Here is a 70,090-nt window from a genome sequence, read left to right as displayed (position 1 = left end):
TTAAATAATTATACTGCAGGGCTCAGCTGTCTGAACAAGGTGATTTTTGATTTTTTTTACAAAACTGCCTTTCTTCTCTTTTAACTTTATTAATGCATTTCCAATTAGTTCTTTGGTTATTACATCCACCTTTCCCAGTTTTTTAAGGCCACATGGTAAAATAATCTGGCTTTCTCTATGAGTCAAAGCAAAGATTTCTGTGCTGTACTCTCTACATCTGTCTTACCAATTTGTTTTAATTCCATTGAAGTTATTTCTTTAAAATTTTTGTCTGCCTCTGCCATCCCTCCTAAAAGAAAATGCTGAAATGATTTATCCCTAAGGTCTGTAAAGACATATAACAGTATATTTAAATGCTTTTAAAGTTTAATGCTTCTTGAAACAATTTGGTCCTGTGCATGTCACAGATAGAAATATTCAAGATGAATTATAAAGTCAGTATTTCTGCTGAGCCAACCACGTAGAGTTGGACAAAGTGTGTGTGGAGGGAGTTGGGGGTGGAGATGTTTTTTTAAATGCATGTCTCTTACTGGAAGGACATGAGACATCAGTGGTTCTGCCTTGACACTGGAATGCTTCAAGCTATTGCTGCAATGCCTGGCAATGTTGTCGTCCTGCCCCTGTGCAGCAGACCTGGCAAAAGAGAGCAAGTGCCTGGCCAGCCTGAGGGTATCTTATTTATAAAAAGCCTACAATATATATTATTTCTCCCTCTACAATATTATCTGTCCAGAAGGTACCATTTCTTGCTTTTCTGCTCGGCCTTGCGACATGTCCCTGATCCTGTCACACTGCCGTTATGCTCTGATGACAGCATCTTCATTCCCATTCAGAATGGGTGCTCTCTTGCTCAGAAGGGCTTGTCAAACAGCGCCCTGCATTCAGCAGCTACCATCTGGCACTTCCCACGTTTATTTTCGGTTCCCACTCTGAATGCAGCAATCACTGTGGTGACGGGAGGAGAAGGGATGCTTGGTCTGTGCCCATTTCAGCAGCTTCCGTCTCCCTGCATGCTCACGCATCTCTGCAGAGACTGCTCCAAAGGACAGAAGGACAAATGTGGCCTGGGCATTACATTTCCTGGTAATTTACTGACCCTGTAGGAAACAGTTATTTGGGTAGCGTGTAAGCTCACAGCATTCTGCTCTAGCCCAGGATTATTTTATTTGAATGTTGGCTTTCCTCCCATCTTTTTGTGATCACGGGGCAGCTGAGATGTGAACTATGTGCTCTGTGAGTATGAACACCGAGAGAAATCATCGATCTCTTGCAAGTGTGTTTGATACACACATCCTGTGAGGAGTCTGGGTCTTCTTTTTTTTTTTTTTTTAATAAGCCAGCAGAACTGTTGCACCTTTAAACCATGTGTGTCCCTGGACACAGACGTTTGCAGAGACAGGTGGCCACATTCCAGCTCCTGCTCTGATGGTCAGATAAACTTTGTGGGTGGCTGGGAGCAGCGTGACTGGCTTAGCTGCTCCACCCTGCTTTAGTCACTTGTGAGCAGCGTTAAAAATAGTCACGGACTGTGGTGACAAACAGGAACAATTCTTTCACTATTAAAGAAAAACCTAAAGGTTAAAAAATAAAAAATAAAAGAAAAATAAGGCAGGAATGCTACCAGGTGACTTGGCCACAGCCATCTTATTGATTTTTAAAGCTCTCCCCTGGCAGGCTCTGCCAAACAGCCCTGCTCCTGTTGAACAGCTGAGCCTCGGGGGAAGGACAAGCTCTGGCCAGAGCAGGCTTGGAACGTCTCACGCCTTTAATTCAGACAGCTACAGTGCTGCAAAAGTCAGGAAACTAGTGATTGTAGGTGTCCATTTTTTATTATTATTATTTTTAAGAAAAAAATATCTCCAAGCATCGAAGAAAACAAGCAGTTTTGGGAAGAGAACAGTGAATTTATGGCATCCTCCCTCTCCCAGCATGGAGAGAGAAAGCAAGGGTAGGAAAAAGCTTGTGATGTGAACAGAAAGGCTTTAATCTTCGTTTGTGAATGTGCCAGCTCCTTGTCCCGGGGTAGGTGAGCTCCTGTGCCTAGAAGCTACCAGGAAAATGGCGGCCAAGCCCAACCCTGTGCCTGACGCTCGTGCCTCCTCTCGTGCCATTTCCAAGTGATCCAGAGAGCTCTCCCCCGCGTTCTCCTGTATCTTGGAGGGTTTCAGCAGGGAAATGCTGCAGGCTGGTGGTTTTGGTGCCTCAGGGGCTGGGTGCTGGGACTTGTTCCTTGTTTTGGTATCACACGCCGTTTCGGAGGGCTGTGTGTCACCTCAGTGACAGTGCTGCTGTGCAAGCAGCTCGGCTGTGGTCACATCATCCAGATCGTGGTTTCTTTGCTGAAGAGGTGCAAAGGTGTGTTTGTGGGGGGGTGGCAGCAGTGTGGGGCCCTGCTGCTCCTGGGGATTTTGCATGGCTGCAGCTGGGGCAGACCTGGCTGGCTGGAGCTGGATAAGAGCCTGCTGAAATGTGGTGATCCCCAAAGCATGGCATGAAGAGAGCACCCCATCCCCACCGAGCCACTGCCATTCCTGCTGCATTGCTTGTCAGCAGCTACACTGCCTCCCAGTGTGCCAGCTTCCTGCAGCAGTGCTGTCCCCAGGCTGACCTGAGGTCTTTGAGCTGTCTCCGTGTATTCAGGTTCCATCACTCTATGGGTTTCTCAGGTCCTAGAGCACAGGGGAAGTGGTGCAGACCCGTCCTGGTTGTGCAGAAGAGCCCCAGCTCATGCTCACAGGAAAGTGCAAAGGGTTGCAGCATCCTGTGCTCTTGCATCCCCATCGCTTCAGCCTGGGCTTTTGCAGACTCTGGGTTTAAGCCTGAGCAGAGGGAGCTGTGTTTTCCCCATGTCTTTATCCACCTGGCAAGTGCTAGGTAATGGGCAGGGTAACATAAACAGGAACAAGCAATACTTTGTACGTTTCCTACAGACTACCTTTCTACCTGAGTGAGGGACAAAGTAACCTTCTCCCAGCCAGCAGGATTAAAGGTTTCTATGTTCAGCATTATAAACCACTTGCATTAGCTCACAATGCCATGTATTTACCAAAGAGAAATGTTATTCTAGGTAAATCCCTCTGCCAGCTGGAAAAACAAATTGAGCGGATCGAAGGAAACTGAATGTACTGAACACCCAAAGGGTGTCTCTTGTAATTGAGCACAGCCTAAAATAATCCTGGGCTGGCTGCCTGTTGCAAGTTGCCGCCTGTGAGCGCTGGCCCTGCTGGGGAGAGGCACCCGCTGTGCACTGGTGGTGGCTGCACCCAGGGCTCACCAGAGTCCTTGTCCTCAGAAGCCATTGCATCTATGTTAAGGAGCAGGTCACTGTCCAGCCCAGAGCCTCCACCACAGTGCGTTTCTACAAAGGAGTTTTCTATCAATGATTTAAACAACTTTTCTCCTTCTTTGTTTTTCTGTTACTTATTGTTCTGTCACTTTGCCTTGCCTGCCTGTCTTGCTTCCTTGCTGAAGCTGATTTGGTCCCCACTATTGCAGATACCACTGGAAGATGCAGTCAAGGGACAACACTTTGTTTTGGCCTTTCACACAATTAATTCTCTCTTGGTCTTTAAAGGTTAGTTCCTATGAAAGCTTTGCTTTCCTCCTGTTTGTCTTGGTTGTTTCTCCATATGTATCTAGCCATGTAGACAGACAGTGGAGTCCCTCTAAGGTCTCTTTACAGACAGTGCAGACAAAAAGTTTGTAGGCCTGAACATCCCACCATGAAGTATAAAACAGATCAGGTAAACCACATGCTGAAAGTCCCTTGTCCTCTGCAGTAATTACGAAGAGACCCTAAAAGAGGTTTTTCTCTTGGATAGACAGTTGAAGGAGAACAAAGTTTGGGGAAGCACAGCAAAAGCCAGCCTGACACAATCTTGGCAGAGCAACTCTCTATTCGTCCACAGGCTTCACAGACCCTATCCAGCTCCTGGTCCCACAGAGCAGCCTCAATGTCCAGCTGGTTTTGGCGGTGGCTTTGGAGACCAGGACCTGTGGATTTTTACAGTGTTGTGTAGGAGTATGGGGTAACCAGAAACATCAGGTTTGGATCTTCTCAGGAGGGCAGGAAGGACAAATACTGCTTCTTGTGAACTACCTAGATATCATCAATTCTCAAGTGAGTGCCGGATAAATGATATTTAACAGACGTCACCATGTGCAGCTCACCAGGGTGAAGAATGTTGTGTGCAATCTGGGTACTGTACTCAAATCGCTCCAGAGAAAAACACCAGGGCTAATTAAAAATGATGGGTAATTAGATTAGTACTCCAGCTGGACTTTTTGATGCATAAAGGAGGTTTTAAAACATAGAATAAGTAGATTTTAAGGAAAAAAATCCTGACTTTAGTCAAGCTACCACATAACTGAGGCATTTAAGCCATGTTATACTAACGGTTCCATCCACCATGCATTACTTGTTGATGCTAGCTTAGCTCCACATCTTAAGAAGAGTTCAGCATCAAAATACTCTTTTCCACTCCTAAGGTGTTGGCAATAGGTGCTGATTTTAAGTGTGCAAAGAGCAGCTAGGCATGATTTTGCTCATGAATCACAAAGGTCCTTGCTAGAGCCACAGCATCAAGGAGCACAGGGCATTGCAGGTAGCAGGACGGTGTGTGATTTACACCGAGTAAAAGGGCTGGGGCAGGAGGGGCAGGGGCTGTTTCCAGTTTGCTGCATGCAGACTCCAAGCACCCACTCATTGATCTCCCTGTTTGCTGACAGAGCATGAAACGATTGCCCAATGCCTGCCCTGGGTGATTTAGGCTGTCCTGCCCAAGCGTGGACGCAAGCAGAGGTACCCTGTTCATGGGTGAGCAGTCACCACATGCATCCCAGCAGGATGCTTTGCTAGCTTTGGGGTGTGTGAGGAGCATTCCTGAGATGCAGGTGTCTGATTCTGGGGCTCCCCTTTATGGGGGTGTGAATTCTGACATCTTTTACACGTGTCTTACATCCGGGCACAATCACTGGGTGCCTAGGTAAGTGCCTGGTGCCATCTCTGCTTTGCTGAAGCGGTCCCTGCGTAGAAACCCAGTGTCTGCCTGCAGGCTTGTAATGGTACCCTAGAAAATAGTTCTTTCTTCTTGTTCCTCACACAGGAAAGCAGCCTGGAAACACTGGTGAGAAATAACTGTCTGGGAACAAGCTCTGGAATAGCTCCGCGGGGCGCTCGCACTGCCGGCTCTGCAGCAGGCTGTCAGGCTAAGCTTTCTTAGGCATTTTTCCCACACTGACAGGCTGGAGGGCACAAAACAACTGTCTAACAGTGACTAATGAGAACTGCTGCCTGTCTCCATGCAGAAACACTTGGGAAGGGAGGGGTTTCAGGGAAATAAGAGCCTTCTCTGTTGCTCCTCCTCGCCTGGGAACAATGCTTTCTGTGGTTTGCAAACTGGGAAGCGCTTGAACCTAAAGTTGGGTTTATTCCCCTCTGCGCACCCATTCCCCCCCCCATCTTTCATGTACACAGCTGAAGCATGCACAGAAATTCGCTTTAATGCAGACTGAAAACCCAAGGATCTTCTGGCCTGGTTCCACCTCTTATGCTTATGAAGGCAGCCACAAACATCGGCGCATCCAGTGGTGCATCAGGAGCTTCGGCAGTGCCAGGACTGCCCTCGCCTCTGACTTTGTTTACGTCAATAAGAGCAGGATTGTTGCACATCTCTGTCGGCACAACCAAAGGAAAAATTAGTGCATCTCATCGGTCTGGCTCAACTTGAGAGGTTCTGGAATTGTGTTCTGAATCTTTTTTAGCAATCTTGAAAGCAGGGAGAGAAATCTGTAATTAAATCAATACATATGTGAACGAGCATCTGCCACAGAACCAGTTTAACCTCTTTGTGTTAAACGTATTTCTGTTGACGCATTATTTGTGACATATTCCTTGTATATAAGGCTGTTATTAAACTGGAATTTTGCTTGATTTAAGCAATTAAATGAGTCAAGCTGTACAGCTTCCCTTGTCTATGCATTTAAAGGATTTTTTAAGCTGTTGTGTTGGCTCTTGATGTGTTTTTGAGACTGCTCTCGGTTGACAGCTACTTTCATGATTATTTAGAAGTAGGTTTGGGTAAATTTTGCAGCTGATAATCTGTCAGTTCTAAGGTTTTCACAGTGGTTGTATGTAAATCTAAGAGCCCTTCTTGCAAGGCTGCGTTTAGGCTTGGTTTGTTGCTGTAGGTCTCTACAAGCCCTTCCTCCGAAACCTCAGCCAAAGTAACAGTTTCATTAACTCCACTCTGTCTGCGGGGGCTCTAAACACAAGTAGCTCTATTTCAGTCATCTGGCATACAGTAAAAGTCCTGAGAGCAGAAAGCCATTCTGGCATGAAAGAAGATGTTATTCCCCATGTAGGAAGTGAGTCTGGTTGTGCATTTCCTGCGTGCTCAACGTTGCCATTTATTTCATGGATAACTGTGATTCATTATTCTTTGTTTCTTTAAAGGGCCTGATTCAGGGCTTGGACCTGCAGTCAAAACAGCAAGGGTCACCTCTGGCTGCTTGTGTGTATTATATCGCTGTTTGATATTGCTAATGCTAACAGCAGAGCTTTGCAAGCCTGAGGACATGCAGTGTGCTGCCACACACGCTGTTAGGTTTGCCACTTGTTTGTGGGTGGATTCACCGTGTTGCCAGTGACTGCGACGGATATCTGGTGCCTGGGTGAAAAATGCAAAGTCCTGATGCTGGCGTGGTAATTCCAGGAGGCTCCTTCAGGACAAGGCTCGTCCACCATGTAAATGAACAGAATGAAAAGATGCTTGCTGATCCCAAAGACTTTAACATTTTTCATGGTCTGCTGCTGTTGCAGTCTCTGAACATTACATTTGCTGAACAGACAGCAAAAAAAACGCAAGAATAAGGAATGGACTGAGGTAAGGAATGCAAATCCTGTCCTCCTGCCTGATAATAAAACAAGAAGATATTTGGAAAAGCAAACTGCAAAGCCTGGCAGAAGAGGTGTTATGCAAAGCTCGTGCATGCTGCCGGTGCCTGCATGTGCCTTAGTCCACAAAAGGAGGCAACAGCAGACTGCACGCCACAGGCCAGGTCCTGGCTCCCACAGCGACTGCTGCTTCCCCGGGAGCCGCACTGCATCCCTGAGCTGCCAGCAAGCGGTGCAGCGTGGGAAGCCGACTTCCCACCAGGCTTAGCCTGATAAGTGCTACATTGGTGTGTTGCATCAGCAGGACTAGTGAATTCCTGCTGCTAAGGAAATGAAAACTGGAGAGTGGCTCAGCAAGGATCAGACAGCAGGGTGCGACAAGGGGAAGGAAGTGTTTCTGCTGCAGTGCATAAGCAAACTATGGTGCTCCCAGCCCTGGGATGCTGGAGAGGCAGAGGTACACACAAGGCTCTCCTAAAGGCAGTGCTCTTGATGCAATCCCCAGTTTAGGTAATTGCAAACAAACTTAGGTGGGACTTTAATTTCCTTGACCATCAGCTACTGCTGGAGGTGGGCATCAAACCTTTGGTCTCAGGGCTCGTCTTCATGGTGTCCCCTGAGCTCCAGCAGGGCTGGCCTGGCTCAGTTGTTCAGGCTGCATCATAACCCAGCTCTCAACCTGTTCAGTGATGCTGGGTGCAATCATTCATCCTCACTTCCCTGGTCTGTGGACTTCAGTGAGAGCTCCGCTGCCCCAGCTTACTACAGAGGTCTCGGCCTGCCTTTTGTGAAAGAATTACAGGTTTTCGGGATGTGCCCACACTCCTTTGGTACGTCTCCTCTGCCAGGTGTGCACAGCACACTCTACCACTCACATCTCTGAAGGAAGACATTTGCCCCTCCTGAGCCTGCACTGACTTCTCTGGAGCTTGACAAGGGGAGCTTGGCTTTTATTTCTCTTTGGATCGCATCCCCCAAGTGTCAGGGTGAAAAAGAGCCCTGTGGGACCATGCTGTTGATCTCCATGGTTAATGGGCTGCCCTGCACAGCATGTCCTGGCAGGAGCTGCCTTGTGCAAACAGCTGTTCAGCAGCCAACACTGCTTTTGTGTCTGGCTTGAGGTTAATTGGCCAAATGTGCTAATTCAACAAATGAGCTGATGTTCTGGTTGCTTTGATTTTACTGTGGGATTCTTGTTACCTAAGTGGAAGTGGAGGTTTCACGGCAGGGAAAGCTGTGCTTGTCTTGCTGCTGCTGAAAGGGTTTGTCCTGCCTCTGCCCTGAGGTCCTGGGTTGCGTCTTGTGGGCACGAGACTCCAGGAGACAGCGGGAGGTGCCCTGGCATGCTCTGGCACGCTGTGATGGCAGCTCATGTCCTGCCCACATACCCCACTGGATTTCTGCCCGGAAGGAAACCCCAGTGTCCACCCCCTGACAGCCAGCAGCTGAGGTTTTGCTGGCAGTGGGGATTCAGGAAGCCTTGACGGGCTGTGAAGAGGCCTGAGGGTGAGGAAGGTCAGCTGGGTGGAGATGCTTCACATCTCCTCTCTTTGAGCTGAGCTATGTGAGGGACAGTAATATATGCCTTCCTGGGACTGTACCAAAAGCAATCCGAGCACTTGCGGGATTATTTGAAGACCGGGGCTCATTCTTAGAGACCTGAATCATGTGCTTCTGCTCTCAAGGACAAGCTCAGTGTTTTTTCTAGCAAGAGCAGGCCAAGAGGTCATTTCCACCACTAAACTCTTCGGAGGCTGTTTCCAGCATCAGCCAGTGCTCGGAAAACGAGCCTGGTAAATATTAAAAGAAGATTGTGTAATTGCCTGGTTTTGTGGTTCGTTATAGCTTTGCATGGGTGGGCACTGTGGTGTGAACCTACTTTCAGTTCCATTGATGTTCTTGCCGTGCAAAATAAAAGAGAAAAACCTAAGCGGTCCCTTTCTGAAGGTCCTGATGGCCACCTCAGAGACCATGTGCTCACCTGTTATTTCACACACTGAAAGAGGGAGTGGGGGGAAATTTGCCTTCCTGCACCAAATGTAGGCTTCTGCACGTGGCACTGCCAGAGACCTCTCTGGTCCTGCGGGATGGCTGGTGGGGAGGAGACGTGTGTGTGTGCAGCAGCTCTGGGGCTCGGTATCGCACTGCAATACCAAGCTGCTACAATACTGCTGCTGACTGCAGAGGGTCTGCCTAGTTTTTTGAGAATTAGGGGGAATTCTGCGCTCAGGAAACCCAAAAGCTCACTCGTGCTCCTCAGGAGCTGCATTTCGTGGGATGCTGTGTGCAGCAGGGGAAGCGAATTCCCCTCTGAAATCCTATTGTTCTTCAGGCGAGAGCTGGCACAGTGACTCTTTTCTAAACCCACGGAGTAGGTTTGCCTTTTTCCACCCTTGGATCTTCCCCAGCAGCAGAGATGCCCCACCTCTAGTGAAATCCAGCCCAGTTGGCTTCTCCAGGGTATCGCGAGCATCCTGACACAGACTGCAGCAGGACAACCCAACAGGAGCCACATCCCAATGGCTCTGGCCCGTGGCAGGCATGAAGGAGTCTGAGGGAAGGAGCCGGGATGTTTGTGGGGTTTGCTTTCCTTTCTCTCAAACCGCTCAGCCCCGTTTCTAGCACAGCTGCCCCAGGTTACAGTCACAGGGCTGACCACACTCAGCACTTATGTGGGTAGGTTTTCTCATGGCTCAGCAAAATGGTGACAGTTTCTTGAGAGCAGCATGTTGCTCTTCCCCTCCCTGAACACAATCCTTTTCTCTCTCCTTATGGTTCATGCCATTGGGTGTTTTCCTTCAACATGTTCTGTGGGTTTTTCTTTCACGGTGTTTTGCAGCAAGAGAGGGATTTCTCAGGGTTTTTAGAAATCTGCTGGGGCAGTAGGAGCATTATACTGGGATGTTAGCAGGAAAGCTGAATCGCATAATTCTACAGTTTGCTGTAAGGATCAGCCCCAGCACATGCACCCAGAGCTCTGTGTCCAATTTAAGGGTAAGTGGGGTAAGTTTGCAGTAGCCCTTTCCAGGTGCAGCTTGCTCCTCCAGTGTGATGTGACCCTGGGCAGGCTGCATGTGGCTAGCTCTCATTTCCTTCCATGTGGGTTTTTAGCCCCATCCTGCTGTCCCAAGGAACTCCAGGTGCTGTCTCATTTCACCCTGCTCTTGCCAGGATGCGGCCATGACCGGGGCCGGGTGCGGGGCTCCCAGCGCAGCAGCACCCTGCAGCAGCCGCCTGGGTGCGAGCCTGGCCCCTGTGGTGAACACGAGGCAAGCTGACGTCTCCCAGCCCTCTGCAAGCAGCCTACAAGCTCCGAGAAGTGTTTCACATCTGCTGGTAAGGCTGACTTGTACCCAGAAACTGCAGTGAATTTGTTCCCAGTGTCAGAGGGCCATGGGGTGAGGCTGCAGCATTTTCTGCCGTTGCGTTCCTGGAAGGAAGGGAGATGCCCGGCTCCCCACCTGAGCGGTGATTCATGGGGTCTGCAGCCACTTCTTGGAAATGCCTCTTCTCTGACTTGGGGAGCTCTGGGGGAGCCCTGGCCTGCCTAAACCCTCTCTGCTCCCTCCCTTTGGCACCTTGGAGAAGGCTGATGCTGCAACGGTGACGTTCACAGCGGTCAGCAGCAGTACAAACACAAACCACTGGTCATGCCTGGGGACGGCTGCAGCAGATCTGCCAACCTGGACTCCCAGCCCATGGAGGGGATGCTCCAGGGCCATGGTGTGGGCTGAGCGGTGGAGGAAGAACAGGGTGTTAAAATGGTCTAAAGCCTGCCCGGGATAGGCCGCCATCAGCTGCAGGCTGTCTGCACTGAGCCCCTTCTGGTCACAAAACGCAGGTGATGGAGGAGATCTGGATGGCTCTGAAAATAGCTACTTCCCTTAGGAGTGAAGGTGCTGGGAACATCCTTGCAAAACCACCTCCAGACAGCATCCTGAGCCCCCAGCTCGCCCTGCTGCCCTCTCCCAAGCCCAGGGTCCTGTTGACCACCCTGGCTTAGGCTCCAACCCACTGCCTGCGGAGCCAGAGCCAGCTCCCAGCCATTGCACGGACAATTTTGGTGGGCAGAGCCAGCATCTCCAAGCTTTTCCTGGAGCCTTGTGCCTTCTAGCTAAAGGCAGACACCCAAGGAGAAGTGATGCTGCCTGAGAGGGGTGGGCTTGGCTGGAGGTGGGAGCAGGATCTCGGCACTGCAGCTGCCTGTGCCATCAGAAGTGTTGGGGCTGGCTGAAAAGGGCAGAAAGGAGCGGTGGAGGTGGGCTACACGATGCCGTGCCTTTGCATGGTGCTGTGTGAGGCCACATCTGTTGACCTCGTTACTCATTTTCAAGTGTGAAGCACCCTTTGCAGAAAGGATGCATAGCCCAGATAGCTCAGCAGGATGCTCAGAGTCTTGCTTCTCTCCAGCAGATGACAAAATTATTCGAAACAGGGCTTCCTGGTGACAAAAGTGCCTGGCTGTAATGGAGATGCTGTGCGAGTGAGCAGGAGAGTTAGAGCTGCAGCACAGCCTTTAGTCATTGATGCCTGTGTTGAAAACGAAGTATGCAAAATACTGTATTTGTGGAACAGCCTGTCTATGCAGCTACTGTGATCTTTGCTTTGTCACCCTGTCCCTTGCTCACCCAAGGCACTAAGAGAGGGCATAAGGGACCTCAGAGCCTGCAGCGGCGCAGAGCTCAGGACCCTGAGGCTCCAGTGCATCCAGCTGAGAGCCCATGGCCATGCCACAGCTCCTCTGTGCACTCCTCTTTAGAAAGAAACATTTTACACGCCCTCACATCGATGCTTTTGGTGGCATCATCCCGCTGCCGCACGGCCATGGAAATGTCCTCATCTGGTACCTCCCCAGCGGACTACGGGGAGAGGCTGTGTGTGGCCTCTGAGATGCAGGTTTGACATTTGTCACCACGCTGCTGACATTTTCCTCTGCAGAAGCACCCCGAGGTGACGTCCTCGTCCTCGTGGCTGGTGCCTCCCACTGATAGTTTCTGCAGCAGCGGCTCCTTTGCCTTGCGGTGCTGGAAGGAGGGAGCTGACCCCGTGGCCAGGGCTCAGCCCAAGAGGTGCCTTCCCATGCTGGCAGGGTGACGGGTGCACGGCGCCAGGCCTGAGGCCTTCAGGGCTGTTTTTCTTCTATTTCCACCTCTGCCTGTGTCATTTCCTTTTAATTTCACTAGAGAGGCGATGGTGCTCTGATCCGGCCAGACGCTTCGTTTTTAGCCTCAGCGTGGCCGCAGCAGGGATGGAGGGATGGGCAGGGGAGGGAGGGGAGCCGAGGAGTCAGTAGATGGCAGAGTTGTTTTAGCATCCGCTCTCTGCCTCATCTCTCGCAAGCTCACAGGGATTTTGTGTTGGATTTGTTAGCGAGATCGCGTCCCAAGGCTCGGGCCATTGCGGCGTGGCCTCGGAGCGAGCTGCGGCCAGGCCTGCTGCAAACCAGCCGAGGCCGTGGTGCTGCAGCACGGCAGGGATGGGGCACGGGTAGAGGGCTCCTGGCAGGCGCAGCAACACCCACGAGCCCGGCTCAAAGCTTCGCTGCTGCCAGCGCTGAGCCCGAAGCGCTGTGGGTTACCGTTGCAGTATCTGTTGCACACGACTGAAGGCGATGCTACCCTGCCTTCGCGTTGCTCTGTGAGAGATTCGGGATCGGTTTGGCTGGCTCAGGACGTGTGTGCATCGTGTCGCTTGGGCTCTCAGACTGAGCATTTATTAGGGAAGTGTGGCAGCGTGTGGATTTACATGCAGGTGCTGCCTTCTCCATGGTATGGTCAGTCCCAGGCAGGGGCTAAAGCTTTTCTCTTTGTCTGCCTCTCTCGAGCAGGCTCGCCCACTCGGCAGCTCACCCCTGCCATCCTGCCTCCTGTTATTTTCAGCAGCATGACTCCCTTTCTCACCTCGGGGCTGTGCAGGATCCCAAGGGATCCCAGTGACCCAAGGGGATGCACGCTGGGTGTCTCCCAAGCAGACACCACTTCTCCCACTGTCCAGCACTTCTGGGGGGACCCCTTCAAGTGGGTTTGGCCACCATCTTCTCCACAGTCTCTAAATTCTACTTTAATGCAAGAAGAAACATTAATAAGATTTAGCAACCAGCCTTTCCAGCCCCTGCTGTCACCACTCGGAGCGTGGCCGATCTCACATGGAGTGATGAGACAGGAGTACAACACAACGTGCCTTTGCTTTCCAGATTGCCTGGTGACACAAACCTTGTGGCATGCGTGGACAGAAGCCCAAACAGCTCCAGCAGCACCCTGCTACCTCTGCCACCTTCTCTGCACGGGTACTGCTTTGGAGGGTTGAGGTGGTGCTGGAGGAATGCTCAGAGTGGGAGAGCAAGGCGGAAGATTAAATTAGAGGCTGCCAAATCAGCTTTGGGTGATTCCCCATTGTCTGATAATTTCACATCCCGAAATTTGGCCGCGGGCTGTGATCCTGTCCTTAGGTAGAGACCCTGACCTAGGGGCATTTCCCACCCAGGCGGCGGGGACCCCTGTGGGGTGGTGGGAGCTGAAGGGTGGGTGGCCCTGCCCTGGTGGGCACTGCTGACCCCCACGGTATGGGGGGAGCAGCCGCATTCCTCCTCTCCCCCGGGAGACTTTTGTTTTGCTCGCCAGCCCCACGCAGATGCAGATGCCGTGGCTGTTTTGGTCCCGTCCTGGGCTGGGGAGCCGGGGGCGACGCACAGATAAAGCTGGGCCCCCCCCCACCCACCCAATGGCACCTTGCCGTGGGAGGCGGCCGCTGGGTGCAAAACCTCCCGTGTGCTTTGCTCATCCCCAGCGCGTTTCGCTTTGGCTTTGATGGCTCTGGGTCTCTGCACCCTGCGCTGGGCAGAGCTGCGCCCCGGGATGTGCGGGGTGCTCCTGCTTTCTTCCGTGGTGACTCACGCTTGTTTGGCAGGGCCGGGGCTGCAGCGTGCCCTGTGCCAAGCTCTATTTTTAGGAAGCTGGGAGAGGTAGGTGCAGCCGTCACAGCAAGAAGTTTCTAGTGCCATTTGTGGTTTCACGGCTGCAGGAAGGCTCTGCATCAGCAGTTTGGAGATGCGCACTCTCAGTGGCTCAGCACGGCAGGGCTGGCATCGCTGCCCAGATGTGGCATGTGCTGCCCAGATGTGACGAGAGCCACGTGCCCTTCGGTGCTCTCCATCCTCCAGTGGGGCTGGTTCCTCTGCCTTTCCTGGCTCTTCACCCCCCCGACCCCCTTGGGAAAGACCAGCTTGGAGTGCATCCAAGGGGCTGGGGGAGAGGACAGACAGTGGGAAGGGCACAGGAGATGACAGCCCTTGGAGCAGGGCAGCTCAGAGGGACAGCAGCACCTGGTGCTGTCCCCTGCAGCCTTTCCCCATTGCTCTTAGCTGCTCTGCAAGGTGGCAGAGAAGGGGCAGATGTCCCCTCACCTGTATGGGCATTGGCCCCGGCTCCTTAGCCCGGGTGCTCCCCAGCAGCCAGGCTGTGTCACAGCCCAGGACGGCTCGTGTTCATGCCTGCTGGAGCCTGGGAAGGTTGCTGACCTCCACATGGGACTCCATGGGTGAAGGACACCACGAACGACCAGGCTGCAGCCTGCCATTATCGCAGTGGTATTATTATGGTAGTATTATCTACAGCCAACATCTGCTGTTTTCTTCCACAGGGAGATGTAACCATCACAAGTATTGACCTCTCCTCCTATCCTTGAGCCTGCTTCTTGCTACTCTTGACTCGAGCATTCTCTAATTCATACAAAGTTAAAGAAATGAACGGAAACTGCAATGTAACCTTTCTTTCTCCGGATGCTGGTGATGTTTTCTGTGACGTTCTGGCTCTGTCTGTCCTGTCTCTCTGGTGACAGGCGTAATCCTGAAGACTTGGGAGATACAGCAGAAGGAAAATCTAAAGAAATGACAAAACAAATTATGGACAAGCTCAAATTTCCCTTCTAACCATAGCCCTGCGCTGAAGGACAAATTCAGGTTTCTCTTACAGGTTCCCTTTTGCATCCCTCCCACGGCATTGCAAGCAAACTCCTTTTGTGACTCAGAATAAAATCCTCTTTCTGAATGTATTGTTCTTAGTACTTCACAGCACCTGGCTTTTGTTAATTGTAAAGAGTATGTGAGGTGAGCAGCACAATTTATAGAGCTAGTTATACGAAACCACAGCGGGCACCCAAAAAATCACTCTCTTTTCATTAGCTTTCACCTTACTGCATTCAGAACTGCTCCCAGCCTTTGACAGATCACCGTGGCAGGCAACCGGATATTTTCTCGGTAAACAAAGCCCCGAGTGCCGAGTGCAGTGGAGACAATTTGCTGATCAGCGGAAATACCGCAACTAGGTCAATAGGAATGCAAGCGATGGATCACATTTTCCCATCGTCTCACCCAGGCGTTATCTGGCCGGAGGAACCGTGCCCGTTTGGGTGCGCAAGCGGATGGTTATGGTTGTGTTCAGAGAGTTTGGGGTGAAAGAAAGCCCTTTTGGTTGCTCAGCGACGGGCTTGTCACCAGGTGCAGGTGAACTTCACCTTCCCCGGGGAAATCCCATGTAGACAGGCTCTTTCCTCAGGCACTGGGTCCTCCTCTGTTGCCTATCAGCCCTCCAGACCATGACCCTCTTTCACCTCTCTGCAACACTCCCCCAAGCTCCTACAGCAGCCAAGCGGCCAAGGATGTGCAGCCATGACACAACCTGACCCTGGCAAGAGATGACATGAGCTTTGAGGAGTCGGAGCCTCTTGCCCCATCCCTACCATCTGTGTGAAACAGTGACAGAGCACCCACCAGGCTGCCTGGCGCTGCCCAGCAGAGGTGAGGGCATGGCCCGACGGGGCTCTGCCTTGCCCAGAGCTCAGCCAACACCTCCTCATAGGTTTGGGCTCCTGCCCCCAGCAGGAGCCACCACAGGACCTGGTGATGGGGGCTGGAGGAGACGGCCAGGGCTGGGTTGCCAACACAAAGCAATGTTTTCCTGAAGAGGAGCTGCCAGCCTGCCCTCCCAGCGAGGCGTGCTGACGAATCTTTGCCAGGATCCCCCCCCCTCCCCCCCCCGTCATAATTTCCACCCCATCTTTTTTGTCAGGGCACTGGTAACTACTGAGTACGGGTTTCCTGGTTTTCAGAGCAAGCTGGCCAGCCCTCTGTCGATGTTTCATGTTGGGGATGCTGAAGGGGAGCCATTCCTCATCCTCACCGAACTCCTGTCTCCCCAGCCAGGTGTGTGCAACGCGGCCAGAGCTGTGCCGGGTTTTTCCGTCATTACCTGCAGCTTCTTCTCATTTCAGTGAAATGGTGATGGGTGACTATCCAGAAACGTCTTTGAAAAAGTTTCATCTGATGGGGACGGCCAGGGCTCAGGAATAGCTGTGCAAAACCTCACTTGCTCTCTGCATCACTCACTGCTGTGGTTTCACACGTTATCGACTGCCTCTGAGTCCTGACACTCAGGATTCGGGGAAAGTATTAAGTAATGACTTCTCATGTCGTTTTGTTTCTCATATGAAGACTTCCTCCAAACATAACTCTTCAGTTCAGAGGAAACTCTGAAGAGCCTTGGAAAATGTTGGTGATTGCCATCTGGTCAATGCATGGGACAAGGACTTTGGAGAACGGGCGCTGGTGCTTGCCATGGCCCCAAGCCCCGTACAGCAGCACAGCTGTGGCCCTCAGTGCCATGGGGTGTCCTTGGAGATGTCCACCATGAAACAGCTTCTTGCTGGTGAAGGTGGAAAGCTCTCCACGGCAGTCAGTGCCTGGGAGCTTGGTGTCAGCTCAGACCCCTGCCAGGGGGCCAGGGCTGGCATTTCTAAAGGTAACACCAATTTTAAGATAGAGAGGAAGGAAAGCACTGGTTGGCAGAGCCCTCAGGCTGTGTGTGTGGGGGGGGTGTGCTACAGACCCATCCCAAAGCTCCCCTTGGTACAGGGAGGTGGCAGCCCTGGCAAGGGAATGCATGGCCCCAGAGCACCATCAGGACATCAGCCCCAGGCAGGACTCTGCCTGGTCACTGAATTGCTGCCGACAAAGACCCTGGCGCTGTCACACGTTTGTGATTTGGGTGCTATATTTAGGCACATGGTAACCTGCCAAGGTCAAAAGCTGACTGAGTTGCAGAGATGTTTGTGCTTTGTTACCAGAGCTTGCATTTGCAGCTAAGAGCACCCTAACCACACAGGACAGGATGCGAGAGATTGGGTAGATAGAAAAAGCGAATGCTGGACCCCATCCTGCCACGCTGAGCAACCCCACGGTGCTGAGTGCCATCCTCTGCTGTGGCTGCCAGGCAAGCAGCACCCTGCTCAGTGCCCTTCTGCTGCTGGCAGGATCCGGCCCGTTATTTGCTGCATGCACATCTGATAAGACCGTTGCCTTCAGGCTGTTACTTTCAAAACAACTTTGCATGATGGTTTGATCGCTGCCTTTAAACTAGCGCCCCAGCCCCCGTGCAGGCAGCCTGGCAGCCCAGCTTCATCCTCTTTGCTCTAGCATGGAGCAAAGGAGACCTGTCCCTTCTTGAAAGCAAGGCCCCTCTGCATTTACCATGAATTTTTGTATGGGTCCTGCATGGCTGTGTAGTGTCAGATGCCTGAAGAGCTGGAAACATGGGCAGGGGATGCTCAGGGGCAGGACCACACCTCTGCTGCTGGGCCAAGGGACGTGGGGAGGACACGGGTCGCCTGAAGTTGCATGGAGGTTGTGCTGGGACGTCAGTGGCTGTCAGGAGCGGCAACGTCCCCTGTAGCCATTTTTATGCCCAGATAATAAATATCATATGTATAAATGGGAGTACGATCTGAGGATCCTTGTGCCCATGGATGCAGGGTAAGAACCTCACTGTGGTATTGGGAAAGCGGCTCAAAACTTGTCTCTCCAAACTGGTGGCCAAGCACTGAGACCCAAAGTCCTTCTGGCTGTCCATCAAGGAGCATGACATCCACATTGGGGTCCCAGTGCCCAAAGAGACGTCCCTTTCCCCAGGAGCATCCATCTTACTTGGGCAGACTTCACCTACGGGGAGCACGAGGGAAGGCCAGGAGCCAGCACAACCCACCTGCCTCAGCCAAGCATCCTCACTGCACAATTGTCCTTCTCATGAAGAAAACAGAGAGCAGAAAGCCTTTCTTCTCCTTTTGAGAAACAGCCGACCTCCCAAGTGCTTCCTAACCCCTGGCAGCCCGCACCACCATTCAGCAGTGCTGCCCGTGGATTCACAGTCTTCATTGCTCTGATGATGACTAGTCGTGAGGCTTTCATCCACAACAGGAAAAAAACACCGGGGCAGAGTCAGGAGTGTTTCGAAGGCAAATATGAATATACGGAATAAGAATCGATATCTGCTTCTGGTAGGATGGTAGGAAAAAGCATGGAAGTGAACCAGAGAAGAAAGTCTAAGTAACCTTTTTTTTTTTTGTTGTGGGAGATGGTAGTGAACAAACGTACCCACTACGAAGGTTTTTTTCCAGGAAGTGTAGGTTGCTGCAACCTGTATCCCTTGAGCAGCGGGTGCTCACACAACAGTTCTCATGCTACTTGCAAGCAGATCATTTGAAGGCGCCCCAGCAACGTGCCCGGAGGATGAATGAAGCCTACAGCTCTGCTGCACCCCGGTCCATGAGCAGCACCTCTCCCAGCACCATGAAAATGTTCATGTGCTTCCTCGCTGTATTTATGGTAGTACAGACGATCGGGACTGTACTCTTCTGTTTGTATCTTCACATGAAGATGGATAAGGTAAGTGTAGAAATAAGGTTGTCTCTGCTGGATTGCTAACACAATTTGCCTTCGGTGTGGAGAGCCCTGATCGCCCTCAGGATGAATATGGTGCAAGATGATGATGGCCACTGGGCTGATGCAGGAGTGGTGTTTATACACCCATGTTCTTATTTCTGCTTTAATTTGCCACTAAGTGAAGATGTACGCAGAGGAGGAGACCTGTTCCCTTCATTAACAAAGAGAGAACGGGTCAATAAAGAGGAGCTGCTAAGAGCAAAACTGGCAGACAGTGGCCAGTCTGGGAGAGGAGAGGGGGCTTAAACACGAAGGACTGTTTCAGGTTTTTCAGGTTACCTGGTGGTCGTTCTGGTGCCATGGCACCTGGCAGCACCGGGACGCTCATCAGGAGGAGGCGGGAGTCCAAAAATGATTTTTTTCTGTGTTTGCATGTATTAATTTTACCAACTTCTCACTTCAGATACTGTCTTTCTGCTTTGGGAAGGAAACAGTGGATCTTAATAATTTGTCTTTATTTTTATGAAAGGGACACAATATCCATAATCCTGTCCCACACGTGGGACAATACATACCGAAAATTTTAAAAAAATTGAAAAACTGTTTTTGAGGTTGCTATGACTGCAGCTGCACTGCATGATGCTTAAAGTCACCGATCTAAAACATTTCTTTCCCAAAGCAGAAAACACATAGACTACCAGTTACAGAAAACCCATCTCCTCAGCAGATGCAAAGATAAGATTTATATAAGTGGGTTTTAAATGTGTTTTCTTGATCCGAATTGAGATACAAGTGGGTGACTGCCGATCTTCACGGGCAGGCAGCAAATCTGAGCTGGGTGGCTTGGAGCAGAGGGTGGGAGGGGGACTTTGCTGCATCGAGCGCTACAGCCTGGGGGCTGGGGGTCTCTGTGGAGCCAAGTGTGGCAGCTCCGGGCCGTGGCATCTGCCCCACTGGAGCAGAGCAGATGAGGCGCAGTTGTAACGGGCAGGAGGATTGCAGCTCTCTGCAGTGCTCATGGCAGGTTTTAAACCTGACCCAGCATTGCCAGAAGTCAGCCTGGACTTCTCTTTGTTGACTAGCCAAATATTAGTTTTTCTGAAAACAGGTGTCATTTAAAAAATCAATCTTTTTATATATGTATATAAATAATTATATAAATATAATTACATTATATTATATTACATTATTATATTTATATTAGAATTGTATATATAATATATAATTATATATTATGTATATAATTATATATATACCAATGTATATAATTATATATAATTATATATATATCATTCTTTTTCAGCTTTCCGATTTTTTTTTTATCTTTTTTTTTTTTTTTTTAATCTGAAACTCCTGGCAGAATTCAGCCACACTTCACAAGCTGTGTTGGCCTTTTGGTAGCTTGTTTAGCCAATAAGCTACCCAAAACCAAGGAGCTGCCCCTGGTGGGCTAGGCAGGCTTCCCAGCAACCTGCCCAAACTGCTCGCTGGCATTTCTGTGCCACTATCATAAATGCAGTCAGATGCACATTTGCCAGCCACCTTTTGTAAAAAGTAGAGCGGAAAATATAAATTAGTTATTGATGCAGGTCCAGGAGGGTGGGAGCAGCTCTCCTCTCACCCAGCGCTGCAAGCCAGCGGGTCGGTGCAGCTCCTGGTGGATGTGTGCGCACATGCCATGCCGGCTGCTTGTGGGAGTCTGCCCCTCTCCTCCCAAAGCTGAGCAACTGCCACCGAGCTTCCAAGCTGCAGTTTCTTGTGGGAAGGGGTAGATATCGCCTGGCTGCGCTCCTGCTTTTCCCAGTAACGGCCCATTGACCCTCTCTTCTTTCCCCCGCCGGCAGATGGAAGAGGCGTTGAGCTTAAATGAAGACTACATCTTCCTGAGGAAAGTACAGAAATGTCAAACAGCAGAAGGTCAGAAGTCGACGTTATTGGACTGTGAAAAAATTTTAAAAGGCTTCAAGGACCTCCAGTGCAAGGTAGATTGTTGTTGAGTGGATACAGACCCTGCTGAAGGTGCAGGGAGGATCCCAGACACACACACATCACCCAAAGCTTTTTTGAAAGCCAGGGGTGTCCTTAGTATCGGGGCTGCAGAGCATGTGCCCTTTTTTGTACTTTTCTTTTTAACACTATGTTTTTACACTGTATTGACATCACTCTCATCCATTTTTTCTCAAAGCGGGCTTGAGCAGAGCGCACCCAACTGTGGCATGGCCAAGGTGGGGTGGGATGGAGCTGCCACCCCTGTGCTCCATCGTGGCCTGAAAAATATTGATTTTTCTGCTGTCTGGCACCTTGTTGCATCCTGCACCTGGTGGGCATGAGGATGCTCGTGGCCACTTGATGATGGGAGCACCTTTATGTTCTCTTTGCCTAGACATTGATGATGGTGCAGGGCTTGGGCCAGGCGGCACAGCTCCTGCGAGGAGGAGGAGGAGGAAGGTGTTATGCAAATGCCTCCCCATGGCTCAGGGACATCACCTCCCACCAGTCCAGAGACTTCTCTCACTTGGGTGCAGAAGAGCCACCTTGCACAACATTTTAATTGCACAGCATTTTTTAAATTAATTGCACAGCATTGTTAAACCTAAGAACAAAAGCCTTGCAACCCCGCCTTCTGCAAAAATCAGGGCAGACCATGGCCACGCACAGTCCTGGGGGGCTTCGTAGGCTTTTCCAATGTTTGATTTGTACATCTTAAAATATTATACTTTAGAAATGTAAGAATATATGTTTTGAATGTATATTTTTGCTGTTGTTTCAGGATGGGGCAGCCAACAAGGAGTGGCCAAAGTTTGAAATGCAAAGAGGTGAGTGTCCTGGTGCTGCTGGAGGGCAGGGAGATGAGCGGCTGCAGGGGACACGGTTTGGTCCTTTGGTGCCCATGGTGGGGTCAGCCGGGCGTAGCAGGGCGTCCCCATGGGGGTAGGACTGTGCACGACACAGAGCTGGCAGAGACCGGGCACCAGGCATGGCTATCTCGCCAGTCAGCTGCACTGCACAAAGTCAATGAAAATGAACCCAAAATTAAAACCGCAACCTTTTCTCCTTGCAGGCCACGAGCACCCCCACTCGAAGAGCAGGAATGAGACATCTGTGGCAGGTAAGGAGCGGACACGTCCAGGTCCTGTTGTTGCTAAGAAGGGGCCAGACCTTGCCTCACTCAGGGGCTGCTTTGGAGACTGTGTCTCTGAGCTGGATTTGGCCCCTGGGGAAACCCCACGGCTGGGAGGCGCTGCGGTCCTGGTAGAGAGCCATGCTGCAGGGGGGAGAGAGGGTGCTCGGCCTTCAGTAACACTGGCCTTTCCCAATTTCAGCCGAGAAGAGGCAGCCGATTGCAGCCCACCTGGCAGGGCAGAGGAGCAGCAAGGCGGTGCCAGGTAAGGCAGATCCCTTGGTGCCACCAGGCAGGGCTGGGCATGGTGGTGGGTATCCAACAGGGATGGGGACACTGCACCTCCAGCACAGGAGCATGTCCCATGGCACAGCAAACCTCCCAGCTGCAAGAGCAAGGCTAGCCGAGGTGAATAAGAGTTTGCAAGGTCAGCCTCTCAATCTGGCAAGGATTTCTCAATCTGAGCATGTTTGATTTAATTCTGGAGTAACTGCCAGTAATCAGCAACTGCTCTTTCCATCTCTGACGCAGCAATTCACCCAGAGCTCAGTCTACCTGTGGAAAGCTCTGTGTTAGATAAGATCAAAGAAGCGAGATGCTAGCTGCATTTTAAAACTCCCCGCTCGAGCACTTGTTGCGATTACAAAGCGGGCTGACGCTGCCCCGCGCTCAGCAGGCTGCCTGGAGCTGACTCCGCAGCTCGGTGGTGGGGAGCAGGGGTGTCCCCGTGGGATGCACGGGCACAGACCACAGGCTGCATGTGGTTCTCCCTGGAGCAGGGTTTGGAGCTGGTTTGCTCACTCTCACTGCTTGCATGATTGTCTCTGTAGGAAGGAGGTGCAGAACCCTTCCCAGAGCCGTAGCCCGGCTCAACACCCATGGCCATGGTCTCCTGGTTTCTGTCCCTCAGCTCTCTGTGCTGGCTCCAGTCAGAATTAATGTCCATGAGCTGCTCCAAGGACACCACTAGTGCCCCAAAAGCTATGGCAGCAGCAGGTCTGTGAGGTGAGCAGAGCTCTGGGAGGTGGGAGCAGCACGTACCATGCAAACCCTTGGAGCTCTGCACCCTGCCAGGGACCCAGTGCACCAAACCTGAGGGACGGTCATTTTTGTACTTCCCTGGAGAAGTCTTACCTTCTCCAGGAGCTGGTGGAGGCTGAGTGGAGAAAGGACTTTGGAAGAAATGCGGTTTTTCCAGCTTGGAAAAACTCTGTGGCTTGGGATGGGTGCCTCTGAATATAGGAACTGAAGGGTGTTCTGGAAGTGCTCGCGGGGCTTGGAGGCTGGGCCACCAAAAGCCATGGAGATACCAGGGAACTTGGCCTGTAGTGGCAACTGTTTGCAGTCCTCCATCCCAAGTATTTCCACTTGGCTAGACAAAGGAAGCAAAGTGCTCCTCCACTCACATCATCAACACAAGGGCTTGTGGCAGGGCAGGCCAGCAACCAGAAACAGGGGTTAAGCACGCCCCGGCCTCGGAGACAGGGACCCCTGTCCCATGGGCTGGAGAAGGTGTCCTGAGATGGACAGCACCACCCTGCCTGCCCCATAGGGGATGGACGCTGTGATGTCCAATATCCAATATCCCCCAAAAATCAGCCTCCCAAGCTGGATCTGTCCCAGCTCAACAGCCGTGCTTTCTCCTCACAGTGCTAGAGTGGAAGACGACGAGCTACGCCCCGATGAACAGCTTGATATCCTACCACGAGGGGAAGCTGAAGGTGGAGAAGGCAGGGCTCTACTACATCTACGCACAAGTCAGCTTCTGCACCAAGGCAGCGGCTTCGGCACCGTTTACCCTCTATATTTATTTGTACCTCCCCATGGAAGAGGACCGGCTCTTGCTGAAGGGACTCAACACGCACAGCACCTCCACGGCTGTTTGTGACCTCCAGTCCATCCGGGAGGGAGGTGTCTTTGAGCTCCGGGAGGGCGACATGATCTTTGTCAACGTGACAGACTCAACGATAGTGAACTACAGCCATGGCAGCACCTACTTTGGCATCTTCAAGCTGTAGGAGGGGGCCACTCCAAGCTGCCCCCCCCCCCAGGAGGCCCAGCCCGACTTTGTTGAGCCAAGTGGCTCTCCGTGTTTCCCGTATTTATGTTCCTCTGCCTCTTTATTGTCCTTGTTTGTTAATTTGTATATTTTGTTATTTATTAATGGGGGCCAAGGGGCCCTAAGAACAGAAATGGAACAAAGTTTGAAGCTGTCATTGTCTGCACTTTGCTGTTTTCTTTCATTGCTGACCATTTGGGAGGTGCTGGGGCTGTGTGCCACCGTGCCCCGCTCGCCTGGCAGGGAGGATGGCTCCGTTGTACCACATAAGCTTTATTTAGCAGGCTCTGCCAGCAGCCTTTCTTTCCTAACACCATAGGATGGCTCAGGGTACTCCCTCCACGCTAGGTTCATGCTTATCTCCTGTACCAATCTGCTTACAAAACATCAACGGAAAAAACATTAAAAGGCTTAGGAACGTCTCCTCTAAAGGAATCAATCAGCCATGCACTGTCCTTACGTGGTGGCTGCTGGTGATGCATCGTTGCCACCCTAACTGCCTGTGTTATCTTGAGAACTCCCTTTTTTCCACCCATAGCTATCTACAGAGCTCAACAAGCCTTCTTGCTCAGAGTGGCATTGCCTTGGCCAGGTTTGCACTGGGCGGAATTCGCCCCACACCAGAGGGGCTATTGGTGGCCAACGGGTAGCCGCTGATTTCAGCCCAGAGCTCTGGTAAGGCTCTGGTGGTGCTCTGCTCTTGGTGAGCTGAATGTGCTCATGAGGCTGTCCTCCTCCCAGGTTGAGGGTCCTCTGTCTGTGGATTATTTCAGACCCTGTGGAAGGGGCATTGGCCACCACGGTCAGATTTGGACCAGCTTCCTCCCCTGAGGCCTGTCTTCCCCTGGAAGGAGGACCAGGAAAGCACAGGGGTGGCAGAAACGGCTTCCTCCCAAGTCCTCCAAGAAGCACATGTAGAGCATCTCCTGGCTGTCCTCATGAGGATGGATGTGTCCACAGTGGCACATTTTCTGGTGCTGCAGGAGAGCAGGACAATGCAGACGGGCAGGACATGCTCTCAGGCAGGGGCACCCAGGTGACACAGCTCACCAGGGCATCCCCTGACCCTCTTCTCCAGCTTGACACACAGGGAGGCTGAGCTGAGCCGTAGCAGGACACAAGGCTGCTGGTACAGTGATTTTAAATATCCAGGTGATACTCACCTGAGCACAAAGATTGGCAATACTCTTACAAGTCAGCAGGTCTGCAAGTGGAAGAGATTTCAGATTTGAGCACTCGTTAGGGTTTGCTTGGCTTGAGGCTGTGGACCTGCTACTGCTGTAGTGCTCAACTGCAGGCAGCGCCAGGACGGACGGGGCAGTCGTTGCACAGGGCATTGCCAGTGGTGGGTGCCTGCCGCTGGTCCCTCCCAAATTCAGTAGAGGGTTGCTCGGAGGCTGCCAGCCTGGTATCGCTGTAATTTAATTTGCAGTTTGGTGGCTGTTCTCCAAAGCTGTATAACTTTGCCAGAGAATGGACTGTTCTCGTCCAATGCTATGTATAAAACTGTTTATTTAACTAGAGCTAAAACTGCCTTGTGTTTGTGGACAGAAAAGAGAGACTAACCCAAAGTGCATGGGAAACTGCCTAGCGTGATGAGGTGAGCGTGGCTATGGTTGTTTTGCAGTTTATTTCGACATTTAGGGTCCCCCTTTCTGAGCACATCCAAAGCACCGCGCAGGCTGCATAGCTGTGTGCCCCACAACATGTGCTAGTGCAGGGCTTTGCACGCCACCATGCTACAACTAACGCAAGCGATGAATTAGGACATCTGCGGCTGGGCACTTTGCTTCGGATGCCACCGCCCCTTCTCACCTGGGGCTGAGGCTTGCTTGGGGCATGCTGAGGCTTCCTGGGGCCCTGCTCGGGGTCTGGGGGCTAAGAGGGCAGCAGGGCAGTGCAGGGGCACAGTGGGGACGGCCAGTCCCAAAGACTTCCTGGGGCAGCCTCTGCACCCTTCTTGGGGCACAGTGGGATTTGGGGCTGGGCAGCGCTGGATGCATTTTGGCCAGGCTGGGCACATTTTGGCCAGGTTGGGCTGGAGCAGGGGGCAGGAGGGCAGTGATGAGGCATGAGGTACAGCTGTAGGGGCTCATTTAGGGGGATTTACAGCACCTGGCTAGAAGAGAAGATTCCTGCACCTACTTGGACCCTGCAGGGCTGTCTGCTTTGGATGCTGCATCAGGTCAGATACCGCAGCTGCCATACACGGGGCGGCAGGGACTAGTCAGCACCTACACGGGCACAGGTTTGGCTGCGTCCCTGCTGCTGCCAAAACCCAGGCAGCCCCTGCAGGACGGGCTGGCGGGGGCAGTGAGGGGTGGCAGGGACAGTGTGGGGTTGGGGATGTGCGTGGCCACCGTGGGGATAGGGTCTTGAATACTTCAGGAGGGAACAAAAAAAACGATCAAAGTGGTGCAGTCTGAGAAGGGAGAAAAAGCAGGATGGGTGCGAGTGGGTGGGGAGGGAAGTGCTTGCCCTCAGGTGCAGGAAACCTTCAGGAGCAGAAATGCTGTTGGGCTGAAAAACCACTAAATGAAATTGTGCAACAACAGCTGCTGCCTCCCCCTGCAAGTGGGGCTCCTTGCCTTGTGCCGCTGTCTTTCCTGGGGCTTTTGTTTCTTGCCTCTGTTTCTTCGCTTGCCAAAAATAGCCTGTGGGATGCAGATGAGAGGTAATGCGTGGGAGGGGAGGAGATGCGTGTGCTGCCATCCAGCTGTGAATTTGAGACCGTGGCCTTCTCCTGAGCGGCTTTGTTCTCCTCCCCTCCTCGGTGCCGTGGCGGACAGTTTTCCTCTCCCCGTGGAAAGTTTGAAGGTCGTCAATACATTGATTTTTCCCTCACTGCGGGGCCTCTCTGTCACTTCTCTGGGTGTGGAATTTATAGTTCGTGAGCTGATTTTTCTTTGTTCTGAGTAAAGTGAAAAGGGGCTGAGGGGGAGGTGAATACATTGGGCACATTGGCAGGAGTGGCACAGAGGGACATCGATGAGCCGTGGCAGGAGAACAGCGTGGTCATCTGCTGGGGGTGGTGCTCATGTGGCTTTGCAACTGTTGATCCCACTGGGAAATGTATTGGGTTTTAGGTTTGTATAAGAAATGAGGCTTTTGGTTTTGTTTGTTTTCCTCAAACAAAGGTCGTGATACCACTTTCCAAGTGGGGTCCCCCCCCAGCTTGTGCCACCAAGCCTAGGGCTGTGTGGCTGTGATGTGGCTGCTGATACGACAAGCCTGCCCTAGCGTCCCTTCCCGAATCATTCGGGCTGGAAAAGACCTCTAAGATCAAGTCCAACCATTAACCTAGCAAATGATCTTTTCCTGTCCCTAGAAAGACCAGCCCTGCTCGCCTGCTTCCCATTGCATTGCAGTCGCTGACCCCACACTGGGTGGCGAGACGCAGCGGGCGGTGCTCTGAGCGCCACGCAGCCCCGTGGGCGATGGGAGCCTTCGCTTCCCTCATCCCTTTGGCTCAGGCTCGGGGGGGTTTTGTGGCAGTGCCACGTGCCAGGGAGGCTACTGTGAATTGGCACCTCCGGGGCTTCCCCAGTCACGCCGGCGGTTTGGGCTGCACAGATGAAGCTGGTTTTTGGTGTTTTCTTTCCTGGTCTGATTTCACACTGATGGTTGTTTGGTGCCAAACCCTACCGCTCGGAGGATGCTGGTGCTGCCTCCGTTATATTGCCTGTGCAAAGGGGACACTTGGGACCTGGCATAACAGAAGGGGACAAACGGACCCCATATTCAGTGGGAGAGTAGGATGGAGGTTTTCTGGCTAAGGCCTGGATTTGGCTTCATGGTGGCACAAGAGGGGAGATGTTCCCTCCAGAATGAGCCTGTGGGATGCCTTGTCCTTGCTCTTCTGACCAGTTCAGGTTTGGGGGCATCTGGGTCTGAATGTGGTCCTGTTCTGGCTCCGCAGTAATTCCCTGAAGCACCACTTGGGCTCAAACATGCTCCCTTGCAGACCTCAGTGTTTTCCACCCATGGTCAGTGTGTCTTGCTTGTTTTTCCTCTCTCCTGCTCTGACTGATGTGCTTGGAGAGGAAGAGCAGGGCTGGACCCTCCTGCATGCTGAGAACAGCCATCCTCAGCCATTCTCCTGTGCCACTGCTCTGCTGGCTCTGAGCATCAGCCACAGCCGAGCCCCAGACCCGCTTCAGGCACAGGTTGAGAATGTGGCATCCTCACCAAAGAGTTAAAAATACCAGCATGCAGGAGGTCTTGTCCAAGTGGTAGACCAAAGGAAATCCTGTCACCACACCTAATCCCCAGAAAAAAAAAAAAATAATAATAAAAAAAAATCTCAGGCAGGAAATGACTGATCTACAGCAACCAACTGGTGCAACGAAGAGCAATTTCTCCATAAAGCATCCCTGTTAGCAATGTGCATTTGGGACTTGAGGGAGGGAAATGCATCACCCTGCCCCAGGACCAACTCCCTCCCTGCTGTGGGGCCATGCGATGGTGGGAGTGACAGTCCAAATGCCAGCATGACCATTCGCACAAGCACCCCCCGGTGCCCAATGGACCAGAGGGGACGTGATGAAGCTGTGGGCGTTCTGATATCTTTTCTTAAATCAGGAATGCCCAGAGCAAGTGTTGGCTTTGCTTTCATTATAATGTTTGCTGAGCGCTCAGCGAGGTTTTCGTACTGCACCCACTTGCTTCCCTGGGTGCAGCCCCAGAGAGAGGTGAGACAGACACAAAGGAAGCAGCACTGAGGGCTAAGAAGCGATTTTTATCCTTCTTTATTTGTTGAAAATGTCAATTTAAAAAACTGTTCAAAATAAAAACATGTTAGAAAAGTTGAACTTGCATAAGTAGTAACAGTAAATAAACCTACATGACAAAGATAAACTGGAAGGCAGCTGACACAACATCCATCTAAAGACGGACTCACTGGAACCTATTTACAAAGCACTGTAAACAAAGTAAATATGGAAACATTGCTGTCCATCTGGCATGGCTTCTTTTCCTTTTTATTTTCTTTTCTTTTTTTTTTTTGGCTTCTAGCTCTTGACAAACGCCTGATCCAAAAATGTCCCAGTGTGCCCTCCATCACATTACATCTTAGAAACATGCATATGTACACAGCATGGATTTTAACTGAACTGTGGGCAGCAGGGAAACATTTCTACCTTCCCGTGGGAGTACAAATGGCCCTTGGTTGACTTCCTTGCACTGACTGCACATTGCTAGCCTCGTTTCTAGCCCACCCTCGAGCAGGCAGCTGGACTGGATGATGCTGGGGCATCTGGGCATGGCATCCCAGAACAGCGGTTCAGCCGTGCTAACTTGTGCAGCAAAGGTCGGTATCCTAGAAAATGATTATCCAGCACAGCAGAACTCAATTGTTGACCCAATCTTTCAACTGTGTACCCAGGCAAGGATGCGGAGAGCTGCTGTCTAACCAGGATGCCCTGGAGATAGCAAATGTAGCCAGAGGAAAAAAAAAAAAAAAAAAAGGCCCCTGTTTTGTCCTAGAAACAGCTTAAAGAGGGCTTCTTTTCACATTCCTTGTGATGATTCAGAGTCTAGCTCTCCCCAAACACCATTTGCTATGTTCTGGCTGAATTTTAATTGCGATGAGGGAGTTGTTATTATTGCCTCTATTACATCCTTCATGAACAATGTAACAGTATGACTAAGGAGCTGCAGTGTATCTGCACACCCTGGGACCATGCTGCCCTGTGACATACATAAGACTTATTATTAACTTTAACAGAAAGTTACTTGTATAATGCTGCTAAGGAAGGAAGGAAAACATCAGTTATAAACTAGGATGTAACACCAAATAAGATGAAGATAGCCGATACATATGCATGTTGTCCGTGTGCTGTGTTCGAGGAGCTGTGCATGGATCGGGAAGGTACTGCACGTCCTTGCCCCAGGAGCGTTACAGCTCTTGTCAAAGCCTGAATATAAATACCTTTCCTATCCCAAAAGTTCCTTTTTCCTAGAGCAAAGCCCCTTTGGGGCAATGGGGGAGAAGTGACCGTTGGCTGCACGTTCCTAGCCTTTGGGAAGGAGAGCCTAACGTGGGAAGAAGGGAGCGGGGGACAAGCATATTCGGGTGTTGTTTTTGCTGTCAAGCAGTGTTTGCATTTCATACAGAGAAAAGCATGTCCTGCAAGGGGAAGCACAGCAAAACTATAAACTCATACAATACCTGGACACTCAAAGTGAAAAGAAAGCAGGGTGTAGGAGTTTCAGGTCATGCTTAACAAAAGGGGTTGGGGACAGAACAGCAGTTACCTGTTGTGCTAATCACGAGCTGTTAGGAGGCAGTACTGTGCAACATACCTTCCCGTGCGCTCTGACAGGTGCTCCACATCTGACTTCCCCAAGGAGTTAAAATGTCTTCATGTTAATTGCACATTTTAATCAGTATCAAGGCCACACGGGAACCACAGTATTGCTGGGCTCTAGTTCGCTACAGTCAACTAATGGGGAAAAAAGAAGGTGGATGGGAAAAGCTTCCCCAGCTATGATTATCTGAAAAAAAGGAGCAAGGTGCTTTTTGGTTTCTGCTCAATGCCAACTCAGTAATGTTTTCATTCAATAAATAGGTACCGGTGCTTTTGAAAAGAATGAAAGCATTAAAAAGTGCTTAAGCTTCCTCTAGGAAACTGCTGCCATACCCTTTGTGAGCGGCAATCACTAGCAGAGATTGTGTTTGCTCCCAGTAGTAGGTACGATGAGGTATTAGTTGCTGCAGATGAATTGTGAATCATGGACCACTTGCTTACTGTTTTAGTTGTGATTGATTGTTTCTGTTTGCTTTATTACCTTATTGGATGGAAGAAAAACTATTTTTTTTCTCTCTGACATTTTTTTGGTAACAAAATTCCCCAAACCAACAAAATAAGGAGCAAGAAGAGGCAAAGGATCCAGTTCTGCTTCCCAAAAAACACCTGAGGTCACGCACCACTGCCAGCAGCTTCTCCCCAAATTCAGGCAATCAGAGACGACTTGCGCCCCGTGTCCTCCCTGGCACACTCATCTGTCTGCTTCAGCAGCCTTCTGACCAGCTTCTCCAAGTCCTTCCTGGATTTGAGCTCTTCCTCCAAACACTGTTTCATCCTTTTGTTCTCCTACAAGGCGAAAAGTAAAGGAACAAAGATGCGGTTAATGCCCATGCACTTGATGCAATGAGGTAGTTCTGTTATCCTGGTTGCCTGTGGCTCAGGGGCAGTAAGATACCAGGGACGTTTGGCAGGTCAATGCTTGCCTGAGAGGATGAACACACATTACATGTGCTCTGAGCTGTTCAAGCAGACCCCACCACCTTACAGACATGCAAAGAAGTTCCAGGACTAAGCAGGCAGAAGCATCCTCCCAGAAACCTAGTTGCAAGCCTGGATGGAGGATCCTGTCACGGCACCATCCAGCTGCACGCACGGAGCAGCTTCAGGATGGAACCAGCAATTGGTGTGACTTTTCCTGGGCATGGACCAGTCGACTCACAGCACAAACAAAACCACTCAAATTACCTGCTTCAGTTCCTTGACTTCATCTTTCAGTGCATAAACTGTGTCAACAAGGCTCCTGCAAAAAAAAAAAAGGCAAAACATCAAAAACCAAACTAAAACAGAACGAGCTGAAGTGCAGTAAAACAGCAACAGCCTGGGAGCTTTTGTGACTGAAGCACTCGTGGGGAAGGTGCTTCCAGCGCCCTTTTCTCCACTGCCCACTGCAGGCATGGGACTGCCACTGGCACTGTTACCTATGAAGTCACTCTGGAAACAGAGCCCAGGAGCATTTATGGACCACCAGCCAAAAATTCAGGGCTCTTTTCTCAACACTGAAAAAAAAAAAAAAAGCAAACCAAGCAACCTTGTTCTGCTATCTTTAAGTTAACAACAAAGGTCTGTGGCTTTGGCTTCCTTGTTTATGCTACTGCAAAAAAAAAAAAAAAAAGTTTTAAAATTCAAGTGCCTGAGCATCTTTTGTTAAATGGCCCTGATTCCTTGAGGTTGTGCTGATAAAAAAAACAAACAAAAAAGGAATGTACTGCCTGGGTTAGAAAAGGAGGGGACCAACATCATAACCCAGATGCTGAAGCACTATGGAGCAGACTGGGAGCACTCACAGGCAGCATCACGCAGCCTCATGAGGGGTGGCAGCAGCCTGCTATGTCTGTAGCTTAAAAAAAAAAAACAAAAAAAACCCCACTTGTTTGGTTCTGTCCTCCCTGACCCAGTTCAGTACATCCGGAGAAGCTCTGGGACTCAATAAACTGGCTCTCAAGACCCAGGCACAGGCTCCCAGGAGGCTGCAGCCATGTCAGAGCAGCTGGGAATGTGGCTCTGGTCTTGAAAAGGGACAAAATAGCAACTGGAATAGCCCAGCATTTCTGGCACAGCCAGGACAAGGCTCCTGACCAGCTCCACTTCTGTGGGTGGAGGACGGAGAGGACACTGGTTTTTAACCATCCTTCCAAAAAGTGACAGGGGAATCTGCAGCCTTGCTTACTTTTCCTCTGTGACAGTCTGGCCGTTGCTTCTTGTTTCCTCGATGATGATTTTCTCTTCCTCAGGAAGAAGGACTTGGGGGATGGATTCTTTACGGGAGCCTGTGTGCAAGAATTACTCATCATGAAGAAAAAGGGAGACTTTCCCTGGCGCCCACGCCGTGCCGGAGGCAGCACAGCAAACGCAGCCTTCGCTCGCCCTGGGAGCGGGAGGCTCGGCAGGGTTAAACGCGGGCTGGTGTGCGTGGCTGAGCCAGAGCCAGGCCATGAAGGGAAAGTTTCCAAGAGTGCTCAGGGCACCTAAAGCTACATCATTATTTATAAATTAAATCACTCAGTTCGGGTCAAGAGCTCTCAGAAGAAATACGGTCTCCCTTTTGTAAATGTGCCATTATTTGATAGTTCAGTGATTTAATTTGACATCTTACCAGCAATGACAAATAGTTATATTTCCAGAGTTTAAGATGTTAGATAGGTTCTTATGAAGTAGCTTGTTCTTAAATACGCAGCTGATTGAGAGATAATATTCATGCTTCCTTTCTAAAGCTATATGCAACCTGAGATTACTATCAGATTTTCAGTGCTGACAGCCACAGGCACTGACTAGGTTCGTTTAATTCCTAACAAGTGCTGCAAGTGCTGGTGAAGTAGCTGTGTCTCATCTACCCTCCTACCTGCTCATTCTGTGTTTAGAAGAAAAACAATGGCAACTAAACCACTAGGTAGATGAAGCTCCCTTATCTTGAAGATTGAACACCACACAGTTTCCTAGCATGAGTCTCATTGCTGTCTGATGCAACCATCTGTTTTTTCCCAGACAGGTTATCAGTGTTACAGGCAGAATGAACATTAAATAATCTGTTTGTGCCCACCTGAACTGAGAGCTTGCTGGAAGCCTGCCCCGGTACAGTATGCCTCGATCACCTTCAAGATCTGAGCGTCTTCTTCCAATGCAGCAGTACCTGTAAAACATTGCAGACAACAGCTGCCACAAAAAGCCAAGTGCTCTGGATTCTTCTCTCCCAGCCTTCCTGTTAAGGGACTTCAGAGCAAGACAGCATTGTTTCCTTGACTGACAGTCTTGGGGACTTTCCCTAATCCCTTTTTGAGTTCCCTTACATTTTCTGGCCTTTGCAACATCCTGTGACATCAAGCACCATGACTAAATGGTAGGAAAAAGCACTTCTAGGGCTCACCATAGCAAAATTTGGGGAACGATGCCTGACTTTGGGTGCCAGCAGCACAGGGAGATGGGCAGGCAGAACAGCCTTCCTGGGAGGGCTTCCCAGAGGAGGGCAGTGCCCTGGGGATGTCTGGTACAGCTACAACACAACAGGACTCTGAAAGGTGAAGTCTTCATTCCTAACCCTAGCTCGGTGCTGTCTTCAAGTGACCTCAGGTTCATACTGCAGCAGCGCACCACTGGCCTTTCACCCTTCCCTCCCCTGAGGAATATCCCAGACTGGCTTCAGGTAGCAGTCAGGACATCTTTCTTTGCAGGCGAACACCTCTGCAAGAACAGGGCCTTATTTTAATTCTGTTGTCCCCTGTGGAAACGGCTCCAGGACCTGACGGCATGGACAGGTAAGAGTTTGTCCCAGCTCAGACACATCTGGATGACCATGGGTGTGCACTTTCAGTGCAGCTTTTAACTGCTTTGGCGTAATTTCTTGGCTTCGTAGCCACAGCAAGACCACCCAGAGCCACGTGATCTCACGGTAGGAATCACGATGAGGACAATCGTGCTGCCTGACAGTCACAGCTCGGAGGGGATCCGTATGTGCCTGGGAAAGGCTGCACCTGCAGGAGCCTCCCGTGCTCAGCAGCACGTAGGCTTGCTCGCGTGCCGCATTCAGCGCCATAAGAAAGGTTGTTCTCAAAGCCCTGTGGGGATTACTGAGCACAAAGAAACCACAGAAAAGAAGAGAAAAATTCAACACTTACTTTTCCTAATAACAAACTCTTCATCTGATGCTTTTCTCTCAGTTTTCCTTTTTGGAAGAAACTTCTTCATGGTTTTTGGACTTTTGCTGGAGTCCTACAGAGAAACAGACTCTTGTACTTGACCAGAACCAAAGGCAGCTCAAACAATGGAGCAGCTCAGGCTGAATGTGGTTATCTGTGCTATGCACAACACATTAGAGAACTACAAAGCAGACGACAATAAAGTTGGAGGACATTATGCTTTTTGCCTTTCCCATGCACTAGTCCTGTAGCCACTGCTCCCTCTAACAGCGGTGGGAATTGCACCTGCAGGTCCAGGTCCGGACACACTCCTTTAGCTAATATCCCTCAGCTAATATCCTTTGGCCAAAGAATTTCAACATATTCACAGCACTTTGGGTCTGTTTATCAACTCCACGGTCTTTGTTAAAAAACCTTAAATACTGTTTATTTCCTTGACTCAATTTGATTTCTAATTAAAAGGAAGTGGGCAAATGACATCGTTTCTCAATGTACACAATTTGTTTGAGAGTATAAATACCCCCCAACATACACGGAAAACAAACAAATACACACAAAGTTAGTGTTTGCTTTGACTCCACAAGTAAGAAACACAAGCTTTTAGCTTTTATCTCCTTCACTGAGTTACAAGTCATGCTGATTTGGAGAGAATTAGTATATTAATAGGTTACATGCAGTACAAACTTTAAGGAATGACAAGCGGCAGGAGAGGCATGCCAGGAAGTTTAGTACCACAGTCCTAAATCCTTCTTGAAAGACCTCTCAAAATACATTTACCAGTCACCACTGACTCTCATGTTAACTTACTGATACAGCCAGGCAAAATTAGGGTCATGCAAGCACACGAAGCATGAACAGCAACAAGCAGTCTTTGCCACAGTAAGCCAAAGAGATGTATCTACCCTTACCTTTAAGATATAAGACATCCTCTACAATGAATATGCAAAGAAAGAGAAGATGAGTGTGAGAGACTGATGATTTTACTGACCAAGTCCATTAAATCAACATTTCTAAACCACATTTAAATGTTAGTGTTGTGATTAATTTGGCACACCCTCTGTACTGGTTTTGCTATCAACATGCAAAGAACGGTGTTATGCAAAACTGAAAAAGTTACATGTGAAACGCATGGTAAGTGGGCATTAATGCACTCTGAACACATCAAAATAGAGAACATGCCTCCTGTGTTAGTAGTAGATTTCTGTAGATATTGGTTGCTTAAGAGGAAAGTGCTTAAAATAGGCTAGCACCTACACAGCTGGTGCCAGTGCCGCAGCCACCCAGCCCGCCAGGCTCCGTCGAGCCCTGGGGATGAAGGGATGCGCTGCTCTGCCCGACCTGGTGACAATCCTCCAGGACTTTGTCTTCTCAAAGGGGACCGTCCTGGAGGGCACCTGCCATGCTCACTGGAAACCTGACAGTATCACGCATTCGCGCAGTAGGATTTCCCTCCACACCCTGCAGAGGGTCCCGTCCATGGGATGCCCGGCACAGGGAGCCTCACCGCTCTCCTGCCAGTCTGGCCAACAAAAGCTAGAAATCCCGGTGTTAAAAACCCCTTCACCTAATGCAAAGCAGGCCGCTTAAAAATAGAAAAGGAAAAAAAAAAAAAAGTGGAAATCATCTGTAAATCTTTTTCGCTTTGCTAACCTGAATCCGGACACACTGCTTTACCCACAGCACCTGCTCTGTCATTTCAAATGATTACTGGAAACAGAACAGGAAAAATGACCCAATTTCAATGGAAATAACAACAGTGCTGTGCGGTATGCAAGCAGGTTCTGGGGTTTCCTGAACACAACTAGGTATGAGGAAATGCACAAGACTATGCCATCCCATCCTACGTTACTAGAAGCCAATTAAAGTAACACTGGATGTCTGAAAATCTCTAATCTTTTAACCAAACTCCCCTACTCCCTTCCCTGCAAATAACATTTGATATTTGAATTCATTCATTATCTCTTTGTTATAGAAAGGTGACTTGTGCTGAGCTGTTAGCATAGCTCATTTTGTGCCCTACTTTAATTCTGGGCCAACAACTGAACTTATTTCGTGTTTGTCATCACAAGCTTGTGTCCACAGGCTGCATGTCCACACCCAACGCAAGGACGTGATATGCTTTTCTCTATCTGGGGACTTAGTAGCCTCTGCAGAGCCTTTAACTGAAGGCTCATTAGAGTCGGGGGGGGATGCCTGTGACCACATTTTTGATCCTTCCACGCCCTGCATGCTGCCATCCAGCCTGCAGCCCCATCCTGCCCCTGGAGCTCCCTGCCAGCACAGCCTCTCTTGAAAAACCTCTTGGCTCCTTTCTATGCAGCTGGTTTAACTCCTGCTGTGCGCAGCCGAGAATAACTGAGAAATTGCAGAGAGCTGTGGTATTAATGATATCACTCAATTTGTGGTTTTGCCCTACATCATAAATAAATACCATCCTTGCACTTTCATACAGAAAAATTTCTCCTCTAATTAAAGCCTTTCCTTATATTTTAATGTACCATGCAAGCGCAAGACTGTTTAGTCTACATCAGGGATTTGGAACATGCAAAGATTAAGCGTGGTTTCCAGCCTGCTTGTTTGGTTTCGGAACAATTTAATTCCCAAAGTTTAATGAATTTAATGCTTAATGTAATAATTAATGTTTAATGAATTTTAAGAAGTAAACCTAACAAAACGCCGTGAAGCTACCTAGAATCTGCCTGGAGCAGAGGACCCACGGCCCCGCCGGCTGCCGGGCATTCCATTCCTTGGATGCTGGGGGGCTGAGCCTGACACGAGTCCCATCCCTGTCCCTGTCCCTGCTGGGAGCCTGGGCAGTGAAGCTCCCAGGCTGCTGTACCAAGAAAGGCTGGTGACTCAGAACCGGAGTGCTCATTCAGTAAAAGGAACGTTACAGAGTTACTGGTGAGTAATCCCAAAAGTTTACCGCAAGGTAGGGAAGGACAGCGCTGCAGTTGCAACAGGGGGTGAGAATGGGAGCTGGGGTTTATTTTGGGTTTCCCCACACCACCTCCTGCCTCCCAGGCTGGGGGTTGCTGCGGGGGAAGCGACACCCCAGCTGCTGCATCCCAGCAAGTTACGGGTGTGCAAAGCACTGGGGTTGAGCACCCCACAAAAACATAGGTGGGAATCGTACAGAATACCAACAGGCCTTTTCCTCCTCGTGGTGCAGCAAGGCTGGGGGCTCGATCCTGAGCGCTGCTCTGACACAGCTCTGGCCAAACCCAGAAGAGGAGACCAGTGACATCCGGCAGGCGAGGTAGGGACGCTGCAAGCTACAGCAACAAAATCCCCTGCACCTGTTCCAAGAGCGCTGGCTACAGCAAACACCAGGGACAGGGCTGACTCTGCAAACACACGTGCTCATGCTTTGCTTGCAGCTCAAAGCCAGCTGCAGCGACAAGCATCCATCACTGGTTTGCACGACTGGGCATAGCTTTACACAGTATTTTTTCTCAGCATCCCTATTAACTAAAGGAGCAGCAAACCTGTGCCTTCGCGATGGGTAAGAAACCTGGGCACAAGCACTAGGGATTGCCATGAAATCAGGGTCCTCTGCACGCACGCAGGATTACCTCCTTGTAACTCAGTGCCGCTGATGGTCTGAGTGGAGGAGCAGGACGGAGGCAGCTCAAGCTCCAAGGCTTGAGGATTTTGGGGGGTTCCAGAGGGCCACGGATCTGTCCGGTTGAGCTAAATGTCTGAGAAAATAGATGAGAAGCAGTGAAGATTGTTAGCCACCAAACAAAGTAGTCAAGCAGAGGGGGATGGACAAAGGTTCACCATGAATGCCTTTTAGACACCTAAGTTGCAACAAAATTAGGGCAGGATATATGAAAAATGGTACAAGCACCGCATGGTTATAAACAAAACTGCAGGATGTGAGAAGTTTTATAGCTGTATTACCTCAATATCACAGCACGCTGCTGAAAAAGAGAGATCAGCCAGGGCTGAGAAACAACAGGCAGCAAACAGGCTGGGAGGCAGCACACTTACCGAATGAGCGCTCCAGGACTGCGTTTTGGATACGGTGTTGCACGTCCCTTTGGTCAGCCTTTGCAAGTGGTCAAGCCATTCGTGCAAATCCTGGCTGGTGCTGCAGGACACGGTGATCCGCTCTGTCATGTTCCCTGCAGCAGAGGGTCAAACCACCATCTTTAGCGAGTGGTAGAGATGCAGGAAGAAACACAGGAGGAGCTCAGCTCAGCAGGGCAGCAAGTGGCTCCTCTGTTTGCAAAGTTCAGTGGCCAGAGACCACAAAGATGTGGCTGCCTGTCCTGCTCCGGGCTGCCAGTGCCCGGCAGCCTTGGAGCAGCACAGAGAAGCCAAGGGAACCGGCACTGGGAGGAGGTAGCCTCAACCAGGAGGGACATGCCCAGAACTCAGACAATGCGCAGGAAAAGAGCAAAAAGCACAGCGTGGTGGTTGTGAGGAGGACTGGTATCACTGGTGGCAGCTGCTGTTCGGACTGCTAGGGACGGCCCCAGGCAGGGGCCCCACTCACCTGCAATTTCAAACACGTGCTCGTTCCCTTCGGCGTCTTCCAGCTTTGTCAGCGTCATTCCTGTTAAAGGCAGCTTTCCCTAGGAGAATTGAGGAGGAGTGAATGTCTGCATCTACTTCCAATGTCGTTCTGCTCCTTTCTGCTGACTCTTTGGGAACTGCCATTAAAAACTGATTTGCGAAGGCCTCAGACTGCAGGAAGAGTATCCTTTAATGTATGGATCTAGATTTCCCTGCACAATTAGGTCAAACCCCTGAGAAGAGGCTCCCATGACAACTGAGTCATCCCCAGCTCATCTGCCACCCTTTCTATTCATGAGGTGCAAACCCTTTTTACAAAGAAGTCAGGACTATCAACTTCCCCTCTTTTTTCTGAAAGCCTTCCCTGTCCCTCTGTTTTGCATGGCGCGCTGCCCGTTCACCTTACTCCCACTGGTGGGTAAAAACTAAAGACCCAGCCAAATCCTTCCCAAATCTTCACCGTCTGTCTCACCACCTTCTCATATGACAAATGACACATCAGCAGAGGAGTGTCCTTTTCCTGGAGGGCATTGATTGTTTCAGGCAACTGGAGAGAAGCCAAGCTCGAAAGAGCCCGATGGCAGCCATTCGGAAAAGTAAGACACCTGAAGCGCATCATTTGGGGTGCCTCACACACAGGAAATTTGGGCTTGTTTACAGTGGGCTTTATAATAGTGAGATACTGTACGGAGACAACACAACATGGACAGCCAACTGGCTGTCTGGGGCAAAACCCCACAGCTGGCTCCAGACACTTGACACACACACTGAATTCTTGAGAAGAGCATGAAAGATAGGGATTGGTGTGTTTTATTTTTATATTTTTTCTAATTTCAAAGTATTCACACTTACCAAATGCTGTCTAACCAGTTGGCAGGACAAAGCTACTTGCAGTAAGTGTCCTGGCATGCATGGCAAAACCAAGCCTTGGTTCCCAGCCCATTTACATAAAACAGAGATTTATGGAAGAAGGGGATTTGAATTTGATCAGAGATATCTGATTTCCTTTTTCACACCTAATGCCTTGCAACCTCAAATTAAGCATGCCTACCTGATAGATGAACCCGCTCATCCGTGGGCTTGCAGACAGCATGAGCAAAACATTGGAAAACAACAAGAAATACCGCTCTTCTTTCTCCTGCGGGGATAAGAATGTAGGTTAGTCCAGTTTGCAGTGTATCACAAGTACTTTCCTGCAGCAAAAGGCACCCACTGCAGCTGGAACCACAGCCTTAGAGAGACCAAACCCAAACCAATTATTTTGGCTTTTTTTCTTTACAGCATCTTACATCTATACTGGCTTTTCCAAGGGAGCCTGCGTACATTTTTGTCTGCATCCTGCTAGTCCTAAAGATGTTTTTAATTTCCCCTTCCCATCATTTCAAAATGCCTCAGAAGACTAAGACCTTATGTCCCCAGCACTTCAAGTCCCAAACAAAACTCTAGGACTAGACTCTGCCGAGTTTTGTTTTACAGGTCTTCCCTTCCCAGAGAAAAGTTGCTACAGCAAGCAAGTAATTCATCGATAGCAGGCACTTTCCCAGACAGCAAACACCAAACATGCGGTATTCGTGGGTCTAACACTATTGGCGAGCATCTGCTGAAAGCACAGGTGTGATACTTCGGGACCAGCGATGGGTTTGGCGGGGATCCCTCCGGTTCCCTGCTAAACACAGTCAGCTCTGGAGTGGAACACCATTACAGCCACCATGCTGCGCACAGGACGTGGCAAAATGATGATGCTAATGCACACGTTAAAGTCACTCTCATTTCTCAGAGCAAGTCACAGGGGGAAAGGAGGGGAATTAATGTGCTGTATGACACTAAGACACTTCTTTTGCTGGAAAAGTGTGTCACTGAAGGGCTGAAGCTAAGCAACCAGGTCTTGATACCTGACTCCAAAGACGTGCACAGTTCCAGTCGCGCAGTGCTTGTCCAAGTAAAATTATGTATCGGCATTATTTGTGAGCTCTTTGCTGGCCTGGGGTCAGAGTAGTTGTCACCTTGCACAGCTGATCCCCCAAGCAGAGGGCATTTGGTCACAATGTCTTTACCTGGAAGCTGCACTCACCTCGCTCCCCCCACTCTGCACCATAACCTGGGACATGTAGATGATGTTCCCCATCGTTTTTATGTCCTCTCCTTCCCAGCGCTGAATGGATTCAGAAAGGATCTGCAGCTCAAGTTGTTTCCTCTTCCTCAGCTCCTGACACTGTGACTGGAAATCACCACGGTATGTTTTGTTAGCAAAAGTGCAGATGTGAACGCAGACCATCCTAAGGAAGATGGCTCCACCAGCCAAGCTTGCATGTGGGCTCAGTGCTCAACAGATTGCACCACATGCAAAATTTGCCTGCAGTGCTCCAGGTTTCACCACTTTACCCCAAAAGAGACCCAGAACGATGAGACAAACTTAGCAAAGGTCGATAGTATTGGCCAGAGTTACAAACACAAAACGCTTGCCATCCTGTGAAAGCATCACTACTTTTCAACCAGAAAAGCCTGCTTTGGCTCTACTACACAAACCTTGTCAAAAATCACACCACAGCAATTTATGATGTAATGAATATGTTAAAATGTCAAAGAAATTGCATACTGTACCGAGCAAACTTTTCTTTCCAAACCAGTTCTACCTCTGAGAGTATAGGGTCACATTTTCCAAACCAAGATAGCCACAGAGTTAAATGTTGCTAATTTTGCTGGTGTTCAGAAAGATTCGTCCAACTTTGCTGAAACAGCAAAAAGACTTATCCTTGCAGCACTGCAAAGCCCCCACAACCCAGATAGGCAGATATTTTCTTATCAAAATCTGCAAACCCAGAAGTGAGAACTTGGCACAGTATTTCAGCAATGCAGTACAGCAACACGAAAGGCAGCTTCTGAGGCTGCCGTAATTCAAAAGACTGCAGCGATACTTCCAGTTGTGGACTCAGAGCTCCATGGAGCAGCCGGTCTTGCAGCTGCTTTCAGAAAGCAAAGGACAATGCTGACTGAGCAAAGGCAGCCCTGCGAATCCAAGCAAAACTTGTTTTAACTGACCTTTCTGCCAATGGGAAAAATTGCTGCAAGGCCAAATCTGGGCTCAGTTTTCACCCACTGCTTGGTTTTTCCAAACCCTGGTTTCTGATGGAGATTTTCCTCCTTTCAGACTCAGGAAGGAGTCAAGTTTCATGCAAATTCTTTGACTATCCAGATCTTCAGGCATGCCCAAAGGAAAGGCTGCCCTGGGTCTAGTATGAAAAGACACAATTTTGTGGGGGCTTCCTCTGGTTTTGCAACTACCGGGTGCTTCGGCAGCTCCCTGACTGTCTGAATTCGAAGTTCTCAGGATGCAAATTCATACTAAATGCACAGCAGTCCATCACGATCTGTACAGAGGCACCAAATGGCAGAGTTCTGCAATTACTGCCCTGCCTTTGCCCAGGAGCCTCTGGTCCCAGGCACCACGCTTGCATTGCGAGGAGCATCTCTGCCCATCTAACCTCGAACCCATGCCAAACCCCTTTCGTTCTATCATAATTACACTGAATTGCTCAGTGCACTTCTCAAGTAAAAAAAAATACGAGCATTCCTAAAGATGAATGACATCTTATAATTTAACTGAATTATTCCCCTACTACCTACTAGAATTAATGGAACGGGAGCTGAGTTTCTAAGTAAATGTAACATGATCGCCCTTTCCTGTTTTCTATGAACTTTCTCCTCCGCATCTTTTATCTGCACTGCTAAGCACTGACAGCCTGCATCTGCCATGCTAAGGAAGGAAGTTGGACCACATCTGGAGTGGTTATAGTGAAAGGTATTTAGTGGCTACAGAGAGAAATGATAGCTTTTATAATAATTGAAAAAAAGCTTTGCTAGGTAAAACCTTTGTGCATGTGGATGGTTTTCACCCCTCTTTTTGATCTCATTGCACCAGGATTTTGAGGGGCATAGGTAATACAGCGCACAGAAACAGAGCTGGTACCTTCCTCTGACTCATCACTTTGCTGCCATTTGTCCTTTCCCCACTGATGGCCACGGCACCAGGAGCCACAAATATCTGCACCACGGCTAGGGCCTCCTGATGCCCGTGGAGCACATCTCAACAAAGCCCTGAGCTGTCCAGTGGCTCAGAGGGGACCCCTCGGCTGGCACCAGCATTTGAGTCAGACACCGGTACTACTCCTTCACAGCTCACCTTCAAGAGCAAGGGGCAGTATAGTTGTATAGTTTCAGGTGGCAAATGACCAGGGTAAAAAGGCAAAAGGAGATGAAAGGGTCCCAGCCCCCACCACTACCCATACACGGCCTTCTGTAGCACTGTGCAGAGCCAGAGACTTCTGCTGCTGGGACCACAGAGCCAGCGTGTAACTGCTGAAGCATGCAACCAGAGGGGCACTCTAGGCTTGAAACCTGAAATTAAGCATCTTTATCACCCATCTTTTCCATTCCAAAAGACCTTTCTTTTCTTTTAAATGAGGAGACAAATGTCAGGCTTGACTCATTCTTCATGAAATGCAGCTCTGAAATGGAGTGCTCTATTTTAAGAATTGCCACCTACCACAAGAGACTTGAAGGATGTGATGGCTTTCAAGATGTCTTCATGATCTGCATGCGCCTCCTAGTGAAGGGAGAGAAAAAACCCTGAATCACGAACAGCAACAGCCCTGCAAAGCGCCCAACATGACTGATGGCTCCAGTGCACCCAGGGCTTGCAGGGCCCCAGGGGCAGGCATCAGGGACTGCAGGGGGCAGCCCAAATCCCCCAGGTACCAGTGCTGGCTTCCTCACCACCCTGCTCAACTTGGCATCTTTTAAAGCAGCTATGCAATTCAATGATATCAGCCTATTTAATGAGTGTAAAGAGGCCAGAGCAAGACTAGAGATGATTTTACAAAGCTTAAGGAAAATAAATTCAAACAGGCAGACCCGACAGGCAGGTAGGGTGGATTTCTAGTTTCACATTCACAAATGGAACTTCTATTAGTGTGCAAATATTCCAGCCATTGCACCATCAAGGGTGCAGTTTCCATGAACATCAGTGGGAGCTCCAACTCTGGGTTTAAGGGAGGGCGCATCCCAGGCCAGGGAGGGGAAAGCAGGATGCTGCCTCTTATCTCTGGCTGCAGCTGCACACTGGTACGCTCCCTGGGCATTCAGGGCCCTACATCACAAGCTCTTCACCATCCAGACCTCATGCCAAGCAAATCATAAGGTATTTAGGCTGTGATGGAGCTACCCCCATGGCTTTTCAGAGGCCTGCCCCATCTCCAGCTGTGCAGCAGTGCAGGGAATGTTGTGCTATACATCCACACTGCCTACACCCACATTGTATACATACATACGCTTCCCAGGGCATCACAGCTTAAACCTCAACCCTCCTTACTCATGCAATAAAACCTCTACTCCCAACACCCGGCTTAGAAACTAAAAGAAACAGGTGACGTGCGTGTCCCTGAATCCACTGCTGACCCTGACATGGCATTCTGCAAAGAGCACGCCGGTCCATGTATGGTCACAGTGGCTGCATCCAAGCTCAACTCTGCCCCTGCAGCTCAGCCAGGCCAGGCAAGAGGAGGGGAGGTCAGGTTTGCCTAAGGTGCTGGGTCTTACGCCCTTTCCTATAAAGAAAAACCTCTTGTTCAAACACAGTGGTTATAATCCTTTGGCTGGGACATGGATTCGAATGATATGGCTAAGTCTGCTGAGTAATTAACTGGTGGTAATTAATATCAGAAGAGGGAAAAGCAAAAACATTTCAAACCAGATTGTTACGTCTTGCTTTCCTCACCTCCTGGTACTGGAGGTCTGCACCATGGCTGGAGCACACCACCATGCGAGTAGCAGAGCCAAAGCAGTAAGGGACAGAGATGACAACAATGCCTGGGGGACAAACGTCCCAGAGCAGATCTGCTGCCTGCTGAGGAAGTCTCTACCCGCTGGCTGCTCTTCCTGCTCCCAGGCACTCGCTCCTCCGCCCCCGTGTCTGCACTGGCTGCCAGATCCACGCCTGTGTGCGCGGCTCTGCTTCCAGCCCGGAGCGCCAGCCTTGGGCGAGGAATGGGGACATGCCTGTGTGCAGCAGGAGTGAGCAGCCAGGGATAGAAATCCCATAAAACGGTTATAAAAATACTGATTTATTAGGTGCTGGGCAAATAAATGCCAGCTGTAGCCTGACGCTGAATTCCACTTTGGGACTGGCCCATATTTGGCTCAGGCAAAGAGCAGGCGATGTCTTCCCACAGCTTCCCCCAGCCTCCCCCACCTTTCCTGCTCTGGGGCAGCTAACGTCCCATGCAGATATAACAGCCCCTTCCAGCTCCTTGGAGCGGGGGTTTAAGTACATTTAGCAGTGTGATGCTTCAACACTAGGGGAAGGAGCAGAGATGCCTCCTGCAGTTTGGGGACAGCTCTTGCAGCACCCGGGGGCGCAGCCTGCCTGGTGTCCCACCTACCTCCATGTGCCGCTCCAGCTCCTGCAGAAGTGTCACGTATTTATCCAGCCTCAGGAAGGGTTTGCTGAGGCTCGTGGTTAAGATGAGAATGCCTGGGTTGGCCGCACCCTGGCTCTCCATGAACTTCTCCAGCTCATCACTATAAATAGATACAACAACAAGAAGCTGGGCTCACCACCGCTGAGGGCTGTGTTTTGCCGCCTCCCATTGCTCTCCTGAGGGCCAGGGCTCTCTTCTGAGCTGCACTTGACTTACAGGCGTTCCGGCCTCCCCTCCCAGTAACCACCTGCTAACACAGCAGCACAAGAGCCCGCTCCCTGGGGATGCTGCGTGGTGGTGGGTGTTTGTGCATGCAGTGTCTGGGGCACATCGGTGATGGCACAGCAGAGTGGCCCAGGGCGAGGTGTCTGGTTGATGGTGTGGGCTGGCTGACAGTGCTCATGCCATGCCAGAGGACGTGCAGCGATGCGGTGGGAGCTGTGCCACCGGGAACCCTCTGGGACGCTGCTGTTAGCACACACAACGCCCTTGTCAGCCCATTTGTCCAAGCTGATTCTTTAAGAAAAGGGGTCAGGCTAGTGAGAATCATTTACAGGAACCCGGATCTTTGTTAAGCTGAATTAAAGCTGGATTTCAGCAGGTAAGTAAATATGTTGCAAGCTTCCATTACAGAAAGGGAAGAATTAAACAGTACAGCTGGGATCCTGGCTTTAACATCACTGTAGGGAGACAGCTAAGTTGCCTTAGGGATGACACAGTGGTAGCCTTTCAGCTTAGCGTGCTCTTTAGCATGACCTTACACAAATTCAGGTGTCTGCTCAAGTGGGACACGTTGTGAAGGAAGGCGTTATTACTGTGATCTATCAAAGAGTCTGCAAAGCAACCAGACAGCTGAACAGCAGCTCAATTATTAAACTGGGTAACTCTGGGTGATTTTAACAAGCACCCTCCTTTTGCAAGAATGTGCCCCACACCATCTTGCCACAAGGGAACATCCCCCCCATCTGCAAGTGTGTGGGCACTGCAGCAGTGGGTCTGAAACAGCATGCGGGTCCCTAGCCTATAACAAGCACAGGAGCTGCTGCTGCAAGGGCTGAGGGAGGCAAAGGGTTATTGCCTCTGCTTTACGCAAGGCAAGAGAGCTCTGCATGCACAGACAGGACCTGTGAGACCAGCTCAGGTCAGTGCATGGCAGAGCTGCACGAGCTGACCAAAGCAGCAGGCGATGTCTGCACGCTGCAGCAGAGAGGCAACGCTGAAGAGCCCAAAGCCTGCTGTCAACGTGCGGGGCAAAAGCCATGCCGGCTCACGCACTAATGACAGAAGCAACTTTTAAAGGAGGAATTTCGGTCTGGGTCTCCTCCTGCATTACTCACCTGTGCTGCGTGAGAACATTGACTGCAGACGGGTGGTTAGCACAGTACGTCAGGTAGAGGGACCGGAACTGGGGCATCAGGTTCATAAAGCAGCCTCCCACGCGTTGCTGGTTCTCGGAGAGCCTACGAACACCAACACACCAGCACGCTGTTATTGAGGCTCTTCATCTGCACCCTGCAGCTACGACACACTCACCCATCTGCCCAGGAGCCACCCACTGCACGGGGACACTCCCAGGTCACTGCAAGACTGGAGCACCCATCCAAACACCCATGCCTGACACTTGAGGAGGAGGAAGAAGGTCCTCAGGTGAGACTGGATGTCTGTGCTGCAGATAGTATCACAGCCCAGTACCAGCCCGGGACACAGGGTGACCCAGCCTGCCCTGTCCCACCGGCTGAGTTGCAGATGGGATGCTGCAGCCCCCTGCGGCTGGTCTCTAAGGGAAAGGATTACCTCTGATAATTTACTTTTTGCTCACAGGCAATCCCACCTTCACGCCTACCATACCTCCCATCATGCATGTGTCTGCATCTTTGGGCTAGTGACACTCTGAAGTCAGCTGCTTCAGCAGACAGCTGAGTAGTAGAAATGTCAACGTTTCTTCTACCTCCTGCCAAAGCACTACCTGTTGCCTTTCTTCAATCCTGTTATTTTCTTCTATATTTAACAAGCCTAAGACAGGAGCCAGGAGGAACGTTAATGAATGGGTCTTTCTATTATTTTTAGCTGCAGTTTAATAGCTTAACACCCTCACTGCCGTGGCATGAGCTTACTTTGCAACATCTTCCAAGGCTTGATTCAGTGTTTGCTGAAACGCGCTGATTTCTTCCACATTTCCCAGCAATGATGCGATGTCCACAGCGCTGAGCCTAGAAGAGTCAAATCACCAATTAGCACCAAAGAGATGTTGGGCAGTGCCTCTGAGCACAGCTCTCAGGAGCACCCATGGTATCTGCAAGCAGCCCTTCCAAAAAGGCCTATGAATTTCTGTTTCCCCAGATACACCATGGGGCACGGGGAAACACAAAACCCATGATCTGTGAGCTACAGAACACAGCCTCCTGGAGAAGATGTCTGCTGTCAAGGATTACCTTAATTGGATTTTAATCACTTAATCACGCTAATCTTCTCAGATGTTTAGCTGTCTAATAGACACAGACAGATGGGATTTCTACCAGGGGCGGGGAGGGAGGTGTGTGCACAGACACAAAGACCGTTTTGTCTTCATGGGCTCATGCTGTGGGTTTCTTACACGAAGAGGGTCCTGAAGTGCAGCCCCTCAGGTGGGGGTCGCTTTGTTCCCTAAGGCTGGATTTTTCCTAACCAAAAGTACCATGTCTGCTTCTGTCATCCTGCTTCTGTCACTCCCTTACACTCCTCGTTTCAGCCATTTGCCGCCTACAAGGTAGGCAGGCTGAGAGCATGGGAAATTTTCACAGCTGGAGATATCCCAATGCGAAGATTTGGCCAAGGAAGGCAAGACGTGGAGGGTCTTTAAGCAGATCGCTGCATAGATGGGGAGACGGGGAGATCACTTCTTGCTCAGCAGCAGTTTGGGTTTAGCGAGAAGCAACCTAACCACAGGAATATGTGCTGTTGCTCACTAAACAAAGAGATGACTAGGAGGTGCCACCTGGGGCTGAGAAGTCACAGCAAGACAAATTACAAGGGAAGAAGCCATGCAAGGCACACCGCCAGGAAACATGCATGCCAGGACAGCCACACAGGAGCTTGCAGATGGAGGCAGCAGCCAGCCCTCGGTCGGACAGAAACGCCCGTCTCTAGCAGCTGAACGCCTGCATGATTGCTGAGGAATAGGAAAGAGCAGAAACCTGTACAAACGTGTGGGTTTTTTCTGGTTCACAGAGAAGTTGTGAGGCTTTACGAGAATGGCAGTAACAGTCCCTAAACATTCAAAAGCAGGAAAGTAATGAACTATGGTCAATTTTACGGGGTTCTGTCCATCTCAGATGCCCTTATATCTTACTTATCATAAGACTGGAGGGGTCTTAAGTAAGTTCCCAGAAGTGACTGTAGTTCCTTCGCATAATCTCGTTCTGTTTCCAGAATATTTTGCAACACCTAGGGTGAGAGACAGAGCACTGAGTAGATCTTAGTACTAGGGACTAGTCAAAGGAACATGACATCAGCTTCCAAGTGTGGCAAACCACAGAAGTGTATTTTACGTCCATGAATGCATTTAAAATTGTTAATGCAGAACCCAGAATGCTCAGGAAAACCCTGGTGGTTCAATTTATGGATTTTACATTGCAAACCGGGGGAGGCCTGGACAGCAGGTGTTAAGGGCTGTTTCTTCTTCTCTGGCAAAGCATGAATATAATGTAAGTTCAGATCTGAGTTTAGTATTTGATTCCTGAGAGGCTCATGCCTAACCCTGCATGCAGAACTGGCTGCCAAGGTATGCAAACAAACGATTCGTGCATGCATCCTGGGACCACCATTTGCACAAAGGCAGGCAGCGATTTAAACACAACAGTGGCCGGAATAAGGACGGCTCTTGAGACAGCTCAAGCCAGGGCACAGCTCACTGGCCACTGCAAGGAAGTGCCGAGTTTGGCTTGGCCCTGCGATTCCACCTCAGCAGCCAATTTGCCTCCAGCACAGGGCACATCAAACCCACGGCCCTCGCTCCCAGATTCTCAATGCAGGAAAAAAAAAACAACAACACACTCCAGTTTCTCAATGCAGAAGAGCTTTTGAGACAGTGGAGGTGGTTCCCAGCTGTCTGGAGATATTGTTTCTGCTTTGCTTTGTTTGAAATATATTTAGACATGCTGATGAGCATGTTTCACCTCCAGCACTGAGAGGCAGGGATGTCCACATGCATGCATTTTATCTGGCTTATACCGCAGGGCCTACTCAAGCCTGGAGGAAGGTACCTGCCCCCTCTGCCAGACATCACCACTCTGGTAGCGAGATGGCAGAACAGGCGATGTTTCTCTAACCTTTCTGCAGCCACCCTTCACAGCCTGGCATACCGACCTGCTCCAAAACCAAGCCAACAAGCCAGGCTGGGAGCTGTGACCACTGCCCCTTCTCGGGGGCTGCAGCTTCTGGCAGAGGCAGTGGGCAGACAGCTCGGGTGTAACACCTCCAGCCAAACCCAAAAAAGAGATCGTGGGTCACAGCCCTAATCTGGCTCGCCTTGCGCCATGACATTATCTCCCTACCTTTATCGATGGGAGATAGTAACAGACAGGAAAGGGCTGGGACTGAGATATCGTGCCTTATTCTCCAACACCGATCTCAAACTACCACCTCTGCTATGCTATCTTAGTTGCCTACTTTCAGCCTCTCCTCGTGACATTTTGCAGTGACTTCCACTTGCGGTTTATTGTCTTGATAGCCCTGAATCAAGCAAATGGCAACAGCTGCATTTTAAATACAGAGTCTCATCACCAATTGTTACAAATCGTTTCAATGATTTCTAAGGTAAGGAGACAGTTCAGAAGATTAATAATGTGCTACTTATTAAAATGTATGATCAGCACTTTAAAACTTACCACAGGGTAATAATTCTTTGTCAGCTGAGTGCTTTCAAGTCCTTTTAATGCTTTGGGAGAGAGTGGTTTATCTGTACAAAAAAACACATCAATAAATTATAGTGCACAGCTCTCATTCTAGCAGGAAGAGTCACTGCTGCATCATGTCCAGCAAACATAACATCACCCCTGTAAACACACAACTTCAGTTGCAGGGTTGGTTTTTCTGCTTCAGAACATTCAGGAGCGAATCGACGACGTGCAGTCGCTGGCTGCAGCCGAGCGAGCCGCAGCCGCGGCACTGCACAGCACCTGGCAGCAACTCGCAGGTTTGCTCCCAAATCCCTGGCAGCAGCCCCGTGTCTGGCACTGCTTGGAGCTACGGTGCGCCTTCACCTGGCCCACAAAATTTGGGTTTTAAAAACGGGTGTCTACCAAAAATGCTGGATATAGCGTTTAGTTCCAGGCAATTCACAAACTGAAGCCAACGCCAATCAGTAAATTAACCCTGTTCCACCCCTGCGGTCACCTGTGATGCAAAATCCGTGTGTGAATGAAGGCAGGTTTGAAGAAAAAAAGCTCACGCAAACCTCGTCAATTCTTGTCGTCCTTTTCTTATGCATTTGCTGAATCGCTGCGGACGCCACACGTGCGCACAGGCACGAACACACCCCCACACCAGTCCCCGCTCCGTTGCTCCTTCCCTCGCAAAGCGCATCCCCTGCCAGCAGACCCACCAACAAGCAGTGTGCGCTCTCAGCAGAGGAAGCAAGACCTCTGCTGCGCTGCTGCCAGGACATGCAGCTGGGAAACTCCCACATCTGCTGGGAGATGTTCCCGTCGCAGGCACGACCCAGGTGAGAGCGGCTTTGACACCTCTGGCCGGGCAGCCCAGAGGCACGGTCGCAGCTGTGGAGCCGGCCAGCCCACAGCCCCTCGGAGGGCTGCGCTGTGCAAGGCGGCCAGGCCGGCCTTTCTCCCTGTACGCACTGAGGGAAAGCAATTACTTTCATGCTGACAGCAGGGGAGAAGCTGAAATTGATAAATTTAGCTGCTGGGAAGCGCAGCTTGACGTATTGTCTAATTATTGCCCTTGTAGAGCTTCCTGTCACTTCCAGCCAGGAGCTCTGCGCCTCGTTTAAAGGCTCCAAGGAGCTTTGCTCCACGCAGCTAGTTATTTCGACCCAAAGGGCAGGCTTAGGACACAGTGGAAGTACAGACACTGCTGAAAAACGAGTGACTCTATTTAGAGTGACAAGTCTCGCGCTTCGGAGGCGAGGAGAGCAGCTCCCGCTGGCTTGCAGCAAGGGCTGTCCCCCGGGCAGCAGTCACGGTGGGTTAGCTGATGCTCCCTGCATCAGTCGCTGAAATACAGCCACGTGCCCTCGAGCAAGCGGAGACCGCTCTTTGGCTTTGTGCCTGCACCACGGGAACAAGCCCTGCTCCCACGTGAAGTGGGGAAGTGGGAAGACCGGGGGGCAAAAGCTTTGCTCATAAAAAAATCTGATGGGCTCCTACATCGGGATCAATGGGGGATTCATCCGTGGCTTCAATGAGGTGCTGCTACTTCATGCAGCTCCCATCTGACTTATCCCGTGGGACTGAATTTTGCTCTCGTTTTATAAAGTGGTTCTCTTCTCCACTCACTGACTTAATTAGTGATTCCTGGGTTGTGCCAGACAAGGCTTCAATCTCTGCTGCAACGTCCTGCTCCAGCTCAGACATCATTTTCCCAGAGGGAAATAGTGGGAGATGAGATATCCTAACAAAGATCATTTCATTTAGAGTTAAATAAAAACTGGCCTAATTCTGAACACTTACTCATTACTTTTATTCTTCCTTCCTCTTCTTTTTTGACTGCTAGTGTGGGAGTAACGATGTCTAATGGGGGCTGCACATTTTGCAGCCCTTTAGCAGCCCACTCCTTATGTCTCACGGTGTTTGAGGCCAGGGCTGATCCTGACCCACACAAACAACACTGATCACACAACAGGTCTGCATCTATTGTAAGTCTTCAAGGCACGTTAAGAAAAAACAAGTTTACTGTCACGCATCCTCAGAAGCACAACAGGGTGAACTGCTTGAATGGCTATGTAACACCACAGGGCAGTTCGCCAGGGGCATGCTTCATGTCATCGTCACCCCACATCTGGTTAAAATCACACCTCAGAAGATGTTAAGGACACTCGAGACAAAGCTCAATAAAGGCAAATGTCATCAGCTGGATTGTTCCCTCACTCTTTTCTCAATACTGCCTGTAGCTTCACAGCAGAAAATGCATCTGGGGGAAAACGTACTATGTGAAATCAGCCATTGCTATGCACAAAACCAGGGGTCTTTCCCTACGGCCATACAGTTTTTGTTGCTTTCCTCACTGAGACTGGGAGTATCCATTCCACCACTGCCAGAAATGGCAGGATCAAAGGCAAATGCATTGCCTGCCCTAGGTCTCTAACAAAAAGCTAATTCTGTGTTTCGACACTGGAGCGACCTGACAGCTCCCCAGAACAGCGGGAGGCAAGCAGACCCACGGAGCAATCTCCAGCCTCGTCCTGCAGCGACGTGCCGCTGTGCTGCTGGGGCTCGGCAAAGCACGCTGGGGAAGAGGGCAAAGCAGCTCTCAAAGAAGTCATGCGAAAGCCTGAGCTTTCCCCTCCTGGCGCCATTCATACTTCCATTAGCACTGCTGCTTTAAGCACACTAACGGTCCTTAATAAATAGCAGCAATTTCCCAAAGGCATAAGGATCTACACTGCATTATACCACTGTCATTCAATCAGCCCTTGAAAGCAATTTGCTTACCGGTGGATTTGATTTCTCTGACGTAGTTGCTTGGGAACCAGCCTGTTTTTCCATTCAAGGTCCCTTCCCACCAGCCCCCTTCTTCAACCCGGGTGACATAAATAATGTCTCCTTTGTTAACGGAGAGTTCATCCTCATTGGTCTGCTTAAAATTGAACCTGGCCTTTACCACCAGCTGATGACTGCCATTCTCGGTCATCTCCTAAGGAAAGAAACATGGAAAAACATTAGTGGATAGTCCAAAAAAGCAGAAGCCAGTAGGACAAGCCATTGTTCTTTGTTGTTACAGCTGTTTTTTTCAGTATTGCACTTCAAAACAGCAGTAACATCTTGCTCTTGTGTAATCACTCCCGCCAGAGGATCACAAGGTCCCTCCCAAGAATTAACTCAGTCTCACAGTGCATTGGGAAGCAGATAAGCATCGCCCTCTTCATTTCCCAGAGAGAAGCACCACAGTTTGAGAAGCCACCAGGCTCTCTCCAGCCTAGGCAGCAAAGCTGCGATGGAGATCAGGGCAGAACAAGCCACGCTGGCATGCTCGACCCAGAGGTACTGCTCACATCCCTCTGCCCCCACAGCCATTAAACCCTTAATAAAATTTTAAATAAAGGATACCACAGGCTTGGACTGCCTCCTTAACACCCTTGCTGACTGTGAAGCTGTGCTGTTGGCGTCAGCGTGGGCACCTCCAGCCGCAGAGCTAAGAGACGACAGATGCGAACATGGCCCTTTTGACGGCTGATCTGGTAAAGCAAAAACAACGTCTGAGATTTACCCTGCACTCCCCAATCCCTCTGCATCACACCAAGCAAAGAACGAAGCCCACAAAGGAAACAAGAACAGGGGACAACAGCTGGAGGAGCATCTATCAGAGCACAATACCTACGGCACTCCCAATCAACAGTCAGGATGGTTTTGCTGGGCTGGGTTAACTCTTCCATGAGGGAAGAAGCTGAATTACATCCCAAGGCGCTCCTACATTACGCCAGCCCTGTGGCCACATATCCAATTGCAGTATTTTTTTGAAATCGCCCTTAAAACAGCTGAAAAATAAACTAATGCTTAGCCCGGTGCTGCCCAACTGGGAATGTCTCTGGGATCCAAGTAAGCACCACTGAAGGTGTTTCAAAGGTTAGCTCGCAAGTGAGCTCTCTCAGGTCACCTCTGCAGCTGCGGCGTGGGTTTCCTAAAAGGCTAACAGCTGTTCAACACATCCTTCTCCAGATAAGTCCTTCTGGGTTCAGTACACATCTGAGAGAGGCTATGCACAATTTTGATTACTGTTCATGGACTGATGCCACGAGCCACGTGAGAGAGGGATTTGGGTTCCTCTGAGGAAGGACAGGAGCTTCGCCCCCAGGAGGCTGACAGCGCACAGAAAGGACGAAACCATCCCAGCAGCTCTCGGAGCTGCTTCCTTCACACGCTCCGAGCTCGTCGCTTTGCATACTGGTCTCTGGGCCTGATCCTGACACCGCATGCCCGATGATGGAAATAGTGCTGCTCTGACACAGATCTGTGTTTCACAATGAGCAATTTGCTTTTATATTGACACCGAGGAACTTGCCAGAGGGTAAAAAGTTTTGTGGTTGCAACTGCCCTGTGCTGAGAGAGAATCACCTGGAAGGGAAGCACCAGCCTCTGCAGGACCTCGCAGCACCTAGCCCTAATCCTGCTTGGATGCTGCACAGCTGTGAAAAGAGGAGTTTCAAGGCGCTGCGGTTTCCAGTAGTCCTCTGCTACTGTACCCCATGCCACGCTGTGGGAAAACAACCAGATCACCTCCTCTCTATGTGCCAGCAGGCAAAAATGAAGCAACAGCAGATATTATCATTTCAGGAAATTGTGTGGAGTACTTTGAGATTTCCCTTCTAGCTTCTTTTTAGATCTAAGAAAATGCCTGTATTCCAGAGAAGTTACTTTCCAACTGCAGTGTGGAGCTTGCATGCCCACAGATCACAAAAGCCCTGAGAAGAGCAGACTGCTGTCTGCAGGTGTCACTTTGCTGGGCGTGCAGGTCCTCTGGATAACACTGGGAGTTCTTCATTGAAAACGCTGCAACTGGAGAAGGTGATCAAGCGACCAAGTGCGTGCACGACTCAGAAAACACAAAGCTGAGACTGCTGTTTCCCTGTTATCCTCCAGTCTGAATGTCAATATGGAAAAATCATTCCAAAGGGGAAGCTTGGTGGGAGTTACTGGAACTCAGCTGGGCTTTTATTCTCCCAAGAGGATTTTTGTTTCAATAGAAAAACACCTCGTCCTTAGATCAGACCTGGAGCAACACAAAGTGCAAGCTCTTTGGAGAGGGGACTGCCTTCTGCTTTGTCTTTCTCTACAGTGCCTTGCACAATGGGACCAGGTCCATGACTACGACTTCCAGGCGCCGCTGCCTTACAGGTCAACGGCCATACCTTAAACACGCACTGGGCTGTCCAATCCCTGCTCCAACGATGGACAACGTTCATGCTAAATCACATGTGCCATCAGTGAGTCAGTTTTCTCTCTCGCCCTGCTCATTACACAATTGCCTGATGACCACACAGTAAATTCCCAGCTCCCCAGACTGCAGCAGCAATAGCGAAGCCTCTTGGTATGGAAAACCCGCTTTGCAAACACAGGATTTTTTTTCTCTGAAGCACCCTGATATTTGAGCAGGAGTGGTTTCAGCTGCTCCCGGCAACACACAGACCAGGAGGGGTGGCCAGCTGCCAGTCTGAGATGTTCTTCCCTTGATTCCTTCTAAAAAGGGAGGGCGTAGACCGCGAGTCTAGACTTCTCTGCTTATTCAAGCAATCAGCCACAGTCCCACGGAAATGACTTGGTTGCTGCAGATTTTATGCTTCTCTCTGCCCCTCCCTATCTTCCAAAGCTTTTATAAATATCTGCAGCAACCTAGAAACAAATGTAAAACTGACTTTGACAGTTTGGCAGGGAAGTGTATCATTTATATTGCATCATGACAGCGTCCTATTTTATGCCTGGTCCAGCATGGAACACTGCTGCCATATGTTGCTTAAACTACGGTTAAAATAGCTGGGTTTTCTGCTCACATTCCTACACTATTTTGGGCAGAAGAGCCTAGCCTGATCCATCACAGCTGGTTTTCCTCCCCTGCCCTCTCTTTCAGATAAAAGCATCAAGCTCTGTGTTGCTGTTATCTGACAGACAGCTGCTGAATACTGAGTTTAACACTTCACCATGCTCCTAGTTATTTGCATAGCAAGACCCATGAAGACGTAAGGATTTGGACTTCACGTGGATGCTCAGAAACACGTTCTCACACCGCTTCCCTAGCTGTCATCTCCTTCTCGCCGTCTCCTACACGGGTGTCGGGTGCTCTGCGGGGAAGGGCTGTATGTGCAGCTCTGCCGGAGCCCTTGTGACAGCAGAAGCTGAAGGAGCCCGCACCAGGCTGCTCCTGCCACCCCTTTCAGCCCTGGCGGACAGACAAACCGGGCCATCCGCAGTGGCGGCTTGTAGGATGCAGGCTCCTGTTTCTCAGGAACTTGGCCAAGCCACCAAAAAGCAAACGTTTTAGGCATGTATTTATTTTACCCTGTACTTTTCCCAAGGGTGCTCTCTGCCTGAGCAGCTAATTATATCACAGGCATTGCGCTTTTTAACATTTAAACAGAGAAAGCATATGCTCAAACAGATGTTTGCCATGAAACCAAGAGGATCCCAGCTCCCCCATAGCCCCTTGGGGAACACGTGATAGAAACTATTCCACTGCAAAGCCGTGTCCTGAGCTTCCCCCAGTGATTGCAAAAAAGCAATTTGGGGCTGTTAATCCGGGGACTGCTGCAACAACAGCACGGCAGCCTCGCTGTCCCATCGTCACACAGGGAGCAAAAGCATGCTCCTTCTGCTCCAGCAACACGCCAGGAGAGGCAGGAAAGCCTCTGACTCTTCGCTCTCAGAATAACGAAGCCAATGTCCATCACAATTACAGCGTTTGCAAAGGCTACTCCTTGTCTAGGTAATCTGCATTTTATACCCCCATCATATTGAACTGCGGGAATTTTCTAAATGGGGTCACCGGGTGCTGCCATTTAATGGGCCAGGGAGAGGCTGTAAGATGTGCTGAGGCTGCCTTCCCACCACTGACAGCTGGGGAGCGAGCCGGCGGCAGGGCTGAGGGCTGGCTGCAGAGGGGCAGTCTGGCAACCTGTGGCTCTTTGGAGCAGCACTGCACACCCACGCTCACGCTTACTTACGTGTGCGTGCGTGTGTGTACGTATATATATCATATACCCCTTGATGTTTATATAATATATACATTAGAGTTTATATAATAGTTTATATAAGTATAGTATGTATTATATATAAATATAAAAAGGATTTTATAAAACCTTGCATCAGAACAGAAAAGGGAAAAAGAAAGAAGAGGGTCCTGAGGTTGTTTAACTGAACACCCGAGCAGCTCTGCAGCACTGTGCTAGCAGATGAGAATACCAAAGCAAAAACTAAATTGAAAAAGTGAAACAACTCAAAACCAAAACAAACTAAATTTAGACAAAACACAGTGAATCAACAGAAAAACCTGCCCATGAAAGGAAAATGGCGTTTTGGGTTTTGAATTTTTCTACTTTTAATCACCTAAAATGTAATCTCCCACAGGGAAATTGAACTCGCATCCTGGTGTTGGATTTTGGTGGGTGTGCAGGACTCTCTGTGCAAATCCATTTTGTATGACGGAGCGATAAGTGTTCTCCACCCTAAAACATCTCTCCAGCTCAGTGCAGACCTGTTCCTCAGCCCCTCAGTAAGGAGGCCCTGGTCCTTGCATCCCTCCCCTGAACACCACACTGGAACCCTTTCCTCTGTCAGTACAAAAGCAGGGAACTGTCTGTGAAAATACAGAAAACCTTTTTGTACCCCCCAGCAAACCTCTGCTTTCAAAGCCCAAGTGACTGAATATATTGGCATATAGCAGGCCGCAGAGAACGGCCAAACATTGGGGATGGAAAAAAGAGAAGATGATTTGCTTTGCTTCAGCAGCCTGCTCCTGCACTGAGTGAGACAGGAGAAGTCATCAGCCGCAATTGTCAGCGTTCGGTTCCCAATTATGGGATCCCACTCCACAGAGCCCCGAGGAGGAACATCAATACAATTGACTGAGCATCTGGCAACGTTGTTTGTTTTGACATTCAGTAAAGATATTACACAGATGGGTCTGTTTTTCTGCTCGGCTCTAAAACACACTATTTGAAATCTGACATTTGCATTTTGAGAGGTACATGCTAATTTACGTCGAGGCTCCTTTACAATGACCTACTTTGAGGTCCCTTAATGCTGTCAAAAATGAACAGAGGTTCCTTAGTGTAAAGTGATAATCTTGTTCTGCAAAGTGCATACAGCAACTCTGAAACACCACGTTTAAACCTGGAGTTGGTAGAAACATGAAGTATTGATCCTAGCATTCAGTATCAGGCACACAATGCTGGCAGCACAATTTGACAAGCCTCCAGAAATTATCATAAACAATGAATTACCAAAAAACCCACCCCAGCATGCATATGAAATGGTATTTGAAAATACAACAGAAAAAAAACAAAAACTTTTTCTTACCTTCAGTAGCTTTATTTACAGCTGTTAATGTACTCAGGACCTTGGAGAACTGTTCTCCGGTGTACAAATCATGTGGATCAAATAGCTGCAAAAAAAGAACTTTGTCAGTTTAGCACAAAACATCTCACTCTCGCGTCTGAGCAGCCCACGTTGCTGCATGGCACCAGAGATGATTAAGTAGCCCAAATGTTTCTGCAGGGGTAGGGGCTTTACTTGGGGCTGATCAGTCCCATTTCCTTTGGGGCTAGGGCATTGCTGGGGTGCCAGTGGCATGCGGGAAGGGCAGGGGCACCCATTGGCATACCGAGTGCAATGCTGCAGACACAGAGGGAAGCAATTGGTGCTGCCTGCAGAGAAGGGACTCCTTTGAAAATCGCTGAGAAGGTTACTGCTTGCCTTGAGGGAAGGAAAGATTTTGTTGCTATTTTTGTTATCTAAAGCTAAAGAGATTGAGGCTGTACATACACACACACACACTTTCCACAGCAGAAGAAACAAACACACAGAATTTTCTGCTATTGCAATATAGCACATATAATAATACATTTACAATTTTTCACAGGAAGCAAGAAAAGGTTATTTTACGTGCAAAAATCCCACTCTCAAGAATTTTGTGCTGCTGAGTCTCAATGACAAAACAGAAATACATGGATAGCAACGGCTTATTTTCTGTGACTGGTAAACCCGATCTTGTAAACCCAGCCCTCTACAAATCGCCCCCACCACAAAGAGGGGCAACCTGAGTTTCCAAAGCACTGCAACCCTCTCTAATACGGGAGAAAGCCCTGGAGTTCACACAGACTGTACAAACCCTTTCATTAATGAAGCAGAAATAAGTGATAGAAAAAGCCCCTGGTCGTGGTACCACCAAGACACCACCTGCTAATCCATGAATACATGCTGTCTTGCAGACAGAGGCTACAGATCTGCAAATCCAACAAGCACAAAAAGTGATTTTAAAGCTGTCCTGTCAGACACCATCTACGCACAAATACTTCCAATGCACTAAGGAGTCTATCCTGCTAAATAAGTACAAGAGCATTAATTATCTTTAGGGTAGTACTGCCCTTTAAAATGGCCCTCTCTTGCTTTCCTCATACAGCTCCTTGGGTACGCTGGGCATATATCAAAGAGGAATGGGACTGGTCTGTTCTGCAGCCCTGGATGCTCGCGGCATCTCTTTCCCCGACACATCCGTGCAGCAAAAGTCCAACACGGGCAGTACAAGGCCACTCTTTGTTGATTATATTTTTAAAACCTGACTCGGACACTCAATACCGAGAGAAAGTCTTTACCCAAGAGAAAGCAATTTAATCCCTGCTCAGAGGGGAAACACACTGCTGCAGCTCACACCCGAACGTTACAAGCGTTAAAATCAGCGGCTCTGATCGCGCCTACCGCTCCGCACAGTTCTGGGACGTCCCCACCTACCTCGGGCTGATCTGGAGCTCATCTACTGCCCGCTCTCACTCGGTTTTGCTCCTGCAGACCACGCGGACCCTGTCCCCCGTGCCAGCTGTCCACTGGAGTGAGAACTATTTTCCTGCCTTGTAGTGGCAACCGATGCTATCTGAGCATCGCCTCCAGCCCTGAGCAGCAATGTTAGAGCCTCCGTGGAAAGGGAGACGGTAACGGAGAGCCCCAGCGCACGCTGACCCCGTTGGCAGCCGCTAGCGGATGCAACGTTACAGTAACGCGTCCTCACCCTCCTGCCAAGCAGAAGCGGAAAGTAAACAGCGAGGCTGCAGCATTTGCGTGCATCTCTCTGGTGTGTCATTTTCTCAGTCATGCCTTTTTTCTTCCACTTCAGTAAGTCCAGAAAAACAAGTCCTGCCTTGAATGAATGGTGTGTTTTTCTTAAAGGACCAAGGTGGAGAAATACTTCCCCAGTCCTTTAATGCACAAAATAATGCTGCAAGCTCAGAGTCATCAGACCGACAAAGTCCAGAGGAAAATGGTGGTGGTGGATACGCAAATAAATCCTAGCACGAAAGCAAGCAAACTTTTAGGACTTTTCTGCATGGAGAATTTGTCTGGAACAGCCACTGTGAAACAATGTGAAAAACTCTTCCAGTTGAGCCAGCGTAATTTAAATGTACTCTTCAGCTTGTTCCAGAATAAACTCACCTTATAGAAAAGTCCTCATTTATGAGCTAAAAGTCGCTTTTTCCAGTGCAATCCATCCATAATTCCATTCGTAACTACAAGACAAGCCTCAAGGCTGGACGAAAAACAGAGAGAGGGAGAGACCTTCTGCTATTAGCTCACGGAAGAGCTGGTGGATGGAAGCAAAACCCCACTTAAATCTACAGCTGCCTTTAGGGAATCTGGGTTAAAAAGCTTCTCCTACTTCCAGAATCGCAGACTGCGGCTCCCGGCAGTGAATCGCTCCGGCTGCTCCGCAAGCACCGCACCGCGGACGGACGGACAGACAGACAGACGGATGGACGGACAGACAAACGGACGGACAGACGGACCGCACTGCTGCTGCCGGCCCTCGCAGCGAAGAGCGGGCTGGGGAGGAAGGGGACAGCCACCGGAGAAGCCCTTCCCTGCAGACACCTCCCTGACCCTCCAAAAAACCAAACCCACACGCAAATCCAACCCAGCTGCACCCTTCAAGCCCCCGTCACTGAAACCCCAGGAGGTGCAGGGAAGTTCGGGGAAGCCGGGCTGCGTTTCGAGCCGGAGCCGAGCCGCTTCACCCGCACGCAGCGACCCCCGCGCCCGGCCGCAACCCTGACGGAGCCCACGCTGCGTGCCAAGCCCGCAGCTCGCCGCGACCGGACGCACCGACGGGGCCGGGACCGGGACCGGGACCGGGGCCGGGGAGGGCGCATGGCGATGCGCCCGTGGGCACACCCGTGGGTGCCACCCCCGAGGAGCGGCTGGGGACGCGCGTGGGGGCCGGCGGGAGCGACTCCGCGGGACTCACGGCGGGGGGGGGGCGGGCGGAGAGCCCCGGGGCATGGCGGCGGCGGCGGGCGGTGCTGCGGGCCGGGTGCCGGCCGCTGCGGCTCTGACCCGGAGCCGGATCGCGGCGCGGAGAAGGGGGAAGGGGAAGGGGAAGTGGCGGGCGGCGCCGCCGCCCCGCTCCGCCCCGCCGCGGCTCCCTCAGCCGGCCGCGGGTGGGAGGCAGCGGGAGGGCGAGGGGGGGGAACGGGAGGTGGGGAAGGGGAAAGGAGGAAGGGATTGGGGGGGGGGGGTTAGGGAAAGCGAAGGAGGAAAAGGAGAAAAAAAAAGAAGAGAGAAAGAAAAAGCGACAGGAAAGACGAAGGGGAAAGGATAGAAGGGAAAATGCAAGCCGTGGAAATGGTATTCACAGCGTTCTTGCAACACGGAGACACACTGCAGCAGGGCTGTGCTTGAGCCGCAGCTCAGCGGAGGCAGTGACATTCCCCGAAACAACTTGTCCTCGCACAGCAAGCGCAGCGCCTGCACTGCGTGTGCCCATCTGCTCGGGAACGCGCTCCTGCGGGGAGCGTGAAATTCCCCCGACACCTCCGCACAGCAGCGGGCTGCAGCACGGGAAGGAGATGAAGCGCCGCGCTGGCATCCCCTGCGGACCCCAGCTGTAGGCCCCTACCCCACGGGGGACGCAGGGGTTTCAGAGACACCCCGTACACCTCTGGGCTGGAGGTCTCCAGGTGCTGGGTCACTGTCTCGGTCATATCCATTCCCAGCGCTTGCACTGGTCGGTGCTGGGCAGGGGCTCTCGTTTTGACATTACCCAGCTAGGAAAGCAGGAGCAAAGACAAAGCAGTGCAGGCTTAGGAAGCACACGGATGGGGAGCCGAGAGGGTGACGATTTTTCAGCTGCCCTCCCAATGTCTCAGTCTAGAAAGACTTTGGTGAAAGTTGCAAGCACCTCCAACTTCAGAAATAGCTACAGTTCCACCCACGGTGCCTGTGACACGCTGCATGCTTCATGGTCGTTCTGGACAGTCTGATTTAATCCAGATATTGATTTATCTTCAGAAACCAGTCTTAGTTCACAAAATCCATCCCCTTGCCAGAAGTTTTGTGGTCATACTAGCAATAAAATGCTGCTGCTGAGTGGAAGTTAGGATCTCGTGATTCTTCAGCAGTAAGTGAAGCTATTTAGTTGTTGTTATATATGCATAGAGGTACCAACAGCAAAAGCAACTCATCGTTCCCATTTTTTGCCCTTAGAACAAGCTAGGCCTTTTTACCCGCCTCATCGTTTTTCTCTTTCCTTGTGATCCTTCTCCTTGATCTGCTACACTAGACTCCCTCTGGCCCTTGGGACAGACCCCCTTGCCTTCCAGTTTCCCCCTCGACCCACCAGCATCCAGCTGTCACTGCCTTAGCAGCACTCACTCACTGGGCCAGATCTGGGGTCATTTACACAGCTCGGAGCCGAAGCCAGTGTAAACAAAGTGCAGCGAGGTTATCTGCACTGTTCCTCAGTCCAAACCACCACAGAATCCTCTAAGGACAGTTAAGCTCCAAGTAAGCACCCACATCCTCTGTCACAGCAGAGCTGGGCTGATAGGCATTCCTGTGACTTACAGCAAATTCTGGCATTGAAAAGCAGCAGGAAAATTTTAGACGCAGTCTCATTGTTTCACCTAATTATTACAGCACTTGTCTGGTTAGAAGTAGGTGTTGACTCCTCTGCTTGCCTCCTTTGTTTTAGGACTAACACATTTGAAGCAGCAAATCTTTGCAGAGGCTTCAGTCCTAGGCTGAAGCGAAGGAAGAGGTGGGGTACTTACACCCTGCAACGGGATGCGCTATTCCAGCTCACCCCACCAGCCTGTGGAGCTGCTGCAACTTTACAGAGCCACTCAAAGCAGAAAGGTCACAGTGTCCTTTTCCCTCCCTTCCACTGGGTCCAAGTGTACATCCGACTGTTTGGTGCTGTTTGCCTTGCTGTATCTGTCTCCCACTTCCTGAGACTTGAGTTACCAGGACAACAAAGAAGGGTGGGAGGAAAGTGCACGCATGTAGCTCTGCGGGAGTAACCTCTCGGCATGCCCCCACCGCAAGAGAGAGCCAAGCAGCATCTACTCAGCGGAAGGTGGGACTTGGGTTTCAACTGCATTCTGTTGGAAAGCCTACCTTCTGCACTAACCCACACCTTCCTAGCACACTAGCGACGCATCGTGAGGGGATGTATTCAGCTCCAAATGGCAGCTGTACAAAGGTGTGCGGTGACTGAAACAAATTTAAGGCATAGTATAAAGGTAGAGATTGCTGTAGTAAAGTACGACAAAGCCATGGGATGCTAGGAGGGGATGCTAATGTCATGAATGCTTGAGATTTCTCTGGATGAGCCTTTCATACAGGTCCTTATCCAGAGGAAGTTCTGGGCTCTGAATGTCCTCAAACATCCTCTTTTGCTCACATCTGCAACAGGAACAGAATCTCTGACCTTAACATGCACTTGTCAGTCTCAAGACAGGAGAAGTAGCTCAGCCCTAGTGCCAGGCTACTGTTTCCTACCTAAGAGTTCTGCGGCACTTGGAGAAGGGCTGAATTTGACAGAACCTTTAGGGTGTTGTTTTTTTTTTTTCAAATCCAAAGTTTGTGTAAGCAGCAGCATGGCAGTCAGGGAACTCAAACCTGTTATTAAACTAAAAGCTTTCCTGATGTTACCCTTTCCTCTTGCCCGGTTACTGGAGCAGAACAGATTTTCTGTCCTGTGTTCATTTTCCTCAGACCTGACACCAGATCACTACAACTTCATTGCTGATAGATCCTGGAACAAGAAGGTTCCCTGCCTGTTCTGATGCTCTCAGCATGCTTTCAGTGTAATGAGCTGGGCAGAAAATCCCTCTGAAAGGCAGCAGTCCTTCTCAAGGCAAACTAAGTATCAGACATGAGGGAGAGCCACCTATAGGCACCCTTTCAGAGTGCCATTGCCAAGAGAGTCCAGACAGGGCAGTATTTGGGAGGAACACATGGCAGAAGGTTTTCAAGTTCCCTGTGGCTTTCCCTTTAGAGCACTCAGAAAAGCTGGTAATGTGGGAAGAGAAGAGCTGGAGAGAAACGTAACACATGTACCATGTATTGTCCACCATCTCAGCTGTCCTGCCTTGAGCATCCCTCTTCACTTGGCATCTTAATCTGGCTACTATTTTTTTGGAAACAAACAATAAAAAAATCATTTTAGCTGGAGAGATCTGAGCATGAGCTTTTATTCAGTTTTTGAGGTCTCCTTTCAGCCGAGACAGGGGCAGCCACAAAAGTATTATCAAAGCTACTGAAGGCTGAGAATATTTTAAAGATTAAGGGGGTTATAAATCAGAAACAGAAAAAAAAAACAAAAACCACCAAAGTTAGAACCATTTTCTTAAAACAAGGAAGAAAAGGAATGGGGAAGATCAAAGCATCACCCGGAGCGAGATGCAGTGTTGCTAGTCCATAATACCTGAAAATCATGAAAAGACTGCAGTATTGCAGAAGTGGCTTAAATACTATGAGATGTTAAAGCACAACAGTTGAGGACTACTCCTGTCTTATCTTTTAGACGTTTAAGATTTCTATTTTGTGGTATTTTCCATCACAACCATTATGATTAGTTTTTAAATAGAAAAATAATCTCTCTGAAAATTTGAGAAAATCACATGGTCAAGTACCAGAAGACTGTCAACATTGATTTCTGATGTGATAGGCCTTCGGTGATTCTATATATATCTGCTCTTAATCTATGCTGCTGCAAAAGGCTTTTAGAAATGGATTACTGGGAAACAACAGGCTAGTGAAACAGTTCTGGAATAAGCAAATTTTCATGCTGGTTAGCCGAAAAGGTCTGTAGAGAAGAAAGGATCTTTGCTTGCTTAGACCTTCAGAGGAGACATGCAGGAACAGAGTTACCATGAATTGGACTTTCTCCTCACTGTGGTGCGTGAATGTTTTGCATAATGCCCAAGGATGCTGTTCCCTGCTTCTGCCAGATTCTGTCTTTTTCACAATGTTGGTATTTTAAACAAGATGTTGACAGCTCTTAATTACAGGCTTCTTTCTACCGTAGGAATGCCAGTGTGATACAAAAGTCTTTAAAATACATTTTAAATCCATATGCATTTAGTAAAAAATGTAATGGCACAATCAGCTGAAGTCTTAAGTCATTCATTTAGACTCTGATCTTGCAAATATGAATTATACTTAGGCATAAGAATCTGCATGAATATAGAATCAGGAATAGCCACTGATAAGGTACTCTTTGTCTTCATTAGGATTATTTATATGGATAAGGATCAATCTAATATTATGGTTTTGGCAGAATCTCATGCAACATTTGCAAAGGGATGAAAAATACTGCAGGATTAAGAATATTTCACCTTTATAGTAAAACAAGGCTAAAAACTGCAAGCCCTTGCCTCCAATAAAAAACAAAACAAAACAAGGCATGCACAGGTTCACCTGCTTAACTCTGTTTAGACAGAACTCCTGTTATTGACGCATGTATTTCTACCTGACCATTTAGATTCTTCTCAAAGATGTGGAGGAACCTGTTAAGCTCACAATCAATACACTTCAAGTTCTCCAGAAAGAATATTAAATTATTGATCCTCCTATTTATGTTATTAATACAAAAGACTAGGAATGACTACCAGTTTTGTCCATCTAGCATTTGGCTTCCATTCAGAAGGTTTATTAAACAAGCACAATATTACAACAAAATAATGTAAAGGATACAAGCTGACTTACCTCCACTTTAAGAAGTGCACAGCCTTTCAAGAATTCCTGGATATTACTGATGCAATCAGCTTCATTTTTTGGCTCCAGACAATACTAAAGAAACAAAATCCACTGAGATCATTGCATTACCTTCCATATAGCCTCTAGTCAGAAGGCCTGCATGAATATTGACACGTGTGTTTTATACTGAATTAGGGAAGCTTCTTAAGGGGGCGGATGGGGGTGGCAGGCAAGCTGTCGAACCAGGAAGACAGAGCCACTGGAGGAAGTGATGCATAAATTGAAATGGTCGGCATCTTGTTTTGAATGTCAGCATATGACAATGCCCTAAATGACAGGGGGAAATTGATGACTTTTAAGAACACACAGTCCCAAACCATCATATACAAGCAAAAGGAGCTAGCAAGTGTTGTTTTTTTCATAATAAAGGCTCCTGTTTTACAGGGTAGACTTTTTTTTTTTTTTTGAATTTAACAGCTTCTCTTCTGTGTTGCCATTTCCTATCTCTCATTGGACTCCTTCCCTTTTTTTTTCTCCTGCAGTTACATAGCACTTTTGGACTGTCTGAATATATGCCTCGTAAAACTGTAATATGAGGTTCTCACATGATTTAAATGACTTCAGTACCAATGGATTTGCTGGACTTGGAACAGCTCAAAATTGCACGGATATAAGGTTAATTTATTCCTAATCTTGTTCTCTAGTGTACTTCCTGATTAGCAAAGTATTTTACAGTAAGAGTTCTGAAAGAGTATATTTACACTGTTGTAATTCATGCTATTTAAGTAAATACAAACAAACTGCATATCCTATTCAAAACCAGGATTTTCATCTCTGGTAGGCCCAGTATTTCCTGTCACTGAATGAACATGCGCTAACTCAGCCAACTGCAACCGTCTGGGGTTGTTTTTCTGGATGTCAAGAGACAAAATCAAAGAAGTAAGGCGAAATCGTATTCTGCTCTCAGGTATAACTAGCAACTTGAATGTTAATCGTTCATCTAACCGATGAAGAAAAGAAAAAAGTATCTCAAAATGACCGTGCAGTTATTTCAGACTAGCAAAATACATCTTACAAGAATTACCTTTTCTGCAGATCCCGGAAGAAGTCGATTGATGAGTTTACAGAGCACGGTTCCATCTTTCAGAGAAGTTTTCAGGAACTCTTCTGGATCATCTACTATTTTCTTAGGGGAATTCAGAACTCCTAGTGAAATAAGCCACGTTACAATTTGCTCTTCTGGATTCATTGCCGAGACTTCTGCCACCAGCGCAGTTCTGGGCAGCAGCTTGCACTAACCCACATCCGTGATTACATCTTCCTGCCTCTTTTGCTGGTTGCAGAGCTCAAATGTGAAACAACTTTTTTTTTTTCTCCCTCCTTTTTGCTCAGCACCAATGCTCACCAAAGGTAAAGAATCAGAAGTAATGATACTTTAAGGTAAGAAACAACTTTTTTACAAAATGCTTTCTAGCGTGCTCTGTTAAAGAGAGACAGCGAAAGCAGACCTTCAACTACACGTTTAAATTATTGCAAATAGAAGTATTTAATGTGGAGATTTTTATTCCACAATAAAGATCTTACCTACCGACCTTCTCCTTTTGCCAGACACTATCATCTCGTAAACCTGGTCTTCACTTGTGGCTATTGCCCAAAGTAGTAAATGTCTTTAATACACTGAGATATTTACAGAGTTAAAATTGAAATTCCCACTAAACATGACTGGGGGAGAACGTTACACTAACTTTAAATAACATTTTTAAACTTTTTCTGTACTAAGCCTTGTTAGTAAAATTGCCATTTTAGTTACCTATTTTCAAGATGTTTTTAAAAAATAAATTATGATCACGCACTTAATGTACAAAAAAATTATTTTTTTCAACTGTTTTATGTAAGAAACAGATATAATCCAAACTGGTTCTTTGCATGAAATGTAATCTCTCAAAACAAATATCACAGGTAAGTCTGAAAGTTCACAACTAAGTCACCCAAAGTTGAGAGTGAAAATTTCCAACTATTTTACTTGTCCTATTAAAATGGCACTTCCTACCAGCTCTTCAAGATCTACTGTCTAAAGAACAAGTGGTTTCAGTTTTTCACCCTGAACTGGGAGATATTAACCATCAATATTGGCCACGTTAACTTAGACGAGCCCAGTCATTTTGCAATCGCCATTTGTAACTGCTTGCACCAGCACAAATAGAAAATAAAGCAATTTTCCCATCAGTTGATGATGCCTAACTAGAATATCATGGATTAAAGCAATAAAACAGGAACAAATTATCCCAGAGACAATAACTTCTCAATGACAATATTCGAAACCAAACCCTAACCTTGTTATTGCTTTCAAGACACCAGCTCTTCTAAACTGCTTACACAGTAATTTGAGGCATAGAGAGAAATAGAACAGCAACATGAAAAACTACATACAATGAAAACGCATGGCTTTGTCTCTTCATTTTCCAGGTCTTATGCTTGGTACTTGGACCTACCTAATTATCACTTTTAATAGCCACCAATACGAAATCAACATTGCCTTTTTAGGATTATACAGACTTTTGACCTCTAACAGGATGTGGAGATGAGTTCTATGTTGTGTGAAAATATAGCACATAGCAGCAGCCAGCGTGAACAGTAAAGCAGGCTGAAGCTAAATCACAAAACACTGCCATCTGGTAATGTGCATCTATAGCTATCCATATGTGTGCAAAATGTTTCAAATTAATTACAAGACCTTTAGTGTGTTTTTGTTGTTGCTGTTGTTCGGTTGGTTTGGTTTACAGTTCTTCTGCGCACTACTCTGTAGAACTGAATACAGGCAATCTCCATGTTCATAGCTTGCTTCTTCTTTTACCATACCTATACTAGGTAAGACAACTGGCAACGTTCATTTATCCACTGGGGTCAACATATGTGTATAGGAACAATGTATGCATATGGAAGACACCCACTTCAGTGATCCAATTAGAACGTAGCAAGTTTCTGATATATAAGGCAAGAGATCACGTGCGTAGCAATTTCAGTAGATGGAGAATTACACACTTGCTTCACAGTCCATGTCACAAACCTGAACACAGAATACTTCACTCACTCTCTCCTCCAAAGCAAACTTTTTTTTTTCCCCATAGATAGGCAGTTTTAGAGGTTTATGCCTGTTTTCATGTGTTGCAGCCAGGCATGTATTGTGCTAATGGTTTCAACTACAATTAAATGAAAATACTTCCTGCATCTTGAATACTTAACAAGAGCTTGAAAGGGTGACCTCTTACATATTCAGAAAACCCCCAAATTTAAAACATTGCAGGTAAGCCACTTCAAAGCCAACTTTTCAGAAAATCATCAGCATCCAATTAGTAATCTTCCAGTTTGTTCACCTACCCTCACGGTAGAATTAGGTCTGCTGCGGAACCCAGGATATGAAAGTATACCACCCACCAAGCAAGGAACAATTTCTTGCCTGGTCTTTGGAAAAAGCTTCAACATTGATTACTTACTTAAGAGGAACAAAACAAATGAATTGTCTACCATCCCTTGCAGAGTCAACCTCTACCCCCAAGTTACCAACAAGCTTTTATTTGCAGCCTGATTTACACCAATAACGACTATATTACAGTATTAGATTTTGTTTTGTTTTAAAGGAAGGAGGAGGTCTAGATCAAATTAACAAACAGCATATACAATCAGTAACAGGAGCAATTTAAGAACATTGTTCAGACATCAAGAAAACATTCTAGTGTGTGTACACAAGTCACTTTTATGTAACTCTCTTTTTTTGGCATAGAAGAAAACACCCAACAATGCTTTACATTTAAGCCATTGATTTTCAATGAAGTCTGAAACACAGCACATGAGCTAATGAGAATACACCAATGATGTGAATTATGTAACATTTCCAGTACATATGAATCTTCTTTCATACAACTCATACGTTGGCATTAGCTTTCAATTATAATATGGTTTAGCCTGAAGAGCAGTA

At 49.1% G+C, this 70,090-nt stretch overlaps 2 protein-coding genes across 10 annotated transcripts; one reads left to right on the top strand and one right to left on the bottom strand.

Moving 5' to 3' along the window:
* Nucleotides 1–18,337: 18,337 nt before the first annotated feature.
* CD40LG (CD40 ligand) lies at nt 18,338–23,951 on the top strand. Its single transcript, XM_040572745.1, has 6 exons — nt 18,338–18,608; nt 20,450–20,587; nt 21,376–21,421; nt 21,667–21,714; nt 21,929–21,991; nt 23,377–23,951. The coding sequence occupies exons 1-6, from the start codon at nt 18,453–18,455 to the stop codon at nt 23,742–23,744; spliced, it is 819 nt and encodes a 272-aa protein (XP_040428679.1). The 5' UTR covers nt 18,338–18,452; the 3' UTR covers nt 23,745–23,951.
* Nucleotides 23,952–28,510: 4,559 nt separating this feature from the next.
* Nucleotides 28,511–67,492, bottom strand: ARHGEF6 (Rac/Cdc42 guanine nucleotide exchange factor 6). Of its 9 annotated transcripts, XM_040572716.1 has the most exons (22): nt 67,199–67,484; nt 66,124–66,207; nt 58,444–58,528; nt 53,485–53,612; nt 52,870–53,071; nt 50,089–50,159; nt 48,552–48,646; nt 47,338–47,433; nt 46,561–46,683; nt 45,185–45,323; nt 43,291–43,350; nt 40,819–40,965; nt 39,799–39,885; nt 38,728–38,806; nt 38,220–38,353; nt 37,799–37,924; nt 35,132–35,152; nt 34,203–34,296; nt 33,131–33,220; nt 32,261–32,360; nt 31,279–31,333; nt 28,511–30,879 (listed from the first exon to the last, which is right to left on the bottom strand). In XM_040572716.1, exons 1-22 carry the CDS (start codon nt 67,361–67,363, stop codon nt 30,739–30,741), a joined length of 2,322 nt encoding a protein of 773 aa, XP_040428650.1. In that variant the 5' UTR covers nt 67,364–67,484; the 3' UTR covers nt 28,511–30,738. The 9 variants fall into 9 exon arrangements, with proteins under 9 accessions (XP_040428650.1, XP_040428652.1, XP_040428651.1 ...); XM_040572718.1 differs by lacking the exon at nt 37,799–37,924 and having other exon boundaries at nt 67,199–67,492; XM_040572717.1 differs by lacking the exon at nt 35,132–35,152 and having other exon boundaries at nt 67,199–67,473.
* Between the last annotated feature and the right edge of the window lie 2,598 nt (nt 67,493–70,090).

The sequence above is a fragment of the Cygnus olor genome, chromosome 13 (assembly GCF_009769625.2).
Source record: "Cygnus olor isolate bCygOlo1 chromosome 13, bCygOlo1.pri.v2, whole genome shotgun sequence".
Classification (NCBI taxonomy): domain Eukaryota; kingdom Metazoa; phylum Chordata; class Aves; order Anseriformes; family Anatidae; genus Cygnus; species Cygnus olor.
The sequence above is the reverse complement of the archived record's forward strand: the minus strand, read 5'-3'. Positions and strand labels throughout refer to the sequence as shown.

Coding starts and splice junctions, on each gene's coding strand:
- ARHGEF6 (XM_040572716.1), bottom strand. CDS start 67,363: ATGAATCCAGAAGAGCAAATTGTAACGTGGCTTATTTCACTAGGAGTT. Junction 39,886..40,818: donor TGCAGAGTGGGGGGAGCGAG/GTGAGTGCAGCT, acceptor TTATCCCCGCAG/GAGAAAGAAGAGCGGTATTT. Junction 34,297..35,131: donor GGATGTCTTATATCTTAAAG/GTAAGGGTAGAT, acceptor GTTTCTCTGTAG/GACTCCAGCAAAAGTCCAAA.
- CD40LG (XM_040572745.1), top strand. CDS start 18,453: ATGAATGAAGCCTACAGCTCTGCTGCACCCCGGTCCATGAGCAGCACC. Junction 18,609..20,449: donor TTCACATGAAGATGGATAAG/GTAAGTGTAGAA, acceptor CCCCGCCGGCAG/ATGGAAGAGGCGTTGAGCTT. Junction 21,422..21,666: donor AAAGTTTGAAATGCAAAGAG/GTGAGTGTCCTG, acceptor TTCTCCTTGCAG/GCCACGAGCACCCCCACTCG.